At 42.7% G+C, this 72,089-nt stretch overlaps 1 protein-coding gene across 1 annotated transcript; it reads left to right on the forward strand.

Annotated features, from left to right (window-relative positions):
* Positions 1–35,948: 35,948 nt before the first annotated feature.
* Positions 35,949–41,030, forward strand: spry2 (sprouty RTK signaling antagonist 2). Its single transcript, XM_078291105.1, has 2 exons — positions 35,949–36,376; positions 38,860–41,030. Exon 2 carries the CDS (start codon positions 38,908–38,910, stop codon positions 39,967–39,969), a length of 1,062 nt encoding a protein of 353 aa, XP_078147231.1. The 5' UTR covers positions 35,949–36,376; positions 38,860–38,907; the 3' UTR covers positions 39,970–41,030.
* The last annotated feature ends 31,059 nt before the right edge of the window (positions 41,031–72,089 follow it).

Genomic DNA, 72,089 nt, shown 5'->3' on the forward strand with positions numbered 1-72,089 from the left:
AATTAACATTCACTGCGGGGTACCGAAAAACAGGGGAAATGGACACATGTTCTTTGCCAACATGCCGATAGAAGAGATGCCGATGCCCAGAAACGGTGAAACCGTGAGATGGATAACTACAACCTTTGAATTCTGGTCTTTGCCTGTTGGCCAACTGCTGGCTGTTTGCTTCCAATGGCTTCCTCTGGCATTAGTGAAAGATCCTAGTCTGCCGTGTGCTGGTTAACATTTGTATTAATATTGAAATTTTCCACTTTGTAGCTTGTTCCTTTTGAGGGCCAATTACGCAACCAAATGCCACAGCATTAGTGCCAGACTCGCAGTCTGGTGAAAAATTTCCGCGGCCAGTTAACTGCCACTCATTTTCGATGGGGGTAAAGCGAGGCCAGCGGAGTGCAGGTACCAGAGAAGAAGAGAAGGGAAAAGTTGAGATCCGTGCAATTTTATGCTAATAAGATAGCGGCGATTTGCAAATGTCATTAAGCGTTTAGGATTCTTGTGGGACGTTTTAAGTGCGGCGGGGTTGCATGGCCCTACCGATCCTAGAGGAGAGCGAAATGTATCTATTGGACCACGTATGTCCCAAAGATATAGTCACAGCATGGTACCTTCAGCTGCTTCAGAACAAAGTCCACCAAAAGGCATATTTAACACCTTCCATTTCCCGTGACATTTTTTAGTCACAGTCTTTTTGCGGCTGTCTTGCCCCCGCCGCGGTCACCTCTGAATCTGAACCCTTTTTCTGTCGAATTAATGGAACGGGACTGATATGTAGGCATTTTTCCTTCTGTGAAAGTATTGGTTTTTAGTGGTGACCTTTTAAATGTGCAAAAATACTTGGCCGGATGAGAATTCAAGCCCAGTGTGCGTGCGTGTGTGCGTGTATTTGTGTTTGCATGCATGAAAAGCACTATATTATCTAACTTCCGAAGTCCTTTAGAGGTATTGTTGCGCTTGTTGTATTATGTCATGAGTTCGGCTTTCTTTCGTATTCCGTCGGACATAAAGCACATCATGAAGTGCTAAAGTGTGATAAAAAAAAGTTGATAAAAAGTGCCTTGAATCTCTGTTAGCTGTGTTCAGTCAACATATGGAATTGTGGTTTTGATGCATAATTTACTTGTCTAGTAGGAGTTTAAAGATTTTGTGGAAAACCGAGCCGAAATTGACCAAATTAATAAAAGTTGTGTTAGAAAACCTATAGACTCCTGACCCTATATTTATCGGAGGAATGCTACCCAGTATGTAAAACTATTAAAATGATCCTTAGTAATTAGTGTCAGTGAGTAATTAACCTAATGACCATTACACAAAAAAAATTTGCCATTAGTCAGTGGTTATCCTTCATCATGTATCAAGTGTGTTGAAATGATCATACTGCAAAGCTATGATCCAATATGTATTATGAATACATATACAGTATATGTATGTTTGTGCTGAAATATATGAGGATCTCTCTCTTACAAAATGATCAACAGTACAGAGTGTAGTAAGTAACGTAAGTCCATGGTTGGCAAAATGATGCTACTTTTGCAAAGTGGATCCCCTATGGATATAATGCATTTTGTAATATGCCTCTTATGCAGGATCCTATGGTTAGTATGCAGAAGACGGTGTTGTGCATTCAGTACAAGACAGCAGTCATGACCTGAGATGATGTGGGGAAAGGCGTGTCAGCTCAGCGGTACTGGCTTCAGGTTGGATTGGCAGTGTTATGGCAGGGTGATAATGCCGCTGGATCAGAATCACTCACTCTGTTTGAGGATGCTGGTGCTTTCTGTGTTAATTAGGCCTCCCTCTGCAGCTCTCTCTCTCTCTCTCTCTCTCTCTCTCTGTCTGACAGCACTATTCAACACCAAGGGCTGTAAATCTGAAAACATCTCTCTCTCTCTCTCTCTCTCTGTCTCCCCCACACCTCTCTCTCACTCCATTCCTCTCCCTCCATAACTCTGTTATCTCTTCCTTTTTACCTGCACTGCATACTCCTTGTCTTCACATTTTATATTGTGTTTATCACAGCGCTTCGAGATTTGCTGCGACTTAGAAATCCGTCATTCGTCATCGCGCACCGTTGGCCGTCCCTGCCCTTACGCATGTTCAGCCACTGGTGGATTTTTATTGATAAGCGAGGGCCGCTTGCTCCTTCCTTTACATCTCCCCTCCCCATCGTGATTGAAAATGGTTTTAATTTAATTTGATGAAATGGTTGAAATCCATAAGAGATCATAGCGTTCACTTGGATTTACGCTTGTCAGTCTATTTCACAGAAAGCGCAGGCGCTCCCTTTAGGATACTTAGAGGATTTAGTGCCTTGGTTGTTATTTGCCTGCGTGCTGCTGCCTTCTTGGCCACGTCTACCCTGAAAAAGAGATTCTCTCCACCAACAGGACTGGTTAAATAATGGCTAAAAGGGGCCTCTAACTCTTTCTCTTTCACACCCTCTCATTTTTCTGTGTCTCTCTTCCTCTCGCTCGCTTTCACCCCGTCAGCAGAAAGTGATGCGGGTATCAAATTGCAGAGCAATAACATTCTTATAGCACTTTGGTCAGACCCGCAGTTATGAGGAAATCAAGAGACCAGGACCTAGTCACACACAGACGAGCTGCACACCACGCACTTTTGTAGTATACACGTTCATGCACACTCTCTCAAATACATAGACTCACACACTCATACATGCACGAAAAGAATGCACACGCACCCATAAACACGCATACAACACGCATAGACGGACACACAACGCAGCAGACGGATAAATTAATCGATAAAAAAATAAAAATTCAACCGGCTTTGCAAGCAGACCCCACCAAGACCTCTGACTAACTGCTTTTAAATTATAGATGGATGAGTGACGGGTGAATATTGGGAGGGGATTAATGTGTGTTGCTGTTCTTGCACACACACACACACACACACAGGCACACACACACTCATATGCACAGACACACACAGACGGATATAAATACCATTCCAACCCACTTCTCTTTAACCCCTATATTGTAGTTCAAACACAAATACTGCATACTTTTACCCCCAACCCCGACTAAACACCCCTACCCCATCCCACACACACACACACACACACACACACACACACACACACAGACGCACACATACTGGTGTCAACAGCAGGTCTCATTGACTCCTTGAACCACACCAGGAGAGGCAGGGTATTCACTGTTGTGGTGAAGAATAATGATTGACTGGCTGGAGTCTGATCTGCGTCAGACGGAGTAGGAGACTCTGAACTGTGCTGCAGGCAATTACTTTGTTTTAGAGGAAAAGAAAGAGAGAGGGAGAGAGAGAGAGAGAGAGAGAGAGAGAGAGAGAGAGAGAGAGAGAGGGTGGCATAGAGGGAGGGCAGGGTGAGAGACAGAGGCAGAAGGGGGGGAGGGATTTGCCAGGTTGGGGGAAGGGCTGCTGTGAGTTAACAGTGGCACCTGGTGGTGAGATGGGGTACTGCGCATAGTCATAGTTCCCTCCACCAAACAAAGTTGGAAGGAGTGGGAAGGATGTTTTCACCCCTGTCTGTCTGGTAGCAAGGCATCTCAGAAAGTAGCGCCATACCTATCACGCTGCGTTCATGAGCTGGTGGGAAAGTCCGACATCTGAGACTGTGAATTCGGCTGCTAAACGGCGTTGCATTCACATGCAAGAATTCACCCCATAGGACAAACGATAAACAAACATTAACCAGTATGGAGGGTGCAGCTTTGCAAGTTCAACACACACACACACATACACACATTCATCTTACTATACCCCTGAGGACCTTCCACTGACCACATTCATTCCTTAACCCCTTACCCTAACATTAAAGGTGCTACATGTGGTAAAAAAAACTTGAAGAAAAGATCAGGGCATGTAGTATTTGTAAACATCAATATATCACTATCAAATGTATTGTTTTACCTTGGGATAATTACCATAAACTCTCCCTTTATGCTGAAAGAGCTGCGTCCTCTTCCTGTTTTGTGCCGTACGGTAATATCCATTTGTGCCATAAAGCAATCCAGCATAGATTTCCTGCAAAACGCGACCCAACTATACTCATGTCTCAAAATATATATTATACCAATATTTATTGGCGTTACAATGCTTCACAAAGCACCTTTACCTTTACCTCTACATGCCTAACCTTAACCCTCCCTCTAACCTTAACCTAGTCCTAATTCTAACCTTAATCCTAAACACAAGTCTGAACAGCTAAACAAACACCTTGAAGAAGTGAGGAGCCACCACAACGACCTCACTTCGCAAACAATGTCCTGTCTCTGGATGTCTGAAAGGGAAACTGCTTCTCACAAGGACATGAGTACAAGAACACACACACACACACACAGAGGATGATGAATCATCCCCCTACTGTATGGCTGATTCTAGTTCTTGGAAGGGCATACAACAGCCTAAGGACAAATACAGCGACAAATGTAAAAAGCCATGCACATAATCATATAACAATAACTTACTCAGCTATACCTGAAAGGCTTCCCATCGATTCTGAGATGATAAAAGACGTATAAATGTGTAATGTTCATAACACTGGGGTAAAAGACAGACCTGCATTTCAAGTTCCAATTGTTGCTTAAGAAACCTGAGAAGAGCACTGCAACAGACTCATTAAAAGCCTAATGGTGCCAATGGATTTGCCTTCCGTGGCCTCCCATCAGAGTGGACAGTGTCACCCTGGGGAGCAAGAAATTCCAGCATCAATCACGCATAATGGCATGTCTTCGCCATTCAAAAAAGACGGGATGTGCGCTCACTGGCATTTGCTACAGCACAATTTGTTTTATTAAATAAACTCAACATACCAGCAGATTTTTTTGAGATTTAAAGACAGAATACAAGATTAAATAACTTGTTAAGACGGGCATATTTTTGCCGTGCGCAACGATACTGTCAACTCCTTTTCCCGTCTAGGTTCTCTCTTCATTTCCCGCAGATGTGGTAAAATATACCATTCAATCATTAATGAATTGGCTTGGGCTTGATGTATTTTGTCAAGGCAAATTTAACTGCCTTGACATCATCTCGAAATCACATCACTTGCAAGAGAAGTTCGTTTTTTAATATTTTCATGCTCAGGGAAGATTTGGCAAAGATGCACGTTCTTTATCAGCAACATCCTAGATCACGTTCATCGTTGCACCTATTCACATCTGACAGCTGCCCATTACAACCACAGTCTGCTGCTGCAGCTCCACTGGAGGAGTCAGGGGTTAATTGCCTTGCTAAAGGGCACCCACACAGCGGTTGTTAAGGGAGAGGAGTGCATTACTCATTCACTTTCCATGCCCAGATTTGCCTAGATAGTCAGTTTGAGGATTTGAACTGGCGACCTCCTGCCCACAAGCCCGCTCCTCCAACCTTTAAGCTTATACCGCTCCACAAATGAATAAACCGATTTGTGCTTGATAGGTGGAATCAGATGTTTACCTGCCTCAACGCTGGACACGCCACTTTCAAGACAAATATTCAGAGAATGTATTCAATTACTAAATCGCCCAGGTCTGGTTGCCAGGCAACATTACCGGGTAAAGAACTACTGCTTCTTTTTTTCTTTCAGCCCTCTCTAGTGATTTCCTTGTGTTGTTTATGCACATTAGTCTTATATAGTCTGGGAGGAAAAGGAGTGGGAAAGAAACAACAGGCGAGTATGTATTTGCAGTGGGACAGGAACAAGGGTAAAGACACAAACATAGCTCTGGTTTAATACATGAAGCCGCCCACATAACAGCACACGCACACACACATCTCAGAATTGTGTTCTGTTTGTTTCTTTTCCATTTTAATTGTATTTGTGGTGTCCTTTAATGCTCCATTGAGCACTTTGTGATAAACATGTTTTCCAAAAGGTGCTTTATGAATAAATTTGTCATTCACACACACACACACACACACACACACACACACACATACACACATAAGAACTAAGACATTCTTTATACGTGATGGAGTGTACACACAAGCTGTTTTATTGTAAATGTTGTTGGCAAATCTATTTGTAAACAGATGGAGCTAAAGAATCTGTTTCCTACCATTGATCTGTTGTCCAGCTGTGTGTGTGTGTGTGTGCGTTGGTGTACTTGCACGTGCCCTTTTGTTTCTTTGTTATGGTTTGTGTGTGTGTGTGCATGAGCGCTGCAGGGTTGAAAAACAAATAACCTACATTCACTTCCTTATAAAATGACCACACAACCATATGAATACATGTCTTCATAAGGATTTGTGTTTCTATTTGTGCAGGCAGGAGGTGTGCTTGTGTGTGTATGCATCTGTCTGCCTGCCAGCTTTTGTGTGTGTGTGTGTGGGTGTGTGTGTGGGTGTGTGTGTGTGTGTGTGGGTGTGTGGGTGGGTGGGTGGGTGGGTGCGCACATGAGAGAGAGAGAGACAGGCACACTCTATCATCCTCAGCTACATCTGTCACCGCAGGACAGCCGACAAACACACACACACAGATGCGCGTCCAAAAGGTTAACGAGCAGGCCGCTCTGTGTGTGTTTTGGTCTAAGTGGCTGCGTCGTGTGATGTATGTGTTACTTCTCGCGCCAGGCTTCATCGCGTTTTGGTTGGAGCGGCGAACGAGTGAATTGTTGTTGTTCGAGTCACGCGGGGAATCGGTGTTTCTTTTCCGAATCAGAATCACTTTATTTGCCGAGGCCAGAATGAATGGACGGGGATTTGTCTCGGGGACGCTGCTGCAGCGACATGTCGATAGCTACGCTGGTTACAGTAACGTTTCAATCTTTCACATATGGTAGCAGGGATGTGGTACTTGAGTCCGGTCTCCACAACTTTACTGATGTCTTGAACTTGACTCACACTTGTCTCGGTCTTTTCCTTCTCCCTGGCACTACACACAAGTTCAGGGATTAGACCTCTATATAGTATGGAATGGACCTCAAACTTCTATGCTTTGATTCGTCATAATCTTATGCATTAATTAGCTGGATGTTGAAGGGCTTCTGCAGATAGATCTACATCGCTGTTAATCATTGAAGAAACGCCTTAACCATTATTTTTATATTAAAGAAAGACATACATGTAGATGTTTTTTTTGCCTGTTTTGGTCTTGAATAGGACTCGATTTGCTTGGGTCTCGGACTTGACTTGGTCTCTACCAGCTTTGGACCTGGACTTGACTTGAACTCGACTGGACCTGGTCTTGGAATTGACTTGGACTCGACTAAGGTGGTCTTGACTACAGTCCTGCATGGTAGGCATGGTACAGGGAATAGAATAAAAGTAGTTCTCATCCAAAAACATTACGTTGTCTGGGGTGCATCAGTTGCATGCATCGTCTCCTTCTTTCCAACAGGTTTCCCTAAAGTAGCACCTGAAGCATGGCATTTTGTAGCTGCAGTAGAACTAGGACTGTGACTGCGATGAATAACATGTCAAGTAAACAGGAATGTTATGGAGAGTTATCAGTTTATGCAATCATGTATACAACTTAATTGGGCTATTGCCTTACTCAATAGTCAACCAACAGAACCATGTAAATATACTTTATTGTACTACAAAGTTAGTTGTGGTCAGTGTCAACACACATTATTACACAGAAAACATGGTGACATGGATTTCTACAGAAATGTGAAATCAATTTAAAAAGGAACATCACCTGCCCTTGGCGGCATATTTGGGGTGCCTTGTGTTCGCGCCTCGCAACTCCGCTCCTCCCGGACAAGGACATCTGTTTCCTCTCGGGAAAAGCTTTTTTGGCACAGCCGGTCTGGACTCAGACATCACAAAACAGTCAGCTCGCCATGGCAGGGAGCGCACGGCTTTTAAAGGGAATGAGAGGAGCTGATTTGATTGGCCATGACTGACACCCGTCCTAATCCCAAACCTTTTACCACTGCGCCGCAGGTGCGCCGCCACTGAGCCGGCGCCTCTGGTCACAAAATTACCAAAAATCTGTTGGTCACACCCAAGTGCGCTAATGCCTTGAACTTGCGTCAGCGCCTGTGCCTTGATGCACAAAATAGGGCCCATAAGGTCAGATAAATAATACAGTACAAACTCCACAGACAGACAAGCAGTGAGTTCAATTAGAAAAAGGTTACACCCGAGTCCTAGTTGCTCTAACACCATAATTAGTTGAGAAAGGGACAAATGTCAACGTCCTCATTAAGTCCCTTAGGTGCCAGTGTGTCCAGTGTATAAATCCAAAAGGCCTCGCTTCTCAGTTGGAGGGCATTGATGTCACCCGCTCTATGGAAGCACTTAACCTCTTTCATGCCAAGATATTTGAATGAGGGCAAATTTATGTGCCTGTGTGAAATGCACTGCCACAGACACGGTGCAGGGACAACAGGGCATCACACAGTGCAAGGGAACTTATAAACCCTCTACCGTTGATACATGAACATACCAGTTTGCCTCCAACCTTTGATATTCCACTACGTAGCTAAAAAGGTTCAAGGCAATTGTAATCAGATAGAGCAAAATCTCATGAAATCCAGGTGTAAACGCATCGAACATCCAATTGCTCAAACCATCTACGGAGGTGGTCAGAGACTCATGTAGCCTCATTAACAACAAAGTGTAAATGCAATACTTCTCCAATCCACATATAGTAGTTACATAAATGGAAATAAATGCACCCGGATTCAACAGAACAAACAAGCAGGCAGCTCCAATAGTAACATACATACAATAGACTGTGAGGATACGTGGATGGGAAACAAGCCAGACGAGGTACAGTATCTACTGTTAATTAAAAAAACGAAATACAGAAATATTACGAGAGAGAGTGAGTGACGAGCGTGACAATCTGTGCTTTGGCAAGGAAAAGAAAAATTTGATTTCAATGCGCATACCAGCTGCTAGTCAAAAGGGATGAGAGGAGGGCTTGTGGCTGGAAGCTCATCAGTTTGTTTCCCTAGACCAGAACAAAACGAAGAAAAGGACACATTTGCAGAAAAAAACGAAGGGCCGCATTGGCTTTGGGCTTTGCAACACGCACAGCCTTTGTGCTTCGTCTAAAATATCATGTGATTGTTATGTTGTGTTCACTGCAGAAAAGCGTCTCCATTTCCTCTTCCGTTCGTTGACTTTGTTTACATCTCCGTGGTAAGTAGCGTCTAAATCCTCATATTCCCTTCCCTTTGTCGCTCTTTCACCGCAGCCATTGTTGTTGTTGTTCTGTGTGTTTTTGTCACCGCGGTTTCTGGTGTCACTAGTTGACAATTACCTCTTTAATCTCCACGCGCCCTCAATGGAGTGAAAATAAACAAATAATACGACATGGACACAAATTTGCATGAGGCAACGTGTTTGACTGTGTTTCTTTTTTCGGGGAAAGTTCGACTTCTTCGCCTTTAACAGCCTCCTCTCCCTCGACAGCTGCATCGAGACGCCCTTGAGCAGGACACTTAACACCCAGTTGCTCCAGTGAAGCTGCTCATTGGCCGACAGCAGACTGTGCTTGTGCTGGGCAGCTCCCAGTTGTGAATGCGTGGGACTGTCTCAGTGTGAAGCCGCATGTTGCTGAACAAGAGGAGGCTTGCTCAGCAAACCTTGCTCGGGAAAAATAAGGTCGAAAAAAAAAAAAAAAGGAATGTGTGTTTTCCACTGTTTCACCAACAAAGGTGACCGAACAGCTGAACTCCACTTGACGCTTAATGAAATTTTCACGACCGAATCTTCATTGTGTCTTTTGAGTTGTTGCTGGTAAGTCCCACTTTGCCTCCAAAAGTTGGAGGAGCTGCAATTGTTTTGATTGTTTTTTACTATGTTTTGTTTCAGACCAATGAGTTATGGATGAGAACGGTGAATAGAGTTTTGAAATTCATGTTTTTTTGATCCGTGCTTTTCACTCGAGATCCGTTTTTTTCCACTCGACAATGTTTTGCAGGGAATGTAACTGTGGTTCTGAGTGTTACATAACCGTGTTTGGATTGAATTTTTGACGTTTCCCTCTCGCTGCATATTTCCGCCTGCATTTCTGCATCTAGTTATGCCTTCACTGGTGCCATGCCATGTCTACAAATCACAGCTGACATCCCAAAATAAAAGGGCCTTGTGCTTTTTTTCCCCCTTAAGATTCAGTGGACTGTTACTCTTTTTCCCTTGTCAAATATAACGGGTGTCTCATAGTCAGGGGGCTTGAACCTAAACACAATGTAGTGTGTAGAAATCGCAGGTATCCACAAAAACACAGTATCGAGGGGTCTCAGTCATTATGTAATACTCCTCACCTTACTATCACCCACTAGCAGATTCACAATATGACTTCATTTTGTTTGCGTCTACAGATTATTTCTACCTGTCAGTTTCGGGAAGACATCCTTCACACAGTCTACTCACTGCAGGTTCATGTGGTTCCCCTAAATAGCAACAATAATAGCATCCCCCGCAATCGGCGGGACTTAAGTCCTTATGTAACTTTTCCCACAGGACTCAGCGGGTGACGCTTCACGTTCGTCAAGCTCTTATCTACGTCACGTCCCTCGCTCGGCGCCTGATTAGGAAAGTAGTTTGAGGTGAGTCATGTTAGTTCAAATTCAGTTTTCCCTTTTTGAAGCCGCGTCAAACTTCTGAACAGCCTCTCACAGAAAGAAATCCTGCCAGGGAACTCGACTCATTGTCGGAAGAGGAGATGCGCTCCGTCGCCGGGTTCTGAATCCACGTGAACCCGTTGACGGATTCCGGTTTCTCATAGGTTGGGATTTGTAGAGGCTAAAGTGTATTGAATTTGCGGCCAACAATGCAGCCCGGCGAAATCTGCTTTTGCACGGCGATCAATAGGTAGGCCGTGCATTTCCAGTCAGGAGCGAAAGCATACGCGCTCCCCTTTAGGAGGCAGGCGAGAAAGAGGGGGAGAGAGAGAGTGATAGAAAATTAAAGACAGACAGAGAGAGAGAGAGAGAGACTGACTCGAGATCACTCTGCCGTTCCTTGTGTGAGACCAGGCTTCTAATTTCACAATGTTTTGCTTGGTGGATTAAATATTCTATTATAGAAATCTTTTTTTCCCTCCCCGATCGAATTGCTCAAGGAGAAAGAGAGAAAATGGGGAGATAGCGAGCAAGCGGGGAGGAGGGAGGAAAAAAAATAATGTTTCAGAAAGACGATGTTTGAGAAAAATTTAATTCCTGGGGTTTATTCAGCTCGTATCATTCCATCCCATCTGGGCTTATACTCCGGACCTCAGAAAGGAATGGGAGGGAGTGAAAAGAGGCAGACAAAGGAGAAGGATAAAGATGGGATCAGACGGAGGTGAGGAGGAGGAAGAAAGGAGGGTAGGTGGCGAGCGGCTGAATTGGGGAAGCTTATCGGCGTGACGCACACCCGGGCCAGCCGTCCTCCGCTTTCTCTCAAGTCTCTGAGATGAAAGCTTCCGCCGGGCCGCGGCTGTGCCAAGGTCAGCGCTCTCGCCTCGCCCACAATCGCCTGTTGTGCCATCGAAAACCTCTCAGGCTCGATGCGCTTCAGGTTGCAGACCGTCTCTTTCTCTTGGGTTCACCCATGCGGCAAATCGGATGCCTGTAAACCAGATGTTATAATTTCATCGCTGTCCAATCTTGACAATGAAGGAGCAATAGATTAAAAAAATCGCACACATACGAAATTCTATTTTACTCTCATTAGAAGGCCATGAAACGATCTATGTCACTAGCAATCCCACCTTGGTTGAATCCATCTCATTGTCATTCTGCAAAAACCTCCAAAAATGGGAATTGGGAAAAAGTGCTTGATGTCTTATTGATACTCACTGCACTGTTGAAATTTTTAGATTAATTATCTATGGTGTAGCTTGGTCCCAGGTCATGCAATTTTTTCAGCATGTGGGGAAAGAATGTCAGTTGTCAAATAGCTCAAAAACTGACAAAATTGGAGAAATAAGGTCTCTATAGGACACTGTTGGTATATTAGGCCATAAATAGCCACAACTCAGAAGCTAAGTTGAGAGAATGGCTACACTGCAGCACAAATTGTTCACAGACGAGCCTATATGGCCAAGGCTGAGAGAACATGATGGGAAAAGGAGACATATATGCGTCCAAGCATTCCATGAATCCCTGTCTGATTCATCAAAGGAGCTGGATATATATACAGTATATATCCCCTATTTTTGCTTCTTTACACTTTGTTCCTATCAGTCATTCCCCCACAATGAGGACAATGGATCGGTCTTCTTCTGGGCATTCATTTGTTCATTCGTTCGTTCGTCCTATCTCAGCCTAATAGTAAAAATAATAATAATTGTCCATCTACTTTTCGCTATTATCTCAGCAGGGTGTTTGGAGGAGGCTTGCAGGATTCATGTTCTGCTCGGGGATTCGAGATGACTGCCACATTACTGTCGAACTCACAAACGTGGAATGTTTATAGGCGCAACATCACATCTGAAGGCAGAACACATGCTTCCCATGCCCCCGGGCGCATACTTTCTGCCGCATCCCATGATCAAAGACCACAGTGTGGATGGCGGGATAGAGTGAGGGAGGAAGGGACGACGGGATAGAAGGAGGAACGAGCAGACGGAGGGAGGGGTGGATTTTTCTTCTTTTTTTTTTTTTAAATCATGGGTAGATGGATGAGTGAATAATGAATTTTTTAACTCTTCTTTAACCAGGCATGTTGACTGAGAACAGATTTGTATTCAATGTAGTTAGAGGGAGAAGGATGGTTGCATACGCATGGACACATACTCTTCTACATACTCTTCCACTTTTCTTCCCAGGGATTCAAAGCAGTGACCAACTTCTCCCAGCATTCCCGTACCTCCACCCCCCAATCCCGTCCCCCCACCTAATCACACAACCGCACGCGCGATCAGATCCGTTTTTTTAATCAACATTGCCTTTAGATGTTAGCGGGTGGACAGCTTTCATGTTCCGTTTTTTTTTTTTTTTTCTTCTTCTTTTACCAGCTACAGTAGTTTAGCGGCATAACAAAATGTGCCTTATCACCGCTGCACCACTGAAACACTCAAGGGATGCGCGGCGATAGAAATGCGTTTTGTGGCAGCGTGTGACTGCTCCGTTTCTCTGCAATATAAATAGAAATCATCCTCAGAGGGAGGGGGGAGCTGGGGAGGTGGGGGGAGGGGGGCTCTATTGTATCTTGCTAAGAGAGAAAGCATTCAGTCTCGGTGGACGGACTGCTGTTTGATTCCACCACATAAAACCGCCTTAGCACCAGGGACAATAGCAAAAGAGTCAAGACAGCCCAAACGGTGCCAGCCAGAGACTTGCCAATGAATGACCCGTATTTTGCCCTTAAAAAGCAATTATAGGAGTTTGATGTACCTTGGTGACTAATTTCCCCACTAACAGGCATTGAAAGGCCCGAGGGGGGGCGGCCTTGGCACAATTGTGCCGCCCTACAATGAGACGGAAGGGAGCAAAACTCATCGGGGATGGGGAGAAGGGGAGAGAGAGAGGACGAGGGGAGGAGACACGAGGGGCCCGGACATATTGAGCATTAATATTTCACATCCTCAGCCTCCATTTGTCTTTCTCTCACCCCGTTTTTCCTCAAATCTAATAATCTCCAGCGACACGTGAGAGAGAGGAGGAGAGAGAGGAGGCGAGGGCCGCTGCACATGCATTTATGCTTCTTATGGAGCACCGGCAATTCTACAGTCGGTAAGAATGGTGGGACTCCATAATAGCCTTCTTACCAAGATGATGAACTATGGAAATCACATTCTGAATCATAGGCACCTTATTTTCAATTCAGTTCTCTATCCGCATGGGGCAAATTTAACCTCCGCAATCTGCAGGCCACAGGTAGGTTATTGAACAAGGCGGGAACGTGTGTCAAGTGCTCTTGAATGCAGCTTCCTATGAATAACACAATGAGCGAATAACTAAACCATGATCCCTGTCCATATAGTAAATCATTGCAATAGTTGCCCACGAGCCACAATGGAAAGACAACAAATTGAAAACATCAATCCCACACAAAACAGTATTTTCAAATCATTCAAACCACAGAAAGCACAAGAAATGTCTTTTTTTTTTTTTTTTTTTTTTACATTTGGTCGCCGCATTATTCCTCCACCACCAGAGGAACTGTTTGGAAAAATAAGGTTTAATAAAGGATCTGGTAGACTCTAAGAGGCATGGAGTACTTTGTGCCACAATATGCCTATTCAGTTCTGCTTTACAACATTTGGGAAAGAGGGGGCTGCTTGAGTACCAAGAGTTTCTTCCACGACTACCACTGCAAACTAATCTAGTCTAATCAAACAAATGTTATTTCACTGTTAGCTAGATGAGGAGGGAGGTGTGAGGTGAGCGGTCGGCTAAGGGCTCTAAAGTGTGCTTAGCTACTAACTCACGGACTTTGTACTGTGAAACGTATATTGAAAAAGAAGGTGATAATGAGGAAGAAGCTGTGAGGATCGATGAAGAGGTTGGTCCCTGTGTGGGAAGGGTGTTGAGAGGGAGCTAAGAGAGAGCCAGCGCACAGGTGTGTGTGTGTGTGTGTATGTGCTTGTGTATGTATGAATTTGTGTGCAAATGTGTAGGTATGTGCATGGAGGTCCATCAGAATTAGCTGTATAGAACAACCAGACGAGAAAAACCGAGATGACTGAAAAAGCTTGTTGTGGTGTGGGTGCAAGTCAATTCAGTAATGTTCTAAGTAAAAGTGAATAGTTTGAAAAGGCATATTTTTTATATATATCTTGTATATAGGTTAGTGTGACACAGTAAACTATCTTATTTTTTGCCTTGGTTCTAGTCTCTACTCTAAAACAGCTTGAGAAGATTCAGCTCAGTTAACCAGAACAATGTTGGTTTTTGGCTTTGTTAGCTAGCTAACTAGTTAATTTAGCAAAGCAACTTAAGTTAATGTTAACTTGTGACTAATAGCCACTACTAAAGCTAGCCTCTGCTAGATATGTTAGCTAGTGTGCAAATCAGATGTGCAAAGAAGACAGTGATGGTTAGCCAACCAGGTTGGCTAGCTAATAAGACGCGCATTATCGAAACACAAAATCGATCAGATGTATCAGTGGTGAAATGATCAGTTTCCATTCAAAAACAGCACAAATTAACCATATCTATTGTTGTATGTATATGTTAACAAATGCAACCAGCTGTTCTCAGACACTGCTGCCCAAGAGCTGAGGACCTTCAATATGGACGCCAGAGGTCGGCTAAAAGCCCTCTATAAAATGTAAGTATAAGTATGTATACAAGTATGGGTCAAAGAATGGGTTTATTTTCTGGTAGGTCCTCACAGAAATAGGCTGCTATTGTAATGCGCCTGGCTCCCACAGCAATGTTAATTTGCTCAGTTTAGGTCCACGCTGAAAAAAATTAAGACGCTTTGATTTACAGCAAAGCCAGGCCAGATGTATAAATTAATTGAACCCATTACATTTTCCAGAAGGTAAGCCTTTTGTCTCTCACATAATGGGAATTTTAATTGTTATCGCTAATTGTCCCAAAGGAGGACCTGCGCCATTTGTGATGAGCAGAATTATCAGACAGCAGCAGAATCCAATGTGGATAAGGACAAGAGGAGGGAAGGCCACAGAGTTACTCTTCACACACACACACACACACACACACACACACACACACAGACATAGACAGGCCTCTTGTACCCTGACCTTCAGTGGGTTAATTTGCCTCAGGCTGCAGGAGAGACATGATCACAAGGTTAAAGGTGCTCATGGTCTCCCCAATGCAGGGTTCACTCTGCAATAATTTAAAGTCCTGCAGCAGTCTTGCAGTATTTTCTTCCTATGGCACCGAGCCATAGCGAGAAAATAGGTTCTACAATGCTTTCCAGCGTTTAAAGTTGAAGTCTTACACTTTGTTGTGTGTTCTGTTGTTGCCTCATCACTAAGTCGCGCATCAGTGTGGATTTGAGGACTGGTTTTCACCCGGTCAGGGAACAACATAAAGTAAAGAAAGCATCAGAGAGAGAGAGAGAGAGAGAGAGAGAGAGGGAGAGAGAGAGAGAGAGAGATGGGGGGGACAATATTGAGGCTGGCTTGAGTTCTTTGCCAGACGGTTAAAAAGCTTGAAAAGTAGACACACTGCTTGCTGAATAAAAGAAATCAAGCTCCCTCAAACAATTTCTGGGCCAAGCTTTTATATATAAATGTTTGTGTAGGCAGATATACAAAAATGTTTGAGAAGCAAACAATAGCACACTGTTGGCTGGCTGAACTTTACATAGCTGCACTTTGGCGAACAATTAACAAAGAAACCTCAATTATAAAACCAACATGTCTTTCCTAATGTGTATACACCAAGTGCACCTGATTTTCTTTTCTTTTTGTTTAGCTCGTTATTTAATCCACGCAGCATGGGAGAGCTGTGAGGTTGCAAGAGATTTTGTTTCCTTCTGGGTATTGAATAGCCAAATAAATAGACCGTAACATCTGTCAATCATCTCCGAGGAATGCTAATCCCGAACCAGCTTTAAAGGGGTCATGACACTCTCAGCTTAAGCCTTTCTCCGCCTACTGTGCGATTTTGAAAAATACAAGCAGCATGAGCAGCAGGGGGGGGGGGAAGGAAATATTGGAGCATGTATGATGACGTGCAAAATTATGAAAACCACCAAAACGAAGTCAAGATTACGACCGGGATGGATGTGTTTCATCATAAAATTGCCATGAACGTCGATTAACAGCTGGACAAAAAGTGAGTTTAAGGTTCCTTTAACTTACAGATGAATGAGATGGAGAAGTGGGCCTGTTCACTGATCCTTGGCCAGAAAACAAGCCAGAAAGAGAGGAGCAGGTAAGCTGCAGTTATGCCTATACTGACCTCATGTAAAGAGAAAGCGGCGCTGAAGGTTCTCTTTAGCCACCTAAGGAACAGTAATTCAATGCATTCTTTATGACATGAACTCAAAAGGGCTTTCTTCTCGTCTCTTTGCTTATTCAAGAGAGCGGCATTGAAGCGTTTTGCTCGACCGCGCTGCGTTTGTTATCAAGACGGTATTCGGCAGGTCAGTCGTGACTCGCGCTGACGTTGAATCATATTTTTCCCGAACTGATTTCTACCAATTCGGTGGTGGCAACAGCACAGTGAGAGATGTTTCTCCACCCGCTGTTCTCGCCGTCCGCTGTGTTGTAGCAACACTTCAACTGTTCCGGCAGAATCTCAAAAGTTGAAATAGGTTGAAATGTGCAGGAATAGACTGAAAGGAAAATGAACTTTCTAAGATCTCAGTGAATTCGGGTCTCTGTCGACATGAAGACAAGAGAAATGAGATTGTAATCGGTGAGCCTTTCAAACAACAAAACCAAGAGCTTCCCCACTGGCAGAGGATGACAGCATAGCGTTTTTGTTGCATTTTTAGCCGAGAATGGAGAGTGCAGCTGTGAAGCAAACCTCATTTCGGGCGTAAAAGGTCAAGCAAACAGTGTCGCTCCACAAAACTTCCGACTTTGTCAGTGAAGCAGGTGCAGATCTTATTTTCCTGCTGACGTCACGGGGAGAAAAGTCTCGGCTCCCCGGTTTCTAACTCTGGAAGAAAGTCTCACGGCGTTTCGCGAGATGCCGCGTCTCAACCGACGGCTATCATCTCCGTTTCTGGGACAGGGCTGATTTTGGGCTGTTGCCCGCTTAATAGAACTCCTATTGCTTCTGGGAAGGGGAAATTTAGCTGAGGAATCATGCTCATTAGCACCAATATGGAGACAAGCTGTTTGTGAAATAAATGTAGCTGATTAGACAGCAGAAGAAAATGAGAGAGAGAGAGAGGGCAGAGGCAGGACAAAGTGGAAAAGAGAAAGAAAAGGGAGGGAGAGGAAATGTGTGTGTGTGTGTCAGGGAGGGAGGGGTGGCGGCAGAGAGAGGCACAGGGGAATGAATAGAGAGAGATAACCGTATCAACATTGAGAGAGAGACAGAAAGAAAGGGGAATAGAGAGAGACAAATAAACGGCAAGAGAACTAATGCGGCATAAAAAGGCAATTTACTAAACCTCTGAAACCCCCTCCTGGGTGGAGACAATTACTGCGGACGGGGGGAGACAGTTATGATTAAACAAGCGGACGCCTTGACAGCCGAGATAAACTTTAGAGAGGACGGCTTGACAGAGAGTTGTGTTTGCCGCGGAATATGATAGCTAATTCGCCGCCGCTGATCAGTGCCTGCAGTGAGAGCGGCAACATGGCAAATGACAGTTGGGAGTCACACACACACACACACACATACACACACACTAATGTGGGTTCCAGAAGTCATGTTGAACTTTGCGTGACTTTCTCTCCCGTCATGGATCACGCCGATTGTCAGTTTCTCGAAATATTTTTTTTTTAAAAAATGACGTTAATTGTATTTGAGTGTCGAGCGTTTTACGCAAAACTGAATTTAGGGATGGGACGAGTCTTCTCATGAAATTGCATCCAGCGGTTTTCAGAGTGCTTTCTTGAATAGACAAGAAGATAGATAGATAGATAGATAGATAGATAGATAGATAGATAGATAGATTTAAGAAGCAAGAGGTTATTGTGTGCGATTGTTCCCATTATTGCGACTGAGACTTTCCGACATGATGCATGTCAGCCGAATTAATGAATTAAAAGTGAATGAATGCGTGCGGGAACAGAGGGAAAAGCGGTCAGCACAAAACTGTCACGTCAGAATGACAGCAGGGGGGCACTTTGGCATCAGCTGAAAGGCGAGGACTGTTATTAAATAAATAATGTCGGCTGGATTGCTTTACTCTTTGAAAAAACACTGCTGTGAAATTGGTACGCTTCTCCAAGGGAATCGTAAGCAGATAATAATTGCCACCAAAAAAGTCCCGCAGTTTCGAAATTGCAATCAGTTCTATTTCCAGCGGAATTAGTCATGCGCTGTTTTTGTTCGGCCAGTGGCGTGTGACCCAGAAAGCCCCCCCCCCTCGCCCAAGTTCACACGTCTTACCTTTTTTTCCCCGAGTTACAATGAATAATAACACAAAGGGTTCAATTTCAAAATGGAAATGAATGTGGGAAAAAAAAAAATCATCATCTGAAGTTTAATAAGTTTGAAAATAGAGACTGTCTGGTCTGTTGAGGGTTTATCATTTTATCACACAAAGACTGAAGTTACCTGTTAGTCTTTAAAAAGTACTGTAATTTGTTTTAATTTGGGGTGATCAATGATTTGGTTAGAATAAGCATCATGTTTTTCATATGGTGGATATCTCATGTTTGGAACAAAATCCTGTCTATCCAAACAACTGTCTGGTGGTCCTCCAGCCATGTTGTTATACATTAAGAATATAGTACTCAAAGCATGTACAAATGACAATTAATGCATTCACTTTGCACATTGAAGCCTCTGATTGTTTTTTTTAGAAGCAATGAATCAAGAATCCCTTCCCTCTTCAAACAGTTTCTTCAAACTTGTGTCCTAAACTGTCTTGGATGCTCCAAGTGTCTCAGTTTTTAAGGCTGCTCCCTACTTATTTACTCATATTAGTCAGCCTGCCTTGCATTGCAGGTACTTAGGAAGGCTATTGCAGTAGCCACTTGCTTCACACGTATTTAGAATAATCCTGTCAAAAACCTTGAGCTGTGGGAGCCACAAAATACTCCTGGAAAACTTGGAGACCAGTTTTAATCTCCTTGCTGTCGAAGTTTTTGGTCCCAACAGAACATCTGAAAAACACTTTTCTGTGAGAAAAACTGCATTTGAAAGCACAAGTAGACCCGCACACTGAAAGCCGCTCCCATGGTGTATGAATTTATTAACGCCAATACGCGAGCAGTGTGCTGGAAACGCCACATATGTATTGATGTTAATTAATCCATACACCGTGGGAGCAGCTTTCAGTGCGCGGACTCTAATTTAGTTCCATGCTTTGTTTTCGGTGTCCAGCGCATGGTTTCGATTGGGATTTACCTTTTTTCAACTCTGTATTTAAAGGAAAACCACCATTAAACCTATTTTGAATTCATCTTTGTTATGCACTCACATAAGAAATCGCTTAATTTGCTTCCTGAATGTAATATTTACATTGATTTTCGCATGGAAGGACTTGTTTTGTTCCAAAGTCGTCTTTTTTTTACACAATAATGAGATCTGTGATCCTGTATTTAGCAGCAACTTCCCAATCAAAGCGTTATATCTAGCCTGAAGCGGGGTGGTGACACTAGTTGCTATGATACACATCCTTTTTTTTTTTTTCTTCAAATGCTGCACTATCAAAGCGTTTCCTTGCTTTCTCGCTCGCTCTGGTCTCCCCTGGTCTCTCGCTCTCCATGGGCAGACTTCGCTCTTTGTCTCGGTTCCCTTCCAAACATGCGTCCCCGTTTCAATGTACCCCATTCACCCTCCTTGTTTACAGATGCAAAGTGACAAGATAAGTGCGGAGGATGAGGAAGAAGCTAGCAGATGCTGACATTCTCGAGCCTTTTCACTTCTGTAAATGGCAGTGGAACGAGGAATAACAGAGGGAGGGAGGGAGGGAGGGGCTAACCTTTTCTGGGACAGGAACGCCGCCTTTGGCTCTGAGCTCATTGGCGATTGAATCAAAAGGGTCTATTGAACCAGAGCCCGCCGCCGTCATTGAAATCTCCGCCCCAGTCTCCGTATTGAGCCGAGGTTTCTTTCCACAACGTCATGTAACACCCCCCCCACACACTTGCCCCTCCTTCACCCAAATCCCCCCCCCACCCACCCACCTTCCTCTCTCATTCCCTTTCTCTTCCTCATCTCCTGACAGAAGATGACAGGCAGCAAGACTTCACACGGCCGTCTCAAACTGGGTCAATAACGACCCGAGATGAAGAGTGAGAGGAGAGAAAGGAGGGAAGCAAGGTTGCTGCACCGTTCTATTTTTAAAGACATGAATAACGAGAAATAACAAAAGGGTAATCTATCATGTTTGGTTTGTTTAATTGTTGCTGCCTCTCTCCCCCTCTCTCTCTCTCTTTCTGTGTGTGGGTGGACACACATTAGGCAGGATTGGAAATGTGCTCTTCAAATTCGACACTCTAACAGTCATACAGTGGCTCCCTCTGCTGTCAGATACGTTACAGTGATTGGCAGCTGTGCAAAGTAATTAACTGGAATTTATATGTTGCATGTCCTTAGATGCACTAACATGTAACCCCCTATATATCTGCTGTAGTGCACATCACAGCAACGCTAGAGCAGTTTAGAGGTTCAGTGCCTTGCTCAAGGGCGTTTCGGCTGTGTTGGTGGGCACCACAGATGCAACTGCAGCCACCCTCCAGTCACCAGATCACAGCTACAACACAGCCTCCCATTGTTGCTGCGGATCAAGCCAGCAACCATCTGGCTATTGGTTAGACTCTAACTCGGGGGCCAATCTACAGCTGTAAGTGCTGCACTTCGGTGAACTTCTGAGACACTTTTGCCAACCTTGAATAATTCCATTTCAGGAACTTTTTAATTTTACTCCACTGCATATCAAAGCCAATATCCTGCTCTTCGCTGCGCTGGGTTTATCGAAAACCTGCAGTTGCAAAGCCAACTTTCAGACGAAGCAATAACAACAAGCGTAACTGGATCAGTGACCCCTTCAGGTCAACCTGTAGAAGTCAATTCATCCATGGGGGTATGCTTCCTCACACTGAGATATGAAAACATTATAATGAAAACATGCTGATACTATCACTTCAGCACAAGGGAAGTAAATAGCGAGCAAGCCAATCGAGTCAGTCATCTCCCCTGCACCTTCGCATCCCTCTTGATGTGCATTTTGCAAACAAGGTTTTGAGCAACTTTTCCTTGGAAACTGAAATAATAAGGGCAAACCTGCTCGAGAAAGCGAGGTTATGTTGTCTTTTACCGAGTCCTAACAAATGTAAAAGACACCCACGCTGTCTGACGAAGGCCTTGGGCCCAAATTGTTGCCAAATAAATCAGTAATTTGAAATGCGCAAGTGGAGACGGCGAGTGGGTGTCTTGTATATTTACTGTCGTCTGGCTGGCCTCTAATACTCAAATATCGCCGTCGTTTCCAGGTGCGCAGAAGCTTTCTATCTTCAATTTTTCGAAAGTCAAGGGATTTTGGTTCCCTCTGTAGCGACTATAGGTTTGTTGCAGCTTTCAAGGCGGACAAATCTGCATTATGGGATGAAAAAGACAATGAAAAGTCATTCTTTTCATACAAGAAATCTAATGGTTCACACCCAAGAGAAGAGCTGAACTTAATATCACTACTAACGGGTTGGTGGGAGATTCACAGAGATATAGTGCAGGAGATTTACTGTTGTCTCTTTTCACAACGAGGCCAGTGCCCAGCTCGCACTCGGGTCGAGCAAAGCAATGGCCTCCACTTTGTCTCCCGTGACCTTTGACTCCCATTAGCCTCCCGCGCTTGTGCCGCACGGATGGGAGGGTGGTGACATCACAGCCTGTCCGCGCTCAGCTGCTGGCACTTCTTCTCTGTATTTTCAAAATGTCTACGGGATGACAGTCGCATGATGATGTTTTTAAAATAGCTTTTTGACTGCCAATGGATTCCGGGTCGCTTCCTCCACCTTCAGCTGTCTGCGGAACGCGCAGAAGAAGCCCTTCGGGAATGAAAATCACTAAGGAAAAACATTTTTTTTTTGCTGTTCTTCATGCTAAGGTCAGAGAAATATTTTGTTACACCTTCTGTCAGGACAGCATAACCCTGCACTCCTTACTATTGGTTGCTTGTAATGTTGTGCTCTTAGAATTTAAGCTTATTCTACTGTTGCAGTCATTCTGGATAAGAGCATCAACTAATTAACTTACATGTACATAAATGTATAAACAGTGACAAGGGATGTGGGGGCTTTTGCTGCAAACACAGCTAAAACACTAATTGTTTTGTCATTTCCCTAGAAGCCGCCGTGCATAATCACAATAAAAACTATTACAATAACTCTGCGTAAGAATTCTGCTGTTGTTATCCAGCAGGATGGACTATTGCAATATTAATCAGCGGCCAGAGGAAGCGGCCTCACTGTCCCCACCACCCCGGACACTGCAGCCTGTTAGCTCGGCCATTAAACACTATTCTAGATTACTGCTCACAAGTCTGCTCACGTTGGGCCCAACAGCCCGCGCCCTACAGCAGATTGCCTTGCCTGCTCCAAAGCGGCACCCCTATTGGCTCGTGGCACATTGGGTATGGCCGAGGCATCATCGGTTCCCCCGAAAACATTAAGGTCTTTTCTAATGATGCTCAGACGGCCGGCAATAGCCCTCTTTGTGACACGGAGAAAGAGCGAGGGGAAGACAGAGGGGGAATGCTAAGGAGGGGGAAAGAGGTGGGAGACGGAGAGAGAGAGAGAAAGACAAATGGATAGAGGAAGAAATCAACCAGTACTCACATAATCTTTACTGATGGACATGGAGTCAAAGTGAGAAGGCTTTTTTTTTTTTTTTTCCAGGACTCCGGGATTCACATTCACCAAGCGTCTTAGGCTTTATTCACACCCAGGAACAGAAAATCGGATTTTTAACCCCGCGTGACCCCAGAACTAATAGTTTTTCCGAGACAAAGAATAGATGGGATCTAGGATTGCATTAGTCTAAAAAAATCAGCTTTGCTTTTCCTCTATACATGCATCCTTAGAATAACATCTTGTTCTCGCCGCGGCCTAAAATCCTATCTCACTTGCTGTAGCGCTTCTGCAACAATTTATATCCTTAATCTTTTCTAACACCGGACGCATCACGACTCTCTTCAACAAAGGCACGGCACTCCAAAACTGATGGGATGCGATTTTGGTATTTGAAGTGTTTTCCGAACCCTGACTAGTTCCAGCATCAGCCGCAAAACAACTCTTTGCAAGCCAAGGACTGCTGATCTTACTCCTCCTCCTTGTCCAAAAGTTAAATTAAAACTGTGAAGCTGTAAAAAAATACCTTTGTCCTTTATGCTGATGACTCTGAATTAACTAGAATGGTTGCAGGGTTGCTTGGCAGAGCGGGAGCACTGTACCTTGCATGCTATTACCTTGTCCTGCCAAGATCCAGACATGTTGGCTCAGCGCTGCTAGATATTTCACCCGCCTCATCCATCATCAGTGTGGTTGAAACACAGCTAACCAGATTTTAAATTGACAAAATTAAGAGGATAATAAATTTCTCTGTTTTCCTTATGCTCTTTCTAACAGCCTATTTACTTCATGCAGAGTTCAATGCGGGATTTTTAATAATAATAATAATAATCTAAATGCTTATTATCTCAGGTAGTAAGGCCATTTCTCAGCTACAATAAACTACTTTTAAACAGCTCTTTCCTTTTATGTAAAAGTAATTTCCTGTTTCTCTGCAATCATGCAGATCTAAAAGCCTTTTTTATTCCCATTTCATAATTAGCTGCTGGAACCAATGTTGAAGTGTTGCTCAAAGTAATTATGTAATTTTAAATCACAGCAGATAGAGACATTATTGATAATTTGCAACGGTGAATTGGCAGCATAAAGGCTGGTCGGGGATTTGGAAGAGGGAGTGTGTGTGTGTGCATGTGTGTGTATGTGAGAGAGAGAGGCGTAGTAAGCAGAGTGCCGGACTCCATTGCTAGATTGAATTTGGCCCTTGTTTCACCCCACTCAGAATATGAGCAATGTTAATGAAGGTAAAAGTGTTACCATGACACAGCAACGCTACTGTTCAGCGCCCATGAGTATCTTAAAGTGTTATTTCACTTTGGCAGAACATGCACTTTTTTCTCTTTTTTTCCCCCACACGTTCCTCTATGGGAGATCATGAATAGTCAACCACCGAAACTGTCCGGAGTCAGCGCCACTCTCTCACTTTTAAAAGCAGGGGAAGTAGATGAAGGTAATATTATTTCATTTTGTGTCCCAGATCATACTTTTAAATGAAGTGATTTTGCCACTAGTGTGCAACCCAGAGCCACTAATGCTGGAGGGTGGCTGCTCTTGAATCTTCTGTACAGGTGTGTGGAAAATGTTCTGCCAGAATGAAATACAATATTGTTGGCCTGGAATACAATCAATGTCCCAACAGGAACATAGAAAGCAAACCTTCATATCAATTAGTGTCACATTGCTGTGGTGTTTCTGCACAGATATCACCTGTCAAACAGTGTGTCCAGCGCTGTGACGTCTTTTTCCTTGGATTTTCTGTTGCTGCAGTTTGAGTTTCTCTTTTCTTTGTCTGTTCAGTCATGGTGGCTATCACTGCTCATGCTAACTACCCAGTTCTTCTTCTGTTTATTCCAAACAAACTGGAAACGTAAAACCCATGTGACCTGACCAGATATTATTGAGTACGCCCATAGAATCAGTACTCCTGTTCCTAGAAGTTTCATGAATACCAGTTGTGGCCTGTAAATGTCTCTATCTTACAGGATCCTGCTGGGGTCACAGGAGTATTTTGTCTCATCTACTTTCAGGGCACTGCGACTCCGACCTCTGCACTCCTTACTATTGTTTGCCAGAAAAGTCGGTTATCTCGGAGTGTAAAGCTTGTTCTACCGTTGCGAAGAGATGTTTCGTCTGCACGCCTCTCATCCGTTTATTCTGTATGGATCGCAGCAGCGATGGGATCGGTTCACTTTTAATTTAATCAATTCAGGGAGTGGAGTTGTTTTGCAATAACGCCTTTGTTGATGTGCGTGAAACCCCGGGAGTCTGGGAGCATCAAGCGCAGAAATCAAACACGTCATTTTTTCAGTATCGTTTTTTTTCACATATGACCACCAGCAATGGCGAATAACGGTCGTATTTGAAAAGATGATAGTGAAAACATTATTTAAGATAAAAAAACAATGAAGATTTTAAAAGCATGTGTCAGCCATTGAATCATTTGGACATTCGTCAGAGGGACAAAAGCAAAGCAAGGCGAGAAAACAAGTCCTTTGGTTTGGTGATATTCAGAGACCCAGCAAGACCGGCGCAGCGAGCACCAAGAGGCCGGGCTCTTTGATACTTTCTCTGAGGGTGAGTAAACAAAGAACTGTTGAAAGAGCATAATTTGTGCGCACATGCATTATACACACACACATCACACACACACACACGGGAAGACTTGGCAAAGAGGATTCTCTGCCTGATTGTGTCAAAAACTAAAAAAAAAAGTCTGTGACAGGCATCTGGCGGAAGCATCATTCTGATTCTCCGTCCGTCCCACTCTCTCTCCTCCAAACATTTCTTCACCACCTGGCGCCGGTCCAAACGGCCCCGGTGACGCCGCCGAGGTGTCCGTGGCCGCGCCCGAGGGAAAATATCTATTATCCCCCCCCTCCTTGTTTTTCTTGCCTGGCAGAGGAATAACCGTTCAACGATTCAGGGCTTTCACCTCTACTCTGATAAAGGTTATCTTGGCAATTTAGTGCTGGCAATATCGCATTATGGAGAGAGTTATGAGGCGGAAATCAAATTTTGCTCCCAGTGACTCTGAGGAGAGGAGGGATGAGGAGTGTATGGGACTGCACAGTGATGATGCGGTATCAGTGTGTTGTGTGTGCGTACACGCGTGCGAGCTTGTGCGTGCATGCGTGTGTGTGTGTGTGTTGCATGTCTATTATTCTGTACAGCCTCACAAGAATCTAAAACCAGCAATTTCGCTATATTGGAAAGCCTTTTATACAAAATTGCTTCATCCCTCTGCAGACTGACAATACACATGAAATTTTACACAATGGGTAGTTTCAGCCAAGCAATCTGATTGGTCAAAGACATGTTGAATCATGTTAAGTCCCATAAGCCCTAGCTGTGATTTATTGGTTGCTATGCCAACTGTTGTGCTAATCAGACAGCTAGTTAGTCATCGTGCTTGCTTTCTCCTGTTTTTATTATTTATTTGATTAACTAATTTTAAAAGCACTCAAAGGTAATTTGGTTCATTTTCCCCTAACTGTAAGAATGTACAGTGTGTAAGCCCACATTGTAGTGAGGCTTATATCTGATAATTGAGTGTGTGGCGTGCCACTTCCTCCGCCTCTAAAAGAATAGGAAACGAGAGAAGCACATGACTATCAACGCAAACTGTGAGAATCTACAAAGCACGCCATCACCTCACACCTCCAGTATTTGTCAGATGTATTATCACATTACTATATTCACAGTTTACCCAACTCCCCGGAGAGCAAAGAAAATATGCTGTTGCAAAGCTCATTCTGCCAAAAAAGGTTGCCATGACAATGAGATTGCACTCTTTTTTTTTTCCTTAGTAGTTACATGGAGTTTCCGACATCTTCACATTATCCCTTCATAATGTACAATTACTAAAATATTGCTATATAATAAGCGGAACATTTCTCCCGAGGATATAATTGCAGCTGCTATCTAATTATATCATTTGCAGGATTGTTTAGCTAAGAAAACTTCCCCTTTTCCCAGTTTATGAAATGGGTTTGAGAGAAAGTGCGCGGCCTCTCCACCTCCGAGGTAGTCGCCGGCAGCCCGCTCTCCCATAGCAAATTGACAGTGTGATTGTGTTCTTTTCACCGTCGGGGACAGGAATCCATTTTTAGCAAAGCCGGGGAACGTTCTCATACTGTGGTGAGGACAAGCAGTCAGAAGCACGGTGAAAGCGTCATGTGACAGGTAACTATGACAAACCTGACTGTGTGTTTTAGGCCATGTGACAGAGCTGAATCACATCGTTTGAGAAAGCAAGACCATCAGCTCTTACAAAGGCAAATCAATAAGAAAAGAGCGAATTCTAACAGTATACACACACAGCACCCTCGCTAATTAACAATCAAATTTTTGGGCATCTTAACATGCCTAAGGCGGCCGCTAATTGCTGTGAGTTCAAGCCGAGCCCGCAGGTGTTTTTAAACTGTAATAGATATGGTACTAAATGATGAATTGGCTTATGACCTACTTCTTATGTAACAGGAAGAGGCACACAAACACAAACACACACACACACACCTCAGACAGACAAGCACACACACGTTGCAGGTGTCGTTGACGGTGGCGAGCGACGCAGCTTCCTCTTCGACGGCGAGTCTCTTCCTATTCTTCAGCCCACGAGTCCGGCAGAGTATTATTGTGATACCCCCCCACCCCACCCCCCAACACACACACACACACACACACACCCTCACCCCCCCTCCGCCCCCACCCCGACTCACTCCACATATCACAACAGTGACCCCAGCTGGAGAGCGACGATGTTCAATAAAACTCAAAGATCTAAGTCTGTCGGGTTCCCTGACTTTCTGCCCCTCCCTCAGAGATCACACCTCTGGCCCTTTTCATCACAAAAAAAAAACTTCAGCTGAACCGCATCCAAGAGGCTTTTGCTCTGGCACTATACAATAGAATCGCAAGACGAGAGATTGGATAGCACATTTAAATGTCAGAGAAGGTTTGTTGACTCTTTGTGGCTGGTCTTTTTCTGTACTCGGTGCAGTTATTTTGTTCTTTTCTGCCATAAAACTGGTTCTGTGGAGCTCAACATGTAGAGCGCAGAACTCGGTTGTTGTTTTTTTTTAACTCTATTAAAGGAAAAATCCACCCTAAAACACTTAAACACAGTTTAAAAAAAACAGCTATTTTTGCACCTTGCAATTCTGGGTCCATTTTGTTGTTTGGTGGTGTATTTTTCTTAGTCCTGCTGATAACTGGCCAAACATAGATGATTTGACAACAAGTTGAGATGTTTCGATCTTTTAACTTCTAGCTTGTCAACAGTACAAGCCGCTAGTAGCATGTGGTGCAAAGGTCCGGGTGACCAGACGATCGATGGAAGAAAAATGAGCCATGTACAATACTTGAAAATCAATGGGTGGGCTGTCAACAGTTGTAAAAGTAGAAATTCTATTCACAACCACGTACGAAGGAAAGAAGGATCCAGCCAGAGAGGAGAGGTATTACAATTGTGGGAGGGAAAGTACATACTCACAAACTGCACTGCAAAAAATGTCCATCATAACAAGTCTTTTCATCTAGTTTTTAGACTTGAAGTGGGATTTTGCAACAAAAAGTCTTCCAGTGAGTTGAGAGAGTTTCATTTGTTTCCAAGGGAGTTTCACTTGTTTAAAAAATCATGTCATTTCATTTGATTTCATTCTTAAAAGATACAGCAAGATTTACACTGGAAACAAGTGAAATTATTGAATCCTGTTGGCAGACTTTTTCACTTATTTCAAGAAAAAGTTTAAGACTCATAACTAGATTAAATGACTTGTTAAGATAGGCTTTTTGCAGTGTGGTCAGCCAGTGAATAGCCAGGTTTTCACTGCACAGACAAAAGCAGGGCTAGCCAAGGCTTACTCAGTATCCATATCACGACACTAACCACCAACAGCAGCTATTCTGCGATTCCCTTTTCTGCCTTCCAATTTTGCCCTCACCAGGCATGCTATGGAGCATCCACTGAGAAGTTCACTATAGCCTCTGTGCATTGCATCTATTTACTGTATTTATTTATCACACTGAGAAAGAGAGGCGGGGAAGTGAACAAAGAGAGAGAACGGAACCAGTATTCAAAGCCATGCCATCCATAGGGACGTGTTATGCATATTAGCACATAGAGCTAAATATTTAATAGATGAATAGAGAATACTGATTATAAGGAATGATGTGTGTGTCTGTCAACAGAGGTGGGAAAGTTACTTTCAAAATGTACTCTGTCACAGATAATTGATCGCCTGCTCAGAATTGAAATTGGTAAATTAATCCACCAAATTAAAGGTGCAACATATAGCATTTTTAAACATCACTATATCAATGTCAAATTAATTCTGATACCTTGGTATAAACACTGTCAACAAATGAGACCATGGTAGAGACGATTGGTAGCCTTTATCTCACACCAGTGGTGTTAGTACTAATGTTTTCCACAATTAAGACTACATTTCCCAGAAACCCTGCTGCTTTCTGTCGCAATGCTAACAAAAAAGCTTTAGCTTTTGCGATGGAAGAGCAGCGCCCTCTTCCTGTTTTGTGGCGTAAAACAATCTCCCTTTGTGTTGTAAAGCAATACAGCAAATTTCCCGCCAAATCCGACCTGGCGGCACACAATGTAAAATGCAGTGTCGAGTAGAAGCTGCCAATCTTCTCAATGGCAATGGCTTATTGATGTTAAAATGCTACACATAGCACCGTTAATGTAATTAGATTACTTTGCGTTACTTTAAGATTAAAATACACTGTCTACAAAATGTAGTGGTACACCGCTAAACCTGGCAGCAATAATGCTCCACTCATCAGGCTACACAGGTTCATATCAAAACACAGTGCTGCACCGGCCTGAGTTCTGTCCCTGCATTTGTGCCAGTGAGGGAGGAGAAGCAATGGACTTTGAGACTGTCCTTTACAAACCTATTTCAGACAGTTTGTACTGTGTCTGCTTGACAATCCAGACACAGTTCATCTCCCAAAGCAGCGGGGGTTTAGGTTTCATTTCAATTCTCTCTTTTTTTTTTATGTGTGGAGAATTCTGCGGGGCTCAATAGGAACAAGATTCAGTGTGCAGGTATTCTAGGAGAAGAAAAGAAGCCATTGCTTGCGGCAGAGGAAAAAAGGAACCTTTCAGAATTGCTGTAACTCCACCATCATTAAACACTCAATTTTCAGAGCTTGCTGGCTCCACAGTAATCGGACATCCATCATGCTGGATTCAACAGCCTGAACGATGGCTGGGTGTATGTTCGAGATGGTTGTTAAGGGCTCCCACGCGCAATTGCAAGCCAAACTGCCCTCATTCAATTAACCCCTCTTCTAATGTCGAGATGGATCTGTCTCTACATCAGGGGCATCAATTCATTAAATCCCAAGGTGTGGCAAATTGTCTTCATATGATACCAAAACCAAACCCACTTACATCAACTCAATTTCTGGGGACAAGTGGAGTCAGTCACCAAGCTACAAGGGAACAATTTTTAGATAGGACTTCCAAATACATTTCTGATGATTTTTGCTTGATCTTGGCTCTCCTTTATAATGATAAAAACTAGGAAATCTCATTTAAACTCACTTAGTACTGCATCTTGCCATACCCAATTGACACCCACGCTCCCCATCTCCCTCCACATCACACACCTTTCCAGCGTTTAACCCACCGACCAAGACTGTTAAAGGAACATGTGGGCCTCTTTATTCAATAGTCTTGATGTATTACTAACTTTGTAGGAAGGTGGGGCGAGGGCTGCAGCCTATAAAGGGCCTTAGTGTTAGGAACCCACACTTGATTGCACCCAATTCTGTTAAGGAAATGGATTTGACTGAGGTTGCATGGCGTGCCCTAAGTAGGAAGGGAAATGAGGGGTGTCTGTCCATTTGAGTGGAAGTTTCCCAGTGAAAACTTGCCAAGGTGTTTTCATAGCCGTCCAGGTGTGCGTGTGTGTGTGTGTGTGTGAAAGAGAAAGAAAGCCAACCGTCATCCCAAATCTGCAGTCTTCACTCATACTTACGCATGACTGCATAGCTCATCAGCAAAAGTATATCTGCTGAGGATTCCTTCCAAATAAGAGCGTTTGTTGCCGTTGCATCATTGCACTGCAGCTGCTAAAATTCAGTAAACGAAACTTGTTGTTTACACAGCGATCCATGTGGGCCTGGGAGAGAAAATCATTGAGACGAGAGAACGAGTCGAATATCAGCAAAGCCAAAAACAAAAAGGGAACGTTATCTGCGCTCGCTTGATGGTACGCTTTTATTCAGTTCCCTCTGGGGCCACCCATGCTAAAACTGTATGATTTATGGTACTGTAAGGTGCTTTCAATTGCAAATATCATAATTTAAAAAGACAATGTGCCTGTGAGGGTGTGCATTCATAAAGTATCTTCCATTATAAGTGCATGGGTGGCTCAGCCAACTGCATACCGCTTACCCACAGAGCTGCAGGATTCAATCTGACGTAACCTGTGCTGCATGCCATGCTCTCTCTCTCCCAATACCAGCTGTCTAGGTCATTTTCATCAATAATTTATGAATCTACAGGCCATATAATAAAATCTACCACTTTTTACTACTAAAAGGTCACTCTTACTAGTGGCCTACAATCACTCAACTTTGTGTGTGATAAAGAGTTGGAGCACCGGAGTGAACGATCTAACGAACTTTCCATGGTGAGGGGAAGTGAACCAACGGTGAGACAGACGATGACAGGTGCTTGTTTGACCATAACTGTGTCGATGGCTTTATTCTTCATCTCTGACAGGTGCATTTGTATTTCTTGGGTGGTTACTGGTTTTGTGAGGGGATCACGCTGCGTTGTTGGAGTAGACGTGACAGCAGTGCAAGAACTAGGTGTGTCTTTCTTTTTCAAGGTGGTGTATTGGGTGGAGGGGGTGTGCTAGGGTCCTCGGGGAACAGGTAGGTATTTGAGAAGTAGTATATTGGTCTGTTTTACTTTTTGGTTTTCTATTTCTTTCTTGAGTTTGCTACATGCGAACACTGTACTTCTTGCTGTGAAGCGGACATAAGTGACACATCCTACAAGCGCGAGCTAGACACTGTGAGCGAGGTAGTTGGGGCCGGGTCCTGAGGCTGGCCTTAGAGAAGCTGGCACACAATGCAAACTGGTACTCGTCGGCTCTATGGGTAAGAGTCTGTCAGCAGGGAAAGTCCAAATTCTCTGCCACTATTGCATTGGAAATATTGTTGCTTCAGTGGATTGCAGTAGCCCTCCAAATTGACCAAAAGTCCACAATACCAGCAGCAAAGATTCCCTTTAAGAATCATCAAGATGGATTCTAAGTTTAAGGAAATTTAGACATTTGTTTAGCTGTTCTTAGGCTGCATTTTGAACCTAACCTAAAAACATTGATTAAGGTAGAGGAAAGAGGGGGAATCTTTACAAATTGCGAAGTGTCATTAATTACTTGATTTTCAGAGTTTGCTGGCTCTATATTCAGCGGACATTAATTATGTTGGATTCAACAGCCTGAAAGATAATGATTCTGGACCGGGTGACATGTTCAAGACAGCTTTTACAGAAGTGTCTCACTTTTCCGCAGCCGTAAATGTGTGACGTTTTCATCAATTTGACACCGCCAGCAGCAGGAAAACTCAAAAGGTAAATGAATACCAGCTGGGGAGACAGGAAAAACAAAGGAGAATAAATTGTTTGAAGAAAGAGGAAAGTTCTGAAAGCTTCCTGACCTGGATCCAAGTTAATTTGCCAAGTCATACTCTTGAGTTGATTAAAGTGACCTCTCCTAGTGGTACTCACAACTCAATAGCCAGACTTCATAATTATTCTGTCTGGAATTGATCAGACACTCTATTACTGAAATAGAGAAAAAAGAGGGTATGGGTAGAGGGGAGAAAGAGAGAGAGGGAGAGAGAGAGAGAGAGAGAGAGAGAGAGAGAGAGAGAGAGAGAGAGAGAGAGAGAGAGAAAGAAGGAGAGAGAGGTCCAAGCTCCCAGACAGTGTTTTCACTGAAGCCCTGCTCTTTTTGTCCCAGACTAACTGGACATAAGCTAATTGGTCTTCTTAGCTTTAGTTTGGAAAAAGGTCTCAAATTCTGTGGTCTCACTGTGTGTGGAGCCTGACTTTTCAAAGAGATGCTTGTGTGTGTGTGTGTGTGTGTGTGTGTGTGTGTGTGTGTGTGTGTGTGTGTAGGGACATGGCACACTGCTGACATCTTCTGCCAAGGACCTAATAAGGTACTTGCTTTTGGTTTTAAAAGGAAATTTGGTTCACACTTCATTTTTTGTATCTCTCTATCTCTCTAATTCTGAGTTGTTTTGGTCTCCTATTCCCTTGTAATCACTCACTAAGAGACACACCGCCACACTCACATGCTCACTCATGCATACGTGTGCTTTCATACATACAGACATGTCAGCATGCATGTGTGTTTGTGCATCTGTGCATATAATTGTGTGTAAGATAGAGAGACAGAGAGAGAGAGAGAGTTAACACTTCGAGGAAACAGAATGGGACTCAGGGAAAACTATGCTGTAAAAACTGTCAAAGCCAGCACTTGAGACACGGCAACACATTGTAGTTCACAAATACTGGAAGTATTCTGTGCTCGTATCTGTCGAGAGGAACAAAGTATACTCATTTTGGCTGTCTCCGACTGTCAATCTTTATATAAAGAGCCTTGTCAAGCAGCTTGACATGGAAATTAAAACAGATCCTCTGATGGTTTGTTTTGACTTGTTTTTGTTTTTTTTGTCGCTTCTGTTAAGATTGTCTCCACACTAACGAGCGATACCACTGATAGAAAGTTACAATAGGTGTCAATCCAATCCACAGTCATTGTAGCCTGCAGTGTCAGGTGACTTTCCACAAGAGGGCGCTGCTCCACAATTATTCACAACATGGTAAAGTTGAGCTGGTGTTGCTAATTGGTTGTATCAATTCCCCTACATTTCTCCTGGATCTGCTAATCTCAGATCTATTGCAGTCTAGCAAAGAACCTAACACAGTAGAAAATGAGGATTGAGTTCTGTGGGTTTCCCAAAAGCATATCCGTACTGTGATTAACATTGTTCCATTGTAAGTCAAAGGTAAAGGTAGCAAGTGATGAGACGCATAAGGGAAACTTTCTCCTTTGCTATCAACAAAAACTGCCTTCTCATTTATCTCTCACTGCCTCGCTCTGTACTAAAAATACACAGCTGCTGTTTTGTCTTGATCAAGGACTTAGTTTGTCTTGGGCTTATCTTTGTCTCAGATACCGGTATCAAATTTATTCCCAGGTCCAAGATAAAACTGTGTTATCAAATCACATGTGAACAACAAAGATTTGTCTTTGTTGATGATCTGATACCGCTTTTAAATCTTAAGGCTACCGGTCTACATGTAGAATAAAAACAGGTGTGCCATTGTATTATGGTGCCAATGCTGCAATTTTGAAAGATTTGCAAATTCTTTATCAAAGAAAACACTAAACGTGATTCAGTCTCGATCTTGTTTTTGTCTCGAGCTGACTGTACCCTGCCAGCTCATATCTGCCTGAGAGACCAGATAAAATAGTGCCTGCTATATAAAAGGCTGGAATAGAAAAGAACAGAATAGAATAGAACTGAATAGCCTTTTTTCCAAGAGGAACTTGTTTCTACTTGAAGGTTCTCCATTGATAACTTACCAACAGCACTTTGATGTGTATAGAAATCACTCCTTGTTCTTATGTCTGTATCAACCTGCTTTGAAATTAGATTCTTTCATGTCATTGCCAACACACATATTGTCAATGTGGCCAAGAAAGTATTGCATCAGCTTTTTGCATTCCACCTTGTCTGTAACATCCTAGCGGGGGCTTTTTTTTTTTCTTGAGGAGGCCTATGCATTCCACCCTACTTTTGGAATAGATACGGGTTACTTTGTACATAAAATAAGTTTGAGATAGCTTATTATGAGTATGATTCAGTGATGTAGTTGTAAATTAAGTGGGTAAAGTATGACTTCCAGTTGGTGTTCAGCATGAGGCAAACAACCACCAATATATTAAAAAATCAATTATATTGTCAGAAAAGCATTTTTTCCTTCTGAGACCTTCCCCTCATATGCTAACTTACATCAGTTTCATGCTACTTAGCATAATGTGTTTATACACATATACATATACAGTATATAAAATATACACATATATAATTTATAGCAGAAAGATTTATGTCATACTAAAAAGGTGGTAAGCTGTATTCTGCTGATCAAAACGGTGGGTAAAATGAGTTTAGGTGGGTTTACCCTGAACTGGTTTCTCCTATCCATATGAGCCAACATTATTTTGCAGATATTTTACATTAAGGGAAAACTGTGTACTATCACCAAGTTCTGCAATTACAATTTCAGTGATGATATTACAGTTACCAATCAAAAAAAAAAAAGTAATTACTTTAGCACTGCCTTTTGAAGTCAAAAACTATCCCAGCCCCATTAACTAGTGTAACGAATTACTGTTTCAGGGGAGTGATATGTAAAGTACCGGCGCTACTTTTGAAAAAGGGGTGACCAGTAATAAGTAATTCATGACTTTTTCAGCCCAGTACTGAAAGTCCCCCACTAGCCACCAGCAGTATAATTGATCAGACTGGGTGTGAATGGCTGCTCTCTAACAGCCAATGGTTGAGCACCGGATGCGAGATATCCGCTGCAACAACAAGCGCTCTGTTCCCCTTCAGCTTGACGCCATTTACAGCCCAAATCCCGACCTCCTCTCCGGAAAGAGGAAAAAAACAACCCGAGAAAACCTATTTGCAACCCCTATAGAGCCTTCGGACAAACTATATCGAATTAAAAAAAAACTTCTGCGCCGGAGTTTTTTGTCATTCGCTTTCCTTTTTTTTCTTCCTCTCCAGGTTGCAAGAAAAGTGGAGTCAAGCTAAAGTTATACCCCGGCGGTGATTGATTGGGGTTTTTCGCCTGTTTTTTTAATGCCTCGTGTTCTTTCGCAAAACATGGGATCTACTTCTTGGTGTTTCTTTTAATGAAATTGCCCCCTGGTTGGAAACTTTCTCAATGGATTTTACCGATGGGTTTCCTGATTGATTTTTGAATAGGGAATAAACTTTCTCAATTTGGATTTATTTTACCTAAAGGGGGGCTAAAGTGTTGAGAGCACGGTAAGTGTAGCCTTTTGTAAAATAGAAACTTGGTAATGAGCTCCGCATTTTGCAGCTTTACTGCAGTAAACAGTCGGTTCATGAACAGAATATCAATTAAGTTACTTCTTGCATGCAACTCTATTGAGTCTTACACCGACACACAAAAAAAATCTCTAATCTTCTTTATCATTTTGCGCGCATTTCTACATTTATTTCTCTCATTTTCTCCATTTAGGTGTGCTGGCCTGTTGCATTCATATTAATGTTCCATGGGTTGAACAGAAAAGGCTGTCTTGATTTGGACAGACTTTGAATTTTTTTTAGCCTCGGGCTTTTCTGATGAAATATTCTTATTTCTGGATTGAAGGCAGGTGCTTTTCATTCCGTTATTTCAAATTTATGTGATAAACCTCAATGTAGCCCTATTGCCCATCCATTTTAATTGGCCGTCTTACTAATGGTATCTACATTATTAGGAAGGCATTGTGTCCAACTTGGCACATCGGTTTAGTCTAACCTTGGTCAGATGTGTGCACACACCCTTCTCTCTCTCTTTTCCTCCCGCAGGCTGCCTTTTCACACACACACACACACGGCACACACATCTCCTTTGCACATCCATTGAACTTCCTCAAACACATGCATGCTACATACATAACCCTGCTACACACAAGGAAGTAAACCTAAAACTCATCAGTTTTGTATCAGAAACAATATGATTAAAAGGCTTTTCTATAGTAAAGAGTGAACCTAACATATTGAGTTGGGTTTGGCCAATCACCTTGTCATTTGTCTGCTTTTACCGGTCATAGCTTTTGCCCTTTTAAAATCTTTAACTTGTCATTTTCAAAGTGCTGATGCCACGTTTTTGGTCAGCTCCATACTGAAGGGTAAGTCTCTTCAAGTTGAGACTTCCCTCAACCCCAACACCCGACCCCCCCGCTGTGGCCAACATGGCTTGCATACAGTTGGCCCTGTAAAAAGTGGATGAAGGCCAAACGTCCCTCTAGTGGGTTAAAACTTGAGTGGGCCAGCAACTCCTTCATTTGGGGGGGGGGAGGGAATCTCGTAAAACCTAAATCCTCATGCATGCTCAAAGATAATGTCGCTTCATTTCCACCCATTCCCCCGCCCTCGCTGACCTTGAAGGCACCACCCACACCTAACATGGGCTCTTTCATGGTCTCGACTTTTATCTCGTCTCTCATCTTCTTTTCAAGAGCATCACAATATAAAATGTGTTCTGATGGGGAAGGCTGCTGGGGGCCATTTGTCATGCAACAAACAAAGGCACCCCTTCCTGTATTGTCATTGAAAGGGTTACACCTCGCACCCCCAAAGACAGCATTTGAAAGCTAATTAGCGCTGGGAAGGAGAATTAGGGTGACTGCTGTCAGTTACCCAACATTAACTTAAGTGTGATATGCAGGTCAAAACAAAACGTTGCACATTTTAATGCATTAGGTGAATGCAGAACGAGAGTGCAATCTGCCAGTGCTTAGGCTTATTCTTTTCATATCATGAATCAGTTGGATCATATTATGTAGATTTGAGTTTGCAACTGCCTATAGACCAGGGGTCAGAACTTTTTCAAGCTGGCAATCCTCTAAAATGTACACATATGGCTGAGAAACCTTACATCAGAGTTTTGTCCTGTGCTTAACTAGTAAATGAAATCTTACTTAACTTTTAAGTTATTCTTTATTCCAAGGAAACTTTTAGAATCACTCTAGCCTACACATGCTTTTATTTGTTGCACCTGTGATCTGTCTATTTGACCCATATTAGTTTTCAGCGAGGTAGCCTATTCACCTCCCAAGCAACGCCATAGATAAAGCATGAACTTTGATCATCAGGGCCCATATTCATACACGGTTTCTGAGCACCGGAGTATTGATATAAGGTTTCTCGTCTGTTCATATGAACATTCAAACTAAACAAAATCGTAAACTGTGGCCATATTCTGCCCTTTTGACACTTGAGACACTTTGTAAAGATTCTATAAATATGAGCATGTGAGCAATGCTTTAGGGCGTGAGCCTGAGCAAATCCATTTTTGTTAGTTGTTGAGTTTCCTTCCTTTTGGAGTGCTTCATATCCGTACTGCAGTTATCAGGAATGGAAGTTTGCATTTACAACTGGCATGGCAGCATCTATATTCAGTCATGTTATCAGTTATAATTTACATACAGCTGTGGTACACACACATTTTGGTCAATTTTGGCAACAACTATTACCAAACTCATTTTTCATGTTTGTTCAGTGTGTCACTGACATGGATTTGGATGACGTGGATTCATATTCAAATCCCACTTTATTGTAGTATCCAAAAACGGTTGTTGTTGTCCATATATCTGTATGTAATAATAAAAATGTCCACCTCTCTCTCGGGAACTGAGATGGATTGGTTATGCCTAATTTACATAGTGGTGCTTTGCATGGTGTCGTTTGCATGGCTTGTCACACCTAGACTCATACAAATGTGTCTGTTTCTTTTGCAGGACTTCAGATGTGTCCCATGCCAGCCAGAGTGGCCCTTCAGTCCCAAGATGGAGTCCAGAAGTCAGAACGACAGCGATGGGGGAGGAGGACGCCATGGGTGGTCGTCGTCATTGACTGGCTTGCTGGGCACGCCGCATGACGACGGGAGACCGCAGCCTCGGCCTCCCCAAGCCCAGGATGGTCCGCCGGAACCTGGATTGACCATCGGGCAACCTCCCCCTGCTCCAGCAGTGCTATCCCTGGATCAGATTAGGATAACCAGGAATAGTAATGAGTATACAGATGGGCCCACAGTTGCCCAAAGGTCTCCTGCCGCTCAGCGTAGTCAACAGAAGAGTGACCTGGTTATGTCACCGGCTCCGAGGACCAACGAGCAGCAGGAGACTCGGGAAGAGAGGCCCAATAATCTCCGGAACCTGCTTCCATTGACCCTGCATGGCAACGCACACACTTCCATCTCCTCAAGGGAAGGCGTGCTGCGGTCCTCCAGTGCAGAGGACTCCCAGAGTAGCATCAGGACCAGTGTGGGCAGCACCTCTTCGGGCCAGAGGCTCCTCGGCAGCCCGGCAGTCAGTGAACAGATAATCAGAACCCAGCCGAAACGTGCAGAAGTAAATCCGGACGAGTTAAAACCTCTGAATGACGTTTCCGGGACGGTCGTGGCCGTGCCGGGCAGCGGAGGGGACGGACTTGCAGGTAAACACTCCTACCGGTGCGAGGACTGCGGTCGGTGCCGCTGCTCGGAGTGCAGTCGCCCGCGGGTGCTCCCCTCCTGCTGGATGTGCGGCCGCCGGTGCATGTGCTCGGCGCAGAGCGCGGTGGAGTACGGGACGTGCGTGTGCTGCGTCAAGGGGCTTTTCTACCACTGTTCCAGCGACGACGAGGACACGTGCACGGACAAGCCCTTCTCGTGCACGCAGTCGCACTGCTGCGTCCGCTGGACCACCGTGTCGCTCCTCTCCTTCCTCCTCCCCTGTATCCTCTGCTACCTCCCGGCTAAAGGGTGCCTCGCCGTGTGCCAGTGCTGCTATGACCGAGTCAGACGACCCGGCTGTCGGTGCAAGAACACAAACCCGGTCCACTGTGAGGCTGTTGACAAGCCAACGTAGACAAGAAGGGAAAGGGGGTTGGGTATGTTTCGGGTTTGCGTTGAAATGTAGAAGGATGGAAAGATAATGACTCCATGTTGACTGAATTGATCCACGTTTCGGCCCCGTAGTTCCGTAGTTGAGAAGTTTGATTAGAGGACTGGCGACGCTGTTTTGCTTGTGATTTTTCATTTTTGTTTTTTCCATCTATGGTTCTTATGTACCAGATCTGGGCAAAGATATATTCAATAGTTGCCTCACATTATCACCTTTTTTAAAGTGGGCTGACAGAATTTGTAACTACTTAAGGCCCTTGAGGTGCGTTCCATTGCCCCAGCATTAGAAGCGTCACTTGAAAGGTAAACCAAATTAAGCGCTCCACATGTTTATTCAAGTGTATGAAAACATATTCAACTACTGTTTTGTCCAGGTCATGTCCTCAGAAAAGGATTTCTTCACTCAAGTGCCCAGATATTGTGTTATTGCTATGAGAGTCCAAATTGATAGCCTTTTTAACATTTAATACAACTTATATGCTAAGAACAGACTCTTGTTACTAACTGTATGTAAAATAGTAATTTCAAAAAGTATGTAAATTAGAAAATTTCTTTCTGAGAGATGTTTTATTTTTGTATATATAATAATACTTCAACTGTGAAAAGGTTTTCTGCCATACCAGAGGCACCTTGTTAAATCCACATATATATGAATCAGTATATTTCATTCATACAATGTTGTACATTCACTGGAATGTATATCAATCATTTTATGTAATTTACAAAGGAAAAATCTTATCCCTTCTACTTGTAAATTGTACAGTGACCTTATAAGAAAACTTTATTTTCTAATTTCAACATTGTTTAGTGTAAAGTTAAAAAAAATATATATTTATTTGAAGGTTTATTATTTTATAATGAAATATTTATTTTGAGAAAGCATTGTTAATATGTCACCCTTTTGGGCTATTCTGTAGTTTCTCGCTGCAAGGTTGAGGTGACCTGTAGGAGTGTCAAAGCTGGATGAATAGTTCACTATGAATTAGAAGACAAATATATTAACGTTTGAAATTAAACCACCTTGAAGTCTGACGGTTTATTTTTTCCTGTTTATTTCTGCATTGCACTGTCCACCCTTGTGTACTTCTCATTTTTGGGGATATAGTCATTTTACAAACCTCAACTCAGAAGTGACTGCACCAGTATTCACCCAGTATACAGGCTGCTAAATCAGAATGTGCATGGTTAAATAGAGGCTAAATTAACATGTTCTCTCTTAGAAACTTCCAGGAAAAAATGTAATGCTCAGAAATGCTTTTTTGTGTCATATCCTTTCAGCAAACCGCACTCACATTTTTGGTAGATAGCGGTGGGCAGGGGGCCAGATTTAGAAGAGCGAGAGATAGCGTGTTGGTAAGCTTCTCAGGTTCCCCAATGCCCCCACCAAGGCCAAAGCTAGATCTGGAACCAGATTTGACCCATCTACACACCGTCTACAGTTCTACTAGAAGCCATATGTGTAAAGTGACATTTCTCACTCATGTAAGTGGGGGTGTGAGTTTCCTGTTTTATTTTTTTTCTCCTCTCTGTGGTGGTTAGGGGGGAGGGGGCTTAGCTGGAGTTGAGGCCTGCTTTCAGTCTGTGTGCAAGTCCTTCGTTATCAATGACGATGCTTGTCTTTAAAGATCTTAGACGTTATCTGATCAAATTTCCACATGAAATATGTTCCTCATTCCCAATAATGACTAATCTCCTCCTCCTTGTATGGGAAACACTGGTTCAAACCTTGAGTGGATAATTAATTCTTGCTAATTCCTTTAACTAATTAGAGTAGAATTGGCGATATGGGCATATTTTCAAATTAACAACTGTGATTACACTATGAATACTTAAAGTTCCTATGTAAAATAATTTTACTATATAAAAATACAGGTCTGAGTCTTACAGGTATTCTGGTTTTCCACTTTTGTTGAGACTTGGTCATGCTCACAGATATAGATGGGGCTGTTTCAGATGCTTGGAATAACACTTAAATTCTGTTTAAAGGGCAGACTTGAAGCTTTTTTGTTTAAGCGGAGGCGCACTGTTCTTGACATTTTATTCTAAACTCGAACACTGCAAGAAATCTCTCAAGGAGATCAGCAGCCCTGTTCTGCCATTTTGTCTCTGTGCAAGACAATCACTCCATGATGTTTACAGAGATCAAACAAGGAAACAAGGAAGCATTAATGTTCACCTCCGGCCCTCCAAGGGAAACATCTGGCTCTGGTAAAGCCGTGTGTGTGTGTGTGTGTATGAGTGTGTTCATGCGCACATCTGTTTGCACGCACTACTCCAGAAAATGCTTGCCATCTTTATTCTCTCTCTATCTCTGATTTACTTCACCGAGTACTGGGATGCCTCCAAATGTGGGCACCAACACTTTCTCACCTTATATATAAATCAAGCGCTCCCACCTGTTTTTGCAAAGATCTAAAAAGGCATTCATGTAAGCCTGCTATTACACTCTGGCCTGGCTTCAAGTTCATTTTCATACGCGTTCCTTGGGATCCTGCAGATACTAGGCCCTTTTTCCATTTTTTTTTTTTTTTATCAAAGGTTTCTTCAGGAATTCCTGGGTTTTGAATGTCGCTGCAGGCGAAACATAAGCCTGAAACATAAGCCCCTGACACTTGTTGACAGCATACGGACGTGTTTGCGGCACGGTATGCATTCAGGGCCGTGATTGACAAGTCGAGGCCCAACCTGCGCTCGCTTGTTTGTTATTCATCCCCGGGACTTTTGAGTGACGGGTTTGCTTTACATAATTATCAACTTTCACCTATTTTAGCGCCGCGGCGGAGATGGAAACATAACAGGGGAAAAAATAAGTATCCCATTAGAGGGAGAAAGAGGGAGTTGTGATCTTGTGTTTAGTTGGGGTTTTTTTTTATCTTTCTCGTTGCAGGCCTCCTCTCTCTCTCCATTGTCTCAGCTGTGAATGAAGAGGGAAAGGCGGGTGGTGGTGGTGGTGGAGGAGGGGGGAGGAGGAGGGGGGTTGTTAGGAAGAGGGACCGCAAAGGGTTAAAAGCATCACTTTGAATGACAAAGACCTAACAGTTTACCCCCGTATTCAGCCCGGCATGCATTCATCCTGTTTTCAATGGTCGGGGGGTTATTTTGGCTCCCCAAAGCTCCTCTCAACTACCTGCTCCTACTTGGTATTCCCATAGGGAGATGCTTGTCTTGTTCGGGGGTGGGGAGGGCAGGCAGACAGACGTGCTGAAGACTCTTTTCTGGCTGTATGCGAGGGGAAAGCAGTCCTATCTGTTGGGCTCTGCAGCTCAAAGCAAGGGGAGGTATATTTTCACGACTCCTTTTGAAAATAGTGGGTAAGGAAAAAAAAAAAGATTCTGTGACAAATTACACTCCCAATAGATCCCATTACATTTGGAATAGTATTTTACTTTTTTTATCCAGCCACTTGAGTCTGGTCTCTCTTTCGCTTGAGGTCTGCGTCTTGGCTGTGAGCGAAACGCTCAACATACCAAATGAAGTTTCCTGCGACTTCGCCTCGCACACTCGGGTCTAAAAGTGTTTGAAAGTCATTTGCTGCGTTGCCATTTAAGCATATGGTCCTCCTTAGTTTCCCCAGATCATTTCAGTCTCACTGTGCTTTGTTTGGATCTTACAAATGAGGGGTTTCTTGGCAAAATGCTATATACCGCTTTCACAAAAACGTTAACCTGATGTTCATTACATCCTCTAAAATACTTTGTAAGTAAAATGGTTAGGTTTTAACTTCTTAAACACACACACAAATACTTTAAAGAACTCATCTTAACTCAGGAAGATGCAGAGATACAGAGATAGATCTCTTTTAGAGGTAGTATATAAAAAATGACTAAACTATACTACTATATTATACTTACTAAACTTCATTTTTTAATTTTTATACAATACTTTTACAATTTTGTGTCATGTTTAATGTGACCTACACTAGGTGAGCAACCCACCAAGTCAAATCCATCGTATGCGCAGACTTACTTGGCCAACAAACTGATTCTGATAGAAAAGAGAGAGAGTTGGTGCAGGAGAGGATGAGAACAAGGAACACAAGAGCGGAGGGAGATTGTTTATCCACCCGGCAGTCCCAGTGACTTGGCAGCAGCGAGGAGGAGGAGGAGGAGGGGGGAGAGGAGGGGGAGGAGGAGGAGGAGGAGGAGGGGATGTGAATTGGAAAAAAAAAAAAAAAAAAAAAAAAGGCCCCAGAACGGCTCTCTTTGTTGGTTTTAGCTGCTGTGGCCCCTGCGGTTCATGGCGGCTGTGGGGCAGAGCGGCCTATTCACCCTGCTCACCAAGGCAGAACGCAGCACAGGAAGACAGGAAGGAAGCGAGGCTATTCTTCATGGACGCATTGTCTGTCTGTCTGACGGCCGGGCTTAAGCAATCAAACAGCACTGTGAGAGAGAGAGAGAGAGAGAGGGAGAGAGAGAGAGAGGAATTGTGGGGCGGCGAGGGAGAAGTGCGCCACCCTGTGAAAAATGGCACAGCACAATGGTTTAAAAAATCCGGATGATAAATGTATAAAAATGTGTTTTCAGCGTCTTGTTTGCTGCAGAATTGCTCTTATCTTCGGGCTTTGGTTACTAAACCCTACTGCTATAACTTCAAATAATATTAAGAAGAAACTTTATTGATCTCCGTGGGGAAATTAGGTCGTTGCAGCGGCAAAAGTAATAGGATACAGAAGGGAAAAAAGCATTACATAAGCACAAAAATACAAAATAAATTCAGCAAAAACAGTAGAAATCATATAAGCAATAAAACAATAAAGCAATAAAATAGAATGGAAGCAATTGTGGGGGTATATAAACATTCTGCTGACACTTTCAAGTAGACTGTAGGCTATGGGTGGGAAATTGTATGGATTCATTATATGGTTTTGCTAAACTTGAAATATCTATATAAACATATATGTACATCTCAAATGTACATCTTGAAGTTTCTGTGCTAAGCTTTTTTTTTGAGTAGGGTCAGTGCTTTTACTCTATTATATTTTGCAATTTGCTTGACAAACAGTATTTTTAAGCCACTTTGAAAAAATAGCTTGTTGTCCGCTTTGTACTGATAGAGGCAGAGATGCAAAAGATAAACTGAAAGACTGAAGAGAAACAAGACTATTCATTTTTAGATGATCTAGTTCTTGCGGTGCATAACCAAAAGCGATTTTGCTCCTTTTCTCTACTGTGGTGTGTCAGCTTCCTGAAAGAGACTGGAGTTGGCCTCTATGGTTGAGAAAAGAATAAACTGTTTCAGTGTTTTCAGAATGGCGCGCTTTGATGGGGAGAGTCAGTCTGTTAAATATGTTATTGCTGGTACTAGATAAAGCCTGGTTACATAAAGGCACAAAATCTGAATTTTTAACCCTATGTTGGAGGTGCTTTTCATGTTTCAATGGAAGGTTCTTTTTCAAAATTGGATTAAAACAGATTTTAAAATCACGTTTTCTGTCCCTGTATGAATACAGGTATAAGTTACCAATTCAAATTGTTCCCCAGCTATTGCACAAAAGTCAGTTTTACAAATTCAGCATGGCCGCAAAGAAAGGATATGGCACTCGAAGCCCACAGAGCGTAGGTGTAAACAACGTCACCACACCTATTTCTTCTTTACCGGTGAATGCGCTTTCTCAGAAGCCGAACTTTTATTTCTTTTTTTTTTTTTTTTTTCCTACGTGGGTGGTAGAGACTCGCTCGTGTCTAGAGCTCGAAGTTCAAGTGCAACCCCCCACCTGACTGTGGTTTTATTTTCCAGTGTGATTGAATATATGGCTTGGTATGACAGCAGCAAAGTACACACAGACTACAGCAGAGTTTCGTTCCAACATAAGGACACCCAACTCACACCCACTTGCTGATATGAACAGAAAACATTTTCGAGGATAGAATCACCAATGTTTCTCCAGAATTGAGTGACAAAGCACTTTGCAATGAAACCAACTTTTGTTAAATTACGAGACAACTTTTGTCCCTTTTGAAGTTTCATATTCACTTTTTATAGACACGTTCACCTCTACGGCTCGGAGGGAGCGTACAACATTGCGAGGTGAATTACGGGGCACGCCTGCGGTTAAAAGTGAAATCTTATGCAACCCCTGTTCTATCTCGGTGACAGCTGAACTACTGTTATGCCTTGAGGAGGAAGATTACAGCACCGGGGAAGGCAAAGAGAGACGGTAGAGGGAGAGAGACAGGGAGAGAGAGACTAGAGAGTGTATCTGTCATAAAAGTTTAGAGGGTGCAGAGGAGATGGAGGGTGTGTGTGTGTGTGTGTGTGTAAGAAGAGATGCAAAGCGAAGGCTCTAATTAGTGTGAGAGAGCAGGAGACAGACATGGGAGACTCTAAAGCTAAGTCATCAAAGATGTTGAAAACTTTGAAAACTGGACATCTGGCTGTGTGTGTGTGTGTGTGTGTGTGTGTGTGTGCTGATGTTCACATATGCATGTGTATTCTCGCGTGTCTGCCTGCACACGCGTGTGTATCTGTCGGCGTAATCGCGCCTTTCGCCCAGACAATGAAGCCTGACTGGAGGCCTAAGCCTAATAACAGCACTTAACTTCAATCCACCACAGGAAGCTGGCTCATCTGCACGCGTGCACACACACACTCACACACCTACACACACACACACTCCCACATGCATACACACATGCACAGACGCACATGAAGTCGGTGCGTTGCTGACAGCCAGTGGATATTTGTTGGCGACACCATGGCTGCAAGGTTCTTTACAGCTTAGCGGCCAATTGTTGTACACCCAGATACACACCCAGATACACACACACACACACACACACACACACACAAACTCCCAAGAGCTTAGAGCTTCAGTTGTTATCCTGAAAGGCAACGCTGATCCCTCTGCTACACAGTAGGACAGACAGACATAAAAAGAGGAATTAGTGCGGTCTGAGAGCTCACTATACCACATCGAATTTAGTGTGTGTGTGTGTGTGTGTGTATTTGGGGTGGGGGGCTGGAGGGGGCAATTATGTGTGTATGTGGGTGTGGGAGTGTGTCTGTGTGTTTGTTGTGGGGGGACGTCAAGCATGGGTGTATGAACATGCGTGCGTGTGTGTGTGACCACTGACAGACTTTGAATTATATAATAAGAGTTTAGGTTCTATTAAGAGAACACCTTACATTTAGCACTTACATAACTTCAATGTATAGCCAAACAAAGCTTGCAGACATACAGCAGTCACAGTTTCTCGTTTGATGTCTCCAAAATATTGAGGATCCAGTCTGTTGAAGCGTGATGCCATCAGTCTTGTCGTATGAGTAGGTGTCACTTTTTTCAAAGAGTGTACATCTCATTTTGTTTCAGATGGGCGTAGTAATCTCTTGCAATCTATTGTAAATAGTCTTATCTGGTGATGAGTCACATACCGTGCCATGATATCGCCATCATAATGGGTTAATACGATGTCATGTTTCAACAGTACCAACATGTGCAGTTCAATGCAAATATAATATGATATAGCCTATTTGACATGCCATGCAACTCTGATGGGGAACAATCCATGAGATTAAAGGGCAGTTTATAGTACAGCGATTTATGATCGTCACCACCGGCGATGATCATATTCTATCGTCGGTCGCAATGACATGTTGTTTATACTTCCAGCGACAGGCAATCTGTCATCGTTGCGATGGTCGTTGCACCCATCGCTGAGACTTAAATTGGATTGAACTTTGACCCCATCGCTGGCTCAGTTGTCATGACAACATTATGGAACTCTCTTATCCTAACGTTGATTAATTCTCTGAGCTCAAATTAAACGTAATCAACAGCTCTGGAAGACCGTACTTTTGTAATAGACTGTAGAATAAAACACTGAGGAGACAATTTATGCTATTTATCTAGACCTGGATAAAGACAATAGATTTACTTGAATGAAACTTCTTATTTAAAAAGAAAGAGTGAAAAATAACATTGCAAAAGCAGTTACATAACATGTAGGTACATTAGGCTATTCTGCAGACTGGTTTACAAACTGTATTATTATTATTATTTTCCTTTCAAATGGTTAAATTTTCAATTAGTGCAATTAAGAAAATATATTTGGTTACATGGCGTAAAAGCAGACTGCAGCAGCTGGTTGGAGGCGGTGGAGTCTGTAGGCTCCGACTCGCTTTCAGAACGGACACAACAATAAACTTCACAACCTGGGAATATTTGCATTACTTTGAACTGATGGAAGAAAAGGGTAAAAACATTATTGTTACCTGTACATCTGAGAACTGAAAGCACTTGCCAATGTGTTGTGAGCGCTATCCGCTGTTTATTTTTTTAGACCAGACATGATTAATCAAGGCTGCCTCTGTGATCATACTAGTTTACCATAAAGACGATCAGACCCTGAATAAATGAAAGCTGCTTGTTAAGTAGATAACAGATAAGTAGATAACAGCAGTGTACTCGGTGATGCTGCTAGTGAGAACATCACCAGAAGACATAAAGGTTGTGAAGTTTTTAAGCGGGTAACTTGAAAGCGCTCGACTGAGTTACTTTTAATAAAGATTAACTTAGTAAAGTAACTAGTTGCTATTTAGAACTACAGTAACAAAGTAAACTAGATGAGAGCAAATGACTGAACCTCTGCGATGCGTTCTATAATCGCTCTAGTGTTTATACTTTTTATGAGCGACAGCGTCCAAAATCAAAGTTGAGCGATGACGGAATGTTGGTGACTTTGTAGCGATGTCCATCGGGCGATCATAAATCGTTGTACTATAAACTGCCCTTAAGTAGACATTACTTTTACCACAGCCACCTCCCATGCTCTAAGCCAGGGGTTTGAGGATTAAACTAAGTGGAGTAAGAAGTCATTCACTCCATCAGCCTTCACTGAACTAGATAGCTGGTACCATGCAAACAATATCTTACAGTACCTATCACATATACAATGCACTTTAAAGGATGCTTTGTTTATGTGATCATGTGTACTCTTTATTTTTGGTTGCTTGTAATGTTGATCCAGGAATTGAAGCTTATTCTATTATATTCTATTATAAGCTGCTCTGGATAAGAACGTCCTGAAATATAACACATAAAATGGGAATTATTGCTGAAATAAGAGTTGAATGGGCTTCTTCACTGTCGATTGTAATCATGTGTGTATTTTACATTGCACAACAATAGGTTTAAGCCTCATTGAGGACATTGAAGTTTTCCAATTTAATAATCTAAACTATTTAAACATACTCTCGCAGCTACAGTATAAAAAGGCGTTTTAGATGCATGTTGTAATGATCTGTCAACGGTTGAAAAGATGCTAAGCATAATAACATGCAATGGACATTAGGCAAATATATTTTCATAAATGAGCCGAGCATTTTTCTTATTTTGCTGACCACAATTAAGCTTTTCCAGCCAACTTCTTCTTTTTCAGGTGTCTCATTCAGCTCGATGCCACGCAACCCTCTGCCCTGAATAGTTGCATTGAGACCCGGATCAAATTATTCAAATGACAGCACAGGGATGAGGGTGAGGCCATTTGCAAGTCAAATCCACACGGACATAACTGGTGCTGTGAAGAATATGAGAGGTAACAGACTAGAACACACACACCCACACACACAAGTGCACGTGCACACACACACACCCGCCATGCCCTCTGTAAATCTGCTGAGGTGATGACATGAAGAAGAGGAACATATAAAACCTCTAAAGCTGTGGTCCTTCCTCCTTAACTGATGGAATTGACCATTGTGTGTATGTGTGTGTGTATGTGTGTGTGTGTGTGTGTGTGTGCATGTGTGTGAGAAAGAGAGCGAGAGAGAGCAAGAGAGAGAGACAGACTGTGTCAGTGAAGGGTAGAGAGGGATTACAATATAAATCTCCATCATCAACGATCTGTTTTGATCCGTATGGAGATTTGGTCAGAGGAGAGAGAGAGAGAGAGAGAGAGAGAGAGAGAGAGAGAGAGAGATCATGTGGAACTACAAGTCTCTTGAAAAATGATATGATCGACCTGTGTGCCATTCAGTTCCATTAAAAACGGATTTCACCTTTATAAGATTCAAGCTTAATGATGCAAAGGGTATTTTTGGGGCAGCTGGGGTTAAAGAATAGTGTGACTGAAATGGGCTGCTTTTAACTGAAATGTGCTATAAAATGTTGAACACCAAAAGACATCGGTTTGATGGAACTCAAGTGTCTTTCAAGCGTGTCTTTGTATTTAAGCGCTCTCTATTCTGCAAGTGATATTTTCATTTTTCTTTTTTTTAATGAAAGCGAAGAAAGGATGCCTGCCATACTTGGAGCACAGTTACCACATTTTCTCAAGTTATTGTGCTTTGTTATGACAGCAAGGACTTTGGGGAAAGCCAATTGCTTCTTTCAGCTTTAGTAAAGAATGATATGGTGCTCAATTTTTTAAATGCTTGAGACTGGATATTCCCTGCATCCAGTTATACACATTCCAGTCTGGGCGATATTCCACTCCAGTCTCTGAGCGGTTATGGGTTAAGTGCCTTGCTCAAGAGCACCTCAGTGATGGCTTCTCTAACGTTTAAGGCAGTGTTATACTTACAATATATATATATATACTTGCCCAAATCCAACCACAGTCAAACATGCTGCCACATACAAATGTGTATATACTCACTGCGGCTTCATATTGCTCATTTCAACAGCACAAAATGATTCATTTTGAAGAGCTGACCACGAGATGATTGCATGGAGGCAATCACCCGTAAAAAGGAAATGGAGACACTTTCCCACAGGGAAACACAACCACTCATGCTATTTTAGACCAATTGCAGACGATCATGCAGTGGGGGCTGGTGTGCGAAGAAGTCGACTAGTTCGGCCGGCGAGCCTGTTCACACTGTGGAGTGCAAAGCCAAAGCAATGCTTAGTTTTCTCCACAAATGTGTCCTTTCTGCAGCAGGTACACTGACAGCATTAGTATCACTGCTCATCCTTCCCTCATACCAGTCATGGAATGAGTTCTGACAGCTGAAAGTAGGGCACCAAGTCATTCCGTTTCATCTTTCTGTCAAGTTTAAAGGAATTATATTCAATTATAGAGCTCATAGTTTATTTAAAGTTGCTCAGTGTAGCATTTTAACATCAATAAATCATTACCACATTAATTTTGAGACATTAGTATGATTACTGTAAACAAACAAAACCATCACTAAGAAGATTGGCAGCCTCTACCGGCCTCTACACTGCATTTTACTTTGCGTGCCACTGGGTCGGATTTCCCTGGAAATCTGCTGCATTGCTTTACGGCACAAAGGAAGATTGTTTTACGGTACAAAACAAGAAGAGGGCGCTGTTCTTCCAGCGCAAATGTGCTAAAGCTTTCAAAGTTTTGGAGTTTCTGGCAATGGCAGATGGAGGAATGAGTGAAATGCCAATCACTTCCTGTGTTCTTATCCTCTTCAGTAAAGTGAAAAAGAGAACCTTTGACTGAAAGATCCTCTTTGCGTCAGGAAGCAACAGGGTTTATGGGTGGTTTTAATTTTGAGAAACACTAACAATACCACTGACAACACTGAGATAGAGGCTACCAATAGTCGCCACCATGGTCTCATTTGTTTACAATAATTATAGCAAGGTGGCACAATTAATTTGACAATGGCATTGTGATGTGTAAATGCTACATGTAGACAAACGTTCCTGAATTTTGATCAAATTCAGCCCAAATTATAAGAAAAACAATTGGGGTTAAAATCATATTTCGGGCACCCTGCTAATGAAAATTCGTAAAAAATTAAGTTAACGTTGATTCGATTTGTGTAAAAAGGTTAAGATATGTTATAGTGTGCTTCCACATAAAAAATCAGAGGCATGCCTCTTTTCTCATGCTCTCTCTCTCTCTGCTGGAGGAAATTGATCTCTTGAGTCTGTCAGGCAGCTATGAGAGCGCTGCGAGCCACGGGGTCTTGTTACCGTTCACAGGTGCGGCATGCTGACAAGCCGATGATGACAGCCAAGCCAAGGTAGGTGTGTGTGTGTGTGTGTGTGTGTGTAGGTGAGTGTGTGTATGTGTGTGTGTGTGTGTAGGTGAGTGTGCGTTGTGTGCACACCGAATAGTGTGTGTGTTTTACCCAGCCCGAAGACAGAAATTTGTCAATGGCTGGAGAGATTGTCAGCATACCTGGGATTCCTCCAGATACCAAACAACCAGTGACAAGACAGGAGAGAGAGACAGAGAGAGAGAGAGAGAGAGAGAGAGAGCAAGGGAAAGAAAGAGAAAGCGAGAGAGAGAGAGGCTTTCTGCCAAAGGTATCCACTTTGCCATGAACACAGGTGCAATATTTCACAAGATAAAGGCTCCTCTGTTTAGAGGAACATGCTGCTTTAGAGCCGTGATACATGGAGAATATTCAGAAGCAATGGGGACGTGCAGTATTGCCTTTAGCAGGAATGCAGGTGTGTAAAAATTATTGTGGATAACATTGGGGGCTATTGGGAACAAAGCTGAAATGAAAAACCACGGGTGATCCTAACTGACACAACTGCTTACATCTATACTGCCGTAAAAAGTTGCTGGGTGTTGGAAATTCATCAAAGGCACACTTCCAGGGATTTCAAAAATGTTGTTTTTTAGCTGTGGGTGTGTACACTGATAGCAAAATATTACAATATTTCAACTGTTATCGAAATAATAATCTCTATAAGGTCATGCAAACTCATGCAGTCTGTGTGAAAACAATTCCAAACTTGTCTCGGACAGGGTGAACTAATCTGGCATCTATAATTTATTGAGGAATGCTATCGAATCACTCTGGAAGGTTGAAGGAAATTTGAAGTATGTGTATGTAAAGGTTCCAACTCAACTGACAGTGAGGGAAGATCCGATTAATAAGATATAAGAATAATAAGAACACCGAATTCAGAGCAATTCTTAGTTTGTAGCTGTGTCATTGACGATTTTGCAATGGTTGCAGTGTCAATGCCGACATTATAAACATTCCCTGATGGTTTTTGCGCCTTCAGAATGTGTATAGCCACTGGAAAGTTGTGAACCACTAAATAAAACACTTCCATAATGAAAACCTTGTAATGCGGCAAGATGTGGATTTTGCTCTAATAAAGATCCCTGTACATAAAAGGCAATAACAGTTTAAAACAAGACATCAGTGAAGTATTGGGTGCAAACTGTAGAGCGGTATGTGCTAATAGGATGGGAGGGGTCTTCCAAAACTAAGCTCCAGCTTTGATTCACGGAAAGCCACTGGACAGAGATTGTCTTAGTGCTGCAATGCGTTTTGGGGAAACGGGACCCCCGAACCTTAAAAAAAAAAACAAGCCGCACACTTAACATGTCATTTCACTGAGAGCCGTCTAAGAAGTAGCGCTGCTGGATTCGGGCCAAAGGAAACAGAATTCCTTCAGTTTGGAATGTCTGCTTGATTAATACAGAAAACAGAGTCTTGCTTGAGCTCATTTGGTGTGTAAGTATGGCACTTGCTTGCTAGTTAAGTTGCCTATCAAAATATCCAGGCCTGTCTGCGTTGATGGGGGCAGGATTGACCATTTAAGGCAGATGCACCCTGGAGGAGTTCTTAAACTAATGAATTAAAACTGACGTGGTGTATAAGAATGTATAAGAACCGTTAATCCATCCGTTTTCTAGAAGGTTTGGTGTGTATTCGATCTAAGATAGAACTTGGGGGGCCTCGAATTTCTGTTAAAAAACACCAAGAAAAGCAAGGCGCTTCCTCTGATGTCTCAACCAGAGTCACACTAAATCGACTTTGTGTCACCGAATATTCAAAGCAAAAGTCAAAATCGATGCTCAAGTCTCCGAGGTCTCTTGAACACACCGCCATTCCTATTGATTTCCCTCCGCACATGCTGACACTAACACTAGATGAATAATACACATGGGAGTGCCTGTCCTTGGGAATTTTGTGTGTATGAGAGTGCATGTGCGTGCGTGTGTGTGTGGGGGGGAGTCTTTGTGTGTGTGTGTGTGTGTTTGTGTGTGTTACTGTTCCTACTGGAACAGCCCCAGCCCAAAGAGGAAGTTCCTGTGGTGAGACAGTCCCGCGCTGAACACAAACACACGCGCACACACACACGCAAACACACACGCACACCTCTGGAAAAGCTCTCAACAACTTCCCGTGGTCACCTGCGCTCCATGACCCTGAAGAAAGAGTCCCTTACAAACCAGAACTCACTGTCTCTCTCTCTCTCTTTCACACACACACACACACACACACACAGACACTATACAGGCTGCAGACCTGGTTGGGGAAGTGAATAAGTAGCCAGGCCTTGGCTCTGACACACAGGGAAAGGAGGATGAATAGGGCCCTCAGAGAAACCTCCAGCGAGACGGGCGAGGGCGGGAGGGAACGCTGCAAAAAATTATTCATCCTCGCAACCCTTTAATCTTGTATGCAATCTTAAAACGAGTGCTTATTTTTCACATTTTTTTTCTTGAAACAAAAAAGAATCCACCAGTTGGGTGAGATAATTTCACTTTCACCACAAGTGACAATGGGGGTAATTCATGAAACACAACAGCAACTGTGTTCCTTTGCGCAAAATCTGCATAAAATTACTTGTGGTGCCGATTGCAGAGGCAGATTATGTTGCCCCACAGCCAGTGAAATCATCAGTTTTGCTTATTTAACACATGTACTATTGGATGTCCGCTGTGTGCAAGTTCAATGGCTGCATTCAAGACTGAAAGCCAAAGTTCTCGTCTGATGAATTCTGTATTTTAGGAGAAGAGGTGGTAGGAATTGTTCACATGTTCCTAGAGAATATGATGACAATATCTGTAATCTTGAAACTTTTTTTGCTTTCATATTAATCGACTCAAACTGTAGTTGAAGATAGTCAGAGGGAGAGGTGACTTATTCGCAAAAAAGTGCTTGGCTTGAAAGCCCACATCTTTATTCCGGTTGAAGTTGTAGTTATACAAAGATTTTTCGGAGGCAGAGGCAGAAATAATCTGATTTGTTGAGTTAAACCTCAGTGGGCGGAGCCAAAGAACCACAGTTTTTAAGCGCAAGTCAGCTAACTGGCAATTTTGAATGATAAAGGAGAAAGAGCAAGAGCGCTAGGCTTCATAATACTAGCTACCTCCTGTCTTACCCGTTTGCTTTTTCACTGGGCTTCAATCTTATTTAGCCAGAAAAACTGGGTTTTTTTTGGCTCCGCCCACTGAGGTTTAACTCAACCAATGAGATTATTTCTGCCTCCAGAGCAGCTCTGCCACTCTCGGTTATACAAGTGTTTGTATAATTAAAACTCCAATCTGCCATCTTTTCACTGGACACAAAAACACAATCAACCGCTATTCATTCCGTCGCTATTCGCCTGTTACAGTACAAGATGTGAAAAGGGTCAAACAGATTCAGGAGTACAAACAGTTCGGCTGTCACACACTGTCAACAATGACAAGGATTGTTGATGTCCTAAGGAGCAAGAGAGAGACAGAGCGGAGGGTGGGTGGGTAGTGGGGGGTGGGGGCATTATGCCAAGCAATATGCCTGCCAAGTGTGGGTCGGCCGTGGGCAGCACTTGTCGCTGTGTGTATAGGTGTGTGTGTGTGTGTGTGTATGTGTGTGTGTGGTGAGGTGGGTGGGTGAGCGGTGGTCTTGTCACTGCAGCGTCTAGAGTCGATGGTTACAATATAAAGATTGACATCTAAGGGGCCTGGGCAGAGGTGAGTATGCATACTAATGGGACTCCAACTCAACAGCTTTCTGTCAGAGTTTCAACAAGGGCCGTTGTAGCTCCTTCTGCAATTTTCTGAATGGCACATGAAAAAAGAAATGCCCGCGAGCCCACTTTGACTCGCACAAGCCAGACTTTCTGACTTACATTTGCATTTTAGGCATTTAACTGACAGTCTTGTCCGGAGTGACTTGCAGTGAGTGCAGCGATAGAATCATTTTCAATTCCTACATCACCGACATCACGAGCAACCAATAGTAAGGAGGTCAAAGGTCAGAGACACCCTGACAACTTTCTTGTAACCCTAGAATGATTTTGTTATAGAGCAGCACTCGGGAACAAAATAAGAGCTATTTTCTTTATTACAGCAGCTAGAGAAGGAATATGAGTTTCGCTCTCAGCACAACAAAGCAGGTAAAATTTTAGTGTGTGGGGCTCACACCATGAGGCCTTCAAATAAACAAGGGGAGCGGAATACACAAAAATAATGGAAAACAGAGGAGGCTGGGATGCTTTTTAGCTTGCAGTGTTGAAGATTGTAGGATTGGGTGCTCTTTGAACTGATGGAAAAAAAGATCCCCTGGAAATCATACAGAAAAGATCCAAGGCTTTTATTCTATTTGTCTAGTCAAAATTGTAAGTTAAAAACTGCTTCCGCTGTGTTTCGGCCTTCATCAGCGTACAGGGGTTTCAAGTGATGTAACACACCCTCTGGCAGCCACAATGAAGGTCCACAACTCTTGGTTAACAGTGATTGGGAACAGCATGGTTGCGTTTCTAAATGTACAACTTGGCCGTTTTAGCAGAATTCAATAGACATGGTTAATTTCTGTGCTATTTGTGAATGGGAAATTGTCATTTCACCATCTGAACAATTTTGTGTTTAGATAATGTCAGTTTATTTGTTTATTTGTTTATTTAAAGGATCCCCATTAGCTGATGCCATGGCAATCAGCTAATCTTCCTGGGGTCCACACCTGACATACTGTACATAACACATTACATGATAAACATTAAATTACATTAATATACACTAAATTACATCAATATACATTAATATAAAAAAAAAAAAAATGCAAAAGCTTGATATGAAATAAAAAAGAAAATACATTCATATACAATTCAAAGCCAGTCAACACTGAACGTACATTTAGGTAGAATACGAATTAAAAATCAATATATAGATCATATTTAAAAAGAATGAGAATTATACAACCCATATGAAGCGGAACACGAGTTTGCTGGTTAGCTAACCATATCTGGTCAGCTAACCATCATTGTCTGGTTGTAAACGTGTTTTGCACACTAGCTAACGTACAGTATTTAGCATGTTAACTTTAGTATTGGTTGCTTTGGAAGCAAGTCTACCTAATCAGACTATTCACTCTTACTTACAACATTACTGAATGGCTCTACACCCACCCACACCACAACAATCTTTATCAGATATATCTCTTTTCTAGCCTGGTTGTTATATACTTAACCATTATTTGCGCATAGGCAATTCTCCAATGGAGCTAAAAGCGTCTATAGGACTGGGTACAACTCACTGCAGTGCCATAAAGAGAATCAACATACCATGGGAATTAACAGAACATTAAGCTTCATAAACATGCAATCAATTTGCAAGAGAAGGACAAAGCTGAGAGCGCTGAAGGTGCGTCTTCACCAGAAGTAAAGTGGAGACTAAAGTCTTCTCATAACAACACTTCGTCTGAGACCCTGAGGAGGCGAGCACGTCTCTCACCTTGATGTCGGTGAGCAGCAGCATTTTCGAAAAATCCAAGCACTGCTCCTTGGGATGCCGCTGACATAAAAGCAGTCGAGCACTATTTGTTTCGCAGTCCCTCGAGGGAGCGACGCTGTCATTTTCTGGCCGGCGAGACGAGAGGAGACAATTTTCTGCCGGTCTTCAAAACAAACAACAAGCACAAAAGACTGAGAAGTGCTGCTCGACAAGAAAAAGCATCAAACTTTTTTCTGTAGTTGTGACAGAACGGTGCAGCTTGACTAATTAGATGAGGTCAGGTAATACAAGTAAAGGGAAGTGAACTTTGTGTTACTGTGAAATGTAAATAAAAATTGGGCACACTTTTCACAGCAGAAGACATCCTTAACATTCTATTAGCAACTTTGTAAAAGTTGCTGAAAAATAATACATTTGGTTCGCTCTCCAATAGGATCACAACAACAAAAATGCATTCTCTGCTACCTTGCTCTGGAAATGTGGGAAATTCGATTTTAATGCTTTGAATAGAATGCCAGGTGACATTGACTTTTATTGCATATCGAGATGGGTAAATGCATTTTGGTAGCGTAGCGGGCTACAAAAAACAAAAGCACCATGCCAAAATACTGCGTCTTGTAAATGTTGGAAAAAATTGCCTATTTATTGCTTCAAAATGTTATCCATGTATAGTGGTCTTTAGCCAAAGACCATTTCATACCCTATTCTTTCTAGTATGAGAAATACTGTATATAATCTTATTTTTGTTGGCCTCCCCATAATCCTCCCTCTGCAAAAGAGGAAGTTACTTATCAAGGATCTACTCTACCTGTGCCAAGCTAAGCTTCACGTTACTGCCTCTTTAACCAGCCCAATATCCTGTGTGTGTGTGTGCGCGCGCGTGTGTGTGTGTGTAAGAGAGAGAGAGCGTGTTTTCCATGTGTTTCTTGGAATGAGGCAGACTACGGCTCCTTCATGTTTAGAATTAGTGTGGCACACTATTGACTCAAACACACACGGTCACACACACTTACGCAGACACACTCAGATATGCAAACAGCACACCGCCATGCACACACACCACACACACACACACACACACACACACTACCGGCACACAACCTGTGCACGCAGGCAGACACACACTGAAACACACAGACTGCTGCTCTTTGAGGCCGGGGAGTGAGAGCAGCAAATGATCGCCGTAAAGTTTGCCGTTGCTATCGACAAAGCAGCCTCTGTTCTTCGTTTTGCCCCCCCCACCCCCCACCCCAAACGCCCCCTCCCTGCCCTCCAGTCCCCTCAACTGCCCCCCCCACCCCTACCCCCCATTTCATGCCTTCTCTCTCCTATATTCCTCTTTTCTCTCCGTCTCTCCCTATTTCACCCTCCCCCCCCAATCCTCTCTCTCTCTCTCTCTCTCTCTCCTGTCACTCTCTACCCTTTTGCTCTCTCCTTTTCCCTCTGCTCTCTTCCTCTTGGTTCAGTTCACGTCTCTCCTCTCCTCTCTCTCCTCTTGTCTTTCGGATGTAGGGCAGGAAAAGGAAACAGCGCCAAGCTCTGTTTGGCAGGGGGAGAGCAGGGGCTGAGACTGCGGCAAAGGGACCATTTTGAAGTGTGTGTGTGTGTGTGTGTGTGTGTCGGGTGTGTGTGTGTGTGTCTGGCTGCATGGCAAGGAGAGCGAGGTGTGGAGGGGGAGTGGGGAGGGGAGATGGAGGGAGGGGAAGTTCAACCACATGGGCAGAAGTGAGGAAGATCTGCCTCACAGATCAACATGGGCCTTCCAGGTACCTGCAGGGTGCAACTAATTCGCTGGTGGTGCTGCCAATCTTTCTTTAGGCTTGTTAGCTTTGCAGTGTTATTAATTCTTACCATTTTACAGTCTGACGATGGCGGAGACAGCTAAATATGCACCATATGGAGAATGTCCATCATTTAGTCTCATATTCAGTCTTAAAATCTGATTTAAAAGAAGTGACCAAAAGTTTGAGATAATTCCCCCCAAGCGGCAGTACTTCAAAAAAAAGTAAAATACATGGACAATGAAGGAGAAAACGTTTCGGAACAAACAGGAGAGGGAAGTGAGGGGGATGAAGAGAGAGGGGGAAGTCAGCTGGGCAGATGGATGGATGGATGGATGGATTAATTGATGGATCCAGGGGGGGAAAAAGGGGGATGAGCGAGGGAGATTGTAGGTCAGAATGTAAAGTTGGAATTAATTAGGCCCCATTGCCGAGCAAATGAATGGCTCATTGTTATCATGGACAGACAGCGAGGTGGAACAATCTGGGCTTTGTGCTCAAAGTTCACCTCTCCCTCTCCCTCTCCCTCTCCCTCTCCCTCTCTCTCCCTCTCTCACTGAGCGCGTATAGGCGATAGAATCTTTGTGTCATTGCTAATGTTGGTTTGTTACGTTACGATTCAATATGCAAATACCTGTGTGGCAGATCACGTACAAAGGAAACATTTGTGCAATATTTACATCATGCAAACAATGTAGACTATAAGGTTTGATATAATCTTTAGACAAAAGAGACTGTGCAAATTTCACTCAAGATGTATTTTTATATCTGAATGAGTAACCTGTGACTGCTACAATTTTTTTTTTTATTATTATGAGTTCATAACGTGAATTTCTTTACATTTTAACAAAATTTAACAGCTCACATACCATTGCAACTGAAGTAATATAGAGAGATCAGTAAAAGAATATAAAAAAAAATACCTACAAAGAATGGTTCCTTTTTTAAATGATGGTCTAATGGTTCCTTTGCTTAACAGTAGTCTAAAAATCTTGTTAAACTGTAATGCATTGTTTGGTTTTCAGCAGCAGAAGTTAGCCATCACAAGCGCTAATGCGAACAGGAATCATAGAGGAAAGCCACAACTTATTTCATAATTCAGTGCAAGTCACTGAATCAAAGTTAATCTTAGTGGTTTCATGCTTTGGAGTGAACAAAACCTCAGGTGAGCGTCAGCATGTGGGTTTGAATGTTTATTTTTTTGGTACAATGTACAAAGCTGCTTCCATAGATGACATAACCAAGATTGAATTTTCTGTTTTGGAGTTTCTGATTTTTCTTAGCTGTACCGATTAGCAAAATAAAAGACTGACATAAAACATATGGTTGGCATGTGTAAAAGTGAGTAAGTCAGTCAGAGAATTACACTAGCACTCTCATACACATTTGTAGCCGTTTGGAACTGATTTTAAAGATGCAACATGGGGATGATGTGACGGACTCCATTGTGGGCATGTTCGCGAAGTTTTGCAAATGGACTAGAAGCTTTTTGCAACTTTTTTTTAGCCATCATAACTCAAAATGCAGGTCTCACTTACTGTTTGCAAACACAGCAAAAGCAACCCTTCCACAGCCTCAGAATACATGTCAAACCCGTATTAAGCTATTACATACTGTCATTCATTGTTCAAGCAATACATTTCAGTGTGAAAAAAATTTAATAAATCCCGATATTAACAAATCAAGTAGTGAGGCAACACTGTGGCAACAGGGGGTCACATAGAGCAATTTGCAAAAATGTATCATGTCATTGAACGGATTTTCATCTTAAACACTTCTGCCTCTGGGATGAGATATTTCACTTGTTTCCAATGCACATAAACTTGTTGCAATCATTTTCTTAAAGTAAGTGCATTTTTTATACTATGGGAGTGATCTGCCTTATTCTGCCTTGTTACAAGATACTGACACTGAGTGAATTTGCATTGGAAACAAGGGGAATTATCTCACCCCATTGGCAGAATGTTCCATTTGTTTTAAGAAAAATAAGATCTTAAGCCTGAATATGAGACTAAATAACTTGTTAAGACTTCTATTGAGGAGTCTATTGATCTTGTGCTCTAAAGATAATAAACCTCTGATAATTCCAGAATTGCCTCCAGATAAAGAACCACATAAGACCATTTTCAGTTTCGGATGAGTGCAAATTGCATTATCTAGACTGTAAATTGTAGTGTTGTGTGCATTTATAGTTAAAGACAATGGAAGTTGTGTACTTTGAGGTGACAAGTAACATCCACACCCCAAATGATTTGCATTAGCTATACAACTGCAAGTAGGTAAGTCGGCTGTTCAAAAAAGAAAACTTAATAACGGACACATATGGTTCTTCATGTGCAGGCTTAATGTCTCCAATAGTATGTGTTTGTGAGCTGCAGTGAGACTGAAGTCTCTGTCTGAACTCAGCAGAGGGGAGAATGGGACGGGCAGGTGGCTCTTATCTCTGGCAGACCACAGCATGGGGACACTCACTGCATTGTATTCCCCTTGCTCTCTCGCTCGCTCTTTCTCTGTCAAACACACACACACACACACACACACACACACACAAGCCGGCTGGCTCAGTCCCAACCATCTGCTGTGGAGGACAGGAGCCATACTCTTCAGTGGTGATGTATGGTGTCTGGCTGCTACTTGCCACCTCACCCCACAGTCACAAGTTCAACACTTCATCATACAGCGCAAGAACTGGGTCAAACTCCAATGGCAATTACTTTGAATGCTCTGAATGATTGCATGACTTTGAGTGTGTGAGGAAAATAGCTAGGAGTTGTCCTTTATGGGGGGATTGAACTTGAATCAACTTGGAAAAAAATAAGTATTTCAAATGCTGTGGCTTTTGATGAGTTCATATCACGTTTTCAGTTGTCGCTGGAATTGAACATTACTGGTTTCTTAGAGCAGGGGTGCGGTACATGTACTGGATTCAAAAGACCTAATTTGTCTTGGTTTTGGTTGTGCCTGTTTTGGATATGATTTGTTCATTGATGTTTCTCTTTCCGAGACCAACGCAAATAATCTCAAAAAAATTATGGGAAGATCAACAAGGTGCAATCTATTCAGGTTCCCTTAAAGCTGGTTCGCACTGGAGATGCGTGCAAGGTTGTGCGCCACCTGCAGCGCCTGCGTCCAGGATTGACCGAACAAAGAGAAACCGGAATTACTGGCCGATTCCAGTGGGATTTTTTTTCTTGTTGGGGAATGTGCTGAATTTTCCTACAGCGTGACTAAAGTACTGGTGTTTTCACACATGTGGTCATCATGAGAAGCGCAAGAAGCATGAATGCCGAGGTACACGGTTCCCACGCATCTAGCCACACAGAAAGCATGAACCAAGCCTTAGTATTATCATCCTAACAAATTTGAAAGGTTTATCTGTGTCTTGAATTTGACTCAACTCGGCCCAGACTCATTTTGACTTGGCCTTGAAAGATTAGTCCTCCCAACTCCAGTCCTGTCTCAGGGGTTAAAATTATTTTCCCCATGTTCAATCTCAAAAGCGTGCCATAGGGAAAGGGAGAGCATTTGCTAGTAAGTGCTGTTTATTCCTTCCAACTAATGGGGATCTATGCATCAGAGAGACAACCTCTCTTCCCCACCGACATCATGATAAGTGGAAAATTGGGCCTGGAAATGGAGCCCAAGAAGGTTTACGGAGTTTCTCCACCCCGCATAATTGCAGCCTCGAAGCTGGCCGTAATTAATCTTTGAGAAAACTTGTCAAATTATTAATAGGCCCTTAAGTGATGGCCCTGAAAGGAGGCCACTGTTCAGAGAGGGAGAGGGAGCGAGAGCGTTGGAGGGGCTGTTTACTGTGAAAATACGAAGGGGTCGCTCTCCAGGAGTTCCACTACTCCACGTGTCAAGGCTCTCCACACATGAAGGAGTTAAAGGGAAAGTAGGTCTCTCCGGAAACCAGAGAGCTGAGACTCAAACTTGTAATGTCATCAGGTATGAAGTGTGGAGCCGTTCCATAGACAATGAATGGGAGACTGATTTTGCGGACCCACCAAGTGGCTGTCTGAGTTTTAATACCCAAATGAGCTTCATTCTATAGTAGCGTTATCAGTTCGGAACCAGAAAATGTACGCTTATCCCAATTTCCCCCTAAAGAATCCCCTCTATGTCTCTTCTTAGCTCTTATTCTATTTCTTTTCCTCGTACTTTGCCGTTTGCATTCCTGATTTTTGGGTGCTTGTTATTTTGGTGATCTAGAAATTGAAGCTTATTCTGCTTGCTCTGGCTTTTTTTGGCTTTGGGAGAGAGGTGTTCATGTTCACATATGTTCACATTGGAATTCTACTGTATATGTAAGGTCTCCTTCTTCCCTAAAGGCCCTGACACACGTCGGGCCGTCGGTAAGCGTCGGTGTCCCTAGTTTTTGCGGTGTGTCCCGCACCGTCGGCACTAGTCGGACCCTGTCGGCAGCTTTTCGGCCGATTGAGCATGTTGAATCGGCGTCGGAGCCCGTCGGTGAGAGAGATCACTCTGATTGGTAGTTTGTGTTTTGCCTCTGGATGATTGGACTGATAAATTCCTTCAACATGTGGAACTGAACAGGAAAGAGCAGAGCGGAGGTTTCATTTATCTCCAGCTCTCGACACAGGTTCGGGAAAGCCCCTTGAGCCTGTCGCTGGAGTAACGTTATTCATGATTTCACCCATTTAGTGCGGTTTCTCCTTATTTTTCACCTCCGCCTCTTCCTTTCTTCTTCCACAACCAAAAGACCAAGGGCTGACAACGCCAGTGCCATTTGCAACTTCTTATCAGACATATGGTTATTTCCCCTCACGCAGGCGCAGAACGTACGTGCTAGTTGGCCGTCGGCTGTAGTCTTTGCGGTGTGTTCAAGTGCAACTATTTGGACCAGACGCAGGCGACGTGAGGCGACGCAACAGTCGGCCTTTGTCGCCGCTGGTTCTTTGACGTCGGTTTGGTGTGTCAGGGCCTTAACACTCACACTCTCTACCCTCTCTGTCTCTACCCCCACCCTCTTCTCCTGGTGAACACAACGGCCATTGTTTTCACTAACTGGCCACTTCACACCATCCCATTCACACTTTAGCATCTATGCGAGCCTGTCCATCTAGCTGTGCGAAGGAAGGATCACTCTATTCTTGACCCATGTCTATTTCCCTGTGATTGGTCAAAATGTGCGAATGGCCAAGTCACACATCTCATAGAATTCACCCCACAAAGAAAAAAACAAAGAACATGAAAAGTTGAACTGAACAAACCTTGCTTTTTTGTTGGAATGGCCACATCCAAAATCATGTGTATTTATGTAGAGGATATTGCTCACTTTTCCTAAGTAGAGTTGATTGTTTTCATGTGAACATAACTGCTAATTTGGATTTTTACTACCATGTCCTACTTATGGAGGTAAAGTGCAAGTCTTGCTAAAATCCACATCTGGTTGATGAAGATCAAGAAGTACATCTTCATATAATCAAATGACACAATATACTGCTCTGTCCGCTTAAATTTTGTATGCTCCACATCATAAACAAATAAACTATGTGTGATTTTTCCATTGTCTTGTCCTAAAAATGCACTCTCGGAAATAAGAGAACAAGAGGTACAACTCTGTACCTTGTTTTCTGACAATATGCTGTAGGTACAGACAAGTTGCAAATTTGTGTAGCATAAGATGTAAAATTACAGCTTTGGCAGCAATCCTGGAAGTTGTCTGTTGATACATACATCAACAAACCTATGGCCATATTTTATGCTTATCTGAGAATGGCAGAGAGAAAGCGCTTTGCAACAAGCAATGCAGAGAGTCGCATGAAGATTTATTGAGGCCTTATCAAAGATGAATGGCTCGGGCCTCCTGAAAGATCAGTTCACTACTGAGAACCTTCTACTAGAGTGGGTTCATAATACACTCTGTAGTCAATTTTATGTCACTCTCTAGTGTTCCTGTTGTGGAAACTAATTACACGCTTCAACAGTTGACTACCTCTTCTGTTTTCAGAAAGCACAGAAAGAAAAAGATAGGAACGCATTCAATGAAGAAAACAGACTCTATCCTAAAAATAAGAAATGAGCTCAAATATTACCTGTTGTGAAAGAGGAATTCATTCAATTTTAAATTCTTCCGGTATGAAGCAACATAAGATAGTGTAGGTCCATTGAATGCTAACAGTAGCAGGAAGTAATTTGCTCAGATTTACAAGGGGTGGGCAAATAAGCTGTAAATTGTTATTTTGGTGACATCTTTGGTACTATGCAGTCATTGCTGTGGTGTTTTTGCATGGCACTTCGCAGAGATTTCTTGTCAATAAAAAAGTGTGGCCAGTACTGTGACATCTTTTCCCATGGATTTGCTCAAACACATCACTACCAGACAGCGGGTGTTTAGAACAGCAAATGGAAAAGCTGTCATGAACTGGGTATCGGTTGAATCACTATTGAGTCATATTGATGGCCGTTTATTTTTAACCTACTGACAATCTATTATTTCATCATTTCTGTCAGCAAGAGGCTACATGCCACCCAGTCCGCAGCTTCCTGGACGTTGTGTCCCATGTGTGCTGTGTGACTTCTGGGGATTAATGGAACGTTGTGCGTTGGTACATTATTCTCAACTGGCAGACCAGGTGGCATCCACTAAAGAATGTCAATATTTGCTGACGTTGAGCTTGTACCAGTGTCTGTGTGTATGTGTGTATATGAGCATGCAAACATGCAAGTGTTGTTCCAGACACACAGCGCTGGGAACAAGGGATAAATGGTGCAGAAGACAAACAATGTAAAAAAGAAAAAAGAAAGAAAGAAAAAAAGAGCACGTTTTAGGCAGGTTGTTCAATCAGTCTGTGTATAACGGCTGTGTTTGAGCGGCGAGATGGGACATGGACAACAAAATTGAAGCAGGAAGTATGGGGGAGGCAAATTATTACATTGGTGCGACTGGATCAGTGTTTCATCCATGTTGCACTTCAATCAGCAGTGTTAGCTTTACAACAGGCCAGTACTGTTTGATAGCTAAAAAGAATCCTTTTTATGGCTATTGAAAAGCTTTTTAAGCATTTTAAGGTGGAACTACAGTAACATGGACAGAAACCTATCCACTGTGCTAACATATATTAATTACTGTAAGTGTTTTTTGGTTTTTTTTTTTTTTATTTAGCACAAAAGAGTAATTCAAACAAAATATCCATAATGTATACCAACATCATAAAGAGCATGTGCAAGGAAGACCAAAGAAACCCCGAGGGGCTTATGGAGTGTCTCCCTTAATAACAATCATACATAATTACAATATAGTATAATGAAATCCAAAAAAAGTTTAGAAAGAACAAAACAATATAAACAAATCAATAGGCAAAGTAATACTGTTAAATAAATGGGGGGAAAGTAGAAAATAAGTAAAAGAATATTAAAAGAAACCGAAAAGAAAAGGAAAAGCAGAGCAAAGGAATAGAGAAAACAACAAAAAAAAGGAAAGGATTAGTTAACATGAAGTAATTAATTATACCAAAAAAAAGACAGCAGTATGATCACCTCAATAAACATGATGATTGTGAAATAAATACTGTTTGACAGCTTTTTTAAACAGATTGGGTGTGAGATCAAAGAAAAGAGGGGGGAGTTGATTGAAAACTTTGGCTCCTCTAAAATGAAGACTAAACTGAGACATGGATGTTCGAGTAAGAGGCAACAAAAGTTGTCTCTTACATCTTGTATTGTAACTATGATTTTCCTCACTTCTTCTGAAGAAGCTATTGAACGTAGAGGGAAGCTGATAAATTGCTCTGAAGACAAACTGTGCTGTGAGGAGGAAGTTTACTTGAAAGATGCTGAGTATAGATAATTTCTTAAAGAGAGGTTGCGAGTGAGCTAAGTAAGTTGCATGTGAAATTGTGAAACTTTTCAGTGTATGTGTGATCAAATGTGGACTGTACAAGATTGTACACACAACAAAACCATCTCTGTGTTGTTAACCAGTGGGTTCCACTGCTAAATTTGAACGTTTCTGCTTTCATCACTGCTTACATTTCAATACTTCCTTAGGTTTGGGTTAGTGTTCACAACTATTTTTTATCATTGTTTTAGTCTACTTAGGTACCAAATGGTTGGGGTTTGCCACATAGGATAATACAATGAGTTCCAGAAAGTTTAGACAATTGAAAGAATTTGAACATCAATTAAGTAAACTTTCCTACCCAACAGAATTGTGCCAATGCATTACAAGCAGCCACGAAACACTAAGAATTACACCACGAGATAACAACAATACTCATTCTAAAATTTAACGAAAGGCTTTGGGATGGTTTCTACATCCCAGTGACAAATTCCTATCTCCTTTAAAGAGATAACCTTTAGGTCACGTTGGAGGTAGTCCGCAATCTATCCAGATCTCACATTCGTGGGAAATTACCTAAATAACCCTGTGTGTGTGCGTGTGTGTTTGTGTGTATGTGCAGCATTGTGAAATGTCGCAGTTCCATGTCTGACACTTGACAACTGACAGGTATGTGTTCTGGAAACCGTTCCAAACTGATTCTTCCTCCATGGATGAAAAAAAAAAGCCCGAAGGCCCTACTGTTTGTGGTGACTTCTCAATGAAAGAGGCGTGTGTGTACATGTAAATGCCCAAAGGGGAGCACACTAGCTATTCTATTCTTCCTCAACACCATGTTTCATGCCCACTTGAAAGCCGTGCTGCCTTGTGCCAAAGAGATTACACATTTCCTCAACTAGTGCCATAGGGTTAAGAAGCTTGCTGCTTGTGTGGGTGAGTGCGTTTGCGTGTGAATGAATGGTTGAGTAACAGTAACACAGACACACACACACACACACACAAAATTACTTAGAAACGACAGAGTGCATGTTTTGCCCTAGAAATACAGGGCCTCTGCATTTTTCAGTACTTTGTACCATGCAACTACTTCAACAGGAGCCTGATGTGCTAAACTCACCACATAAACCAAATGGGTAACTTTGAAACCGATGGGGCTAGGAAAGGTAAAGGTAAAGGACTTAAAGGTAAACTGGACTGAATCACTTTAACAACAACAATGAACTGAAAATCCAATCTGTAGAAATGTGCATTAAGAAGTTATTTATAAGTTTACATTTATCTTGCCAACCTAAGTTCATCAGGTAGGGCATTCCAGGCCTAGAGGCCTTGATAACAAATGGGTCACCTTTGCTCTTTAGCCCAGACATCGCGATGGTCACGAGGTCACCGCCTGAGAATCCCTCAAAGCCACAATATGAAGAGGCGTGACAATCCACACCAACATTATGACTCTGATGACTACAAGTTTTAACCCCCTCCTGTTTGCACAACCGGCCCCAACCCAGGAAGAGAAGCAACACCTTTGAACCAACTTTCACAGACAGAGAAGTGTGACAGAAGCCATCTATGTCAGCATTCTTTTGTAACTGCTTGTAGCAACCGGTGGGTGTGATAATTCACATAGTGAGTATATTTACATGCACACAAATAATTAGATCTTAACCCGATTAAGCCATTACTAAGGTAATGTCATAATCAGAATAAGCATAACATGATTAAGACATCTAGATTTCTGCTTAAACTGTTGTTTTATTAAGGTGTCTAAATTCCTTCGTCAGATTTTTTTTGTGTGTGTGTTTTCTTTTTGTTTTCTTTTTTTTAACTGTGCATGTCATAACTGTCACCAGACGCAGTGATCCCGATGCTATTTTTACAAACAAGTGCCTGACAGCATCTTCTGCATTTGCAAAGGATTGCAAATAAGAACGCTCCTATTAAAGTGTTCCGCACAACACAAAAAAGAATAAAGAAACAGAGAAAGGTGGAAAAAGACTCATGATGTTCACATGCGGACAAGAAAGGAGAGGAAGTGCTGGGAAGGCTTGTTCTTACATCAGTTCCTTTAGACATACTCCGTGTCAGGTAAGTTGTTAGTCACAGAAAAGTATACAAAGTTGCCTTTCAAATACTTGTATCACTGTATCACCGATTCAATGTATCGTCAACCCATCGAATTTGGCACCCAAGTATGATAAAATAAACTATAGTATAGAAAGTATTGGCAAGCACTATTTGAACCAGGTCTGCTGTTGGCTTTCAACAGAGGCGTCCACACACCAGAAAGCAGCCGAACGAGCACAGCGTAGTAGATGCACGCTTCGCCAGGTGGTTTGAACAAACACACACACACACTTGGCAGTAGCCAGGCGGCCGAGGACCTCAGATATGCTGTTGACAGAGATTGTCAGCACTGTTCTCTCCCTCTCTTGCACTGCCTCTCTGCATGTGACAGAGTTTACTTTGGGCTCTTTCAGCTCCCCCTAGTTAGAGCGAGGGCGAGACACAGATAGAGAGAGAGAGAGAAAGAGAGAGAGAGAGAGAGAGAGAAAGGACGAGGACAAAAAGAGGAGAGCGAAAGAGAGAATGAGTTCAGGGGGAGGAGAGGGCCTCATAAAGGGAAACATTTGCAAACCGGAAGGGAGTTATGTAAATGGGTTAGTCATTAAGGCCTTCTAAAAGAGAAGAGGCCGGATTGGGGCCAGGGGCAGGCGGGTAGGCAAGCAGGGGAACATAAACCCATTATGTGAATAGGCTTCTCTGTTCAAAGTAAGCTCCTCTTTCTTTTTTTTTTTTTTAGCTTGGATTTTGTTTTCGGGGGTATATAGGCCTTACTAAAGGGCCTATATCAGCGATACGTTTACACTTCCCAGAATGTCTACAGAAAGGTTGAAGCAGTCATTTGTTCCTAGTGCAATGAGGCTTTGTACCTGACTCATCCTTTCAGCGAGGCTTCCCGGTAGAAACTGATCGTTATTCACCGTGTGCCTCTGTATCTTACTGATGTTTGCTGTTGTCTGTGGCTACATTCAGGTCCTCATGCTGAATTCCAAATTGCTTCTCATACCTGATTTTCTTTGGATGACTGTTGATGATGTCTATTGCAGGATGTAACCCATATCCGACACCAATATGAACTGACAGCGATGTTATGAAGACACGCATTTGCAGACTAACAATAATAAAAGACGTCATCCACGCTTCTCTTGCTTGTTCCCTGACTTGTTTCGAACACATTTCAGTTCCGGTATGTGCCTTCGAGTTTTGACTGAATTGAGGCATCTTTCCAAAAGTCGGCTATTTGGCTTTCCTTCCATTGTTGTGTTTCGTTGTCCTCCATGCTAACGCTGGCTCAGCCAAGCTGCTGTGGGGACCGATATTCTGACGACTGTCTCAGGTGACTGATGTAACACATACTTATTGCATGGCAACACTGACAATTTCCAATTTGAGTGTTCAAATACAAGTAGAATGTATGACGCATGCCTCGGGATACGATTTTGTAACATATCCGTATGGTCCGGACTGGAATCGAAAAAATACGATACCATGAGGCTTTCTGCAGTTCACACTGATTAGAAATCATCAGATCTGTGTCACATGTGAGGGAAAAAAGAACAAAATTGGGACACTTTCGGCTGCAGTGTGAGCAGTGCCCCAATTGTTCTGTGTTCTGTGTATTTTATTGTTTGTGGTGTTTTAGTGATACAGTACTTTCCCACTGTGGGATCAATGATGCTCTGCCTCCACTGCTGACAAAAAGGCCAATAGGAAGCGTTTTGGCTACTATTACTGATTAAAGTAATAATCTCCTACATTTTCATATAAATAAATGTCCGTTATGCTACTCTCTTTTGCCGAGTGATGTAACACTATAGTGATTCAACCTATACCCAGTTCATGAAAGACCAAAGAAACATGGATCTTGTAGATTGTTACAAGATCCTTTCAATTTAATCACTGCAATCTTTAGAATGACAAAAGTTCCAACATCTAACTTTGTTAGATACAAAGCGTTGTACTCATCAAGCAGACATTGCAAACTACACAATACCAAAGAGCCAGTTCTGGCAGTTGTAGCTCACATAGCTGCTGTCACAGACATGAAACACGAGAGAGAGAGAGAGAGAGAGAGAAAGAGAGAGAGAGAGAGAGAGAGAGAGAGAGAGACAGACAGAGAGAGACAGAGAGAGAGACAGACAGAGAGTGACAGACAGAGAGAGACAGACAGAGAGAGAGAGACAGAGAGACAGAGAGAGAGACAGACAGAGAGTGACAGACAGAGAGAGACAGACAGAGAGAGAGGCAGACAGAGAGAGAGAGAGAGAGAGAGAGAGAGAGAGAGACAGAGAGAGAGAGAGAGAGAATGCGTGCACAGGATCTTCGGTCTAATGTGACACCTATCAAAGCCTGGTGTATAATTTACACAGGAAGGGAAGAGCAACACCTGAGCCTTGTCTGTCAGGAGGCAGGAGACAGCTTGTAGCTTCAAGGCTTTCAGTGTGAACGGGCAAATGTGATCTGGCACACAGAGGCATGGACTCCTCTCGCAGCTGTAAAAGCTGGGTGGTAGTCGTCGAGTCTAATCTCGGCCTTGAGTCTGGTCATAATTCCAGATCTCTATGGTCTTTGACTTGCCTGGGACTCAAGGCTATTGTAATCTTCAATACTCTGAATTTGCTCTATTTTCATCAATGTCCTTCTCTCTGAGGCTACAACAACCCAATTTCTTCCTGGGGATCAGTGACGTTTCATTTAAATCTTTTCAACTCTAAATCTTTCGACTTGTGTCAGTGTCATCCATTGCTGTGTTTCTTTGTTTGCACAAAACTGACATAGTCCTTTGAAAAAATAACACCCTACCCATGTTATCTCCATCTAGTGTATAGGCTATCATCCAGAACAGCATGATAGGAATGCAATTGCACAATATTTAGTGTATCCTGCCTCTTAAATGTTGTGGTCTTGAGAAAGATCAACTGTTCCAGTCTAGGTCTTGACTCTAGACTAGAGCCAGTCCTGGTCTTGTCTGGGACTCGACTGAAGTGATTCTGACTACAGCTGTGAGTAGGAGTAGGGAGTACTTCTCTGGAATTCTTTTTTTTTGTTTTTA

This window comes from Centroberyx gerrardi, chromosome 21 (assembly GCF_048128805.1).
Source record: "Centroberyx gerrardi isolate f3 chromosome 21, fCenGer3.hap1.cur.20231027, whole genome shotgun sequence".
Lineage (NCBI taxonomy): Eukaryota > Metazoa > Chordata > Actinopteri > Beryciformes > Berycidae > Centroberyx > Centroberyx gerrardi.

Bases quoted from the DNA above. Each gene is read 5' to 3' on its own strand.
- spry2 (XM_078291105.1), top strand. From the start codon at position 38,908: ATGGAGTCCAGAAGTCAGAACGACAGCGATGGGGGAGGAGGACGCCAT.